Source organism: Dasypus novemcinctus, chromosome 19 (assembly GCF_030445035.2).
Source record: "Dasypus novemcinctus isolate mDasNov1 chromosome 19, mDasNov1.1.hap2, whole genome shotgun sequence".
Classification (NCBI taxonomy): domain Eukaryota; kingdom Metazoa; phylum Chordata; class Mammalia; order Cingulata; family Dasypodidae; genus Dasypus; species Dasypus novemcinctus.
This window is the reverse complement of record NC_080691.1, coordinates 59,095,079-59,167,167: the sequence shown is the minus strand read 5'-3', so window position 1 is coordinate 59,167,167 and position 72,089 is coordinate 59,095,079. Positions and strand designations below refer to the sequence as shown.

At 38.8% G+C, this 72,089-nt stretch overlaps 2 pseudogenes; one reads left to right on the top strand and one right to left on the bottom strand.

Moving 5' to 3' along the window:
• Nucleotides 1-39,820: 39,820 nt before the first annotated feature.
• On the bottom strand, nt 39,821-41,818 carry LOC101443954 (F-box only protein 33 pseudogene; annotated as a pseudogene).
• On the top strand, nt 41,817-43,075 carry LOC101444409 (alpha-N-acetylgalactosaminide alpha-2,6-sialyltransferase 3-like; annotated as a pseudogene).
• Nucleotides 43,076-72,089: the final 29,014 nt, after the last annotated feature.

Below are 72,089 nucleotides of genomic sequence, written 5' to 3'. Positions count from 1 at the left end.
TGTATAAGTTATTTGTTTTCAGAAGGAAATTGTAATAGATAACAGTATTAGGTATTTAGTTTTGTTTTGAAGACACATTCCAGGCTGTTTAATGATTGGCACTCCTGTGCTTTGTTAGGTGCTTCTTGTGAATTGGTAACTTTTGGGCATTTGGTTTCATTCAGGATTAGTGCCTAAGTTGGAAATTTTCTTAGGTTTTAGCTGTGGGAGTAATTAGAACTACAGAATAAAGTCTTTTTACATTTTGGTTTTAATTGTACAATTCATGGTAATTTTGACTGTTCAATAGGTGACCCATTACTAGTAAGCAAGCCTCCTTTTGCTACACAGTAGAGTACAGTAGTATAGTAGGGTGGCTAAGCCTGGTACCAATTAACAGGCTACCTGCAAACCACTGGTAATTATGGCTCCCCTTGGTATGTTTTTCAAGCAGTAAGCAAGCTGCAGCATCACTGATTCTAGAGAGAGGTAGTTTCCAGTATTTTACTGGCCTGGTGCACAGTGCCCCCTGCACTATGGAACAGTGTTAGTTTGGAGGTGATATTCACTATACATTTGACTGTACTGAGCCACCATTGGCTGCTGCAGGAGTTTGAAACTGCAACGTAGTTTTCATTGACTTCGGGAGCACAACCAGAGGCCTGAGGTAGTAAAAACTTTCATTGTTTGGTGGGTCAGTGAGTAGCCTAGGAAATAACTCCTATGAACAGGCAACTTGTTATATATTCAAGGCCTGGTTTGAATGCACAAGAGAGTTTGACAATGTTGAAGTTTATCTCTTGATTTTTTATACTTTTTAAACATTTTCAAAGCAATGTGTTACATATCAAATGATTTTGTTTACTTTTACAATTTTGCCATGAAGATATTGGTAGGTGTTTCGCTTTAGTAATAGAGGGAAAAAACTATTTTTCATTGTAAAATGAAAACAGAAGATTTCTAATGGAATTAAAGTAACTTTCCATTACCATTTACTTAAACATGCACTTTGTGGTGACTTTCAGACAGGTTTTATTACCACAAAGTTACTTTTTGCCATCAATAATAATCCAGGTTTTAGTTAACAATGACTTTTAGAACTAGAACCATTTAAATGTTTCAGTTTGGAAGATGTTTTTACAAACATTTTATAATTGACTTCAATTACAGACTGGCGAATTTACTCCAGATTATAATTAGCAACCAATGGAATTCATCTCATGTATTTAAGAGAGAGCAGTTTTACACTTAATTTAATTTTATTAAACATGAGCTTACAGTTACTATTTTTTAAAGATTTAACACATATAATGTTAATTTATTAACCTGGTATTTTATAAACTTAAGAGATAATACTTAAGCTTAAACAAGTTGAAATTGTTATTGATTAAATAAAGAATGTTGTTTTCCTTTTTACAGGGGTGTAAAGCCTTTTATTTTATTTTCTGATACTTTTAAAACTAAATAATTTTAGGAGCATACTAACTTTTAGGCTCTGGAATATAAAGCAATTATTTAGCCTGTTTTAATTATAATTTAATAAGGATTTTATACTTTTAACAGTTTTGCATATTTAGACTTTTTATACTGTTTAGTTTAATTTGAGTTTTTGAAATATAAATATATTACTCACATAACTGCGCATTTACCATTAATAAATTGAGCAAATAGGCATATATGAATTGTTTGCTGCAGAAACAGCATTTAATTATTTAAAACCCCTTTTTCTTTGCTGGTTAATTCAAAATATAGTTTCCTTACTGGTTATAATGTTGTTGGAAGGAATCTGGCAAGCATTTGGGCTTTTGTTTTGACTGGAAAGAAACCAGGTAACTTTTACTCATTTTTTTCTTTGAGACAGCCTGAACAATGGGGGGGGGGGGGGGGAGGGTTGCTTAGTACACTAGGAAGAGTATTGTTTATTCCTGGCCAATCAGAATTGATTTATATTATTTAAAAGGTTAAAGAAAAAGACAGTTTTTCCTTTAAAAGGGTAAAGAGGAAATGAGAAGACTAAACATATTTAGAATGGCACAAAGGTGATATGCATAACCCCCTCTTTTTAAAATGTAACTATATATTTTTTAAGTTTAGTTATTAAGTTAAATTGTTAAGGGGTGAGCCAGATTCCCAGGAATCATAAACAAAGTCAAAATGTAAATGCAGTTATAATTATCATCACAATAGTTGAAGATCAGGGGTGACATTAGTCATAAAATGACTATAGGATAACTTTGAGTAATAACCACCACTACTACAGTAAGCATTAGATAAAACTGAAGTAGCCATAAATAGAGTCAAGTTAATTCAATATCACTATTACAATAGCCAAAATCCAGGCCATAGTTACTCTGTTGTAATAGTTTAAGTTATATATATATATATATATATATATATATATAAAGGTATTCTATACAATGATTTTAATTTTTAGGTACAGTTTTTAGTATGATTTATTTTAAGATGAATTGGATGTCTTAATTAATTAAGTTACAAGAACCTTATTAATAACCCTGTGATGCTTTTCTGTTTGTTTGTTTTTCTTCTAGTAACTGAACAAATTTCATCTGTGGGTTATACATTTAATTTACCAGCAAGACAATATTGCCATTTAAAGATTTATTTAAAGTTACCTTTTACTGTGATTTTTAGGTGCAAGCACACTGACAAAATCCAAATACAGATTTTAAAGTTGAACAAAAAGTGAAGCACAGATTAAAACAGAATTCCATATTTTAGCATTTTAAGGAACTTCCTGACCTTAATTGATGGCACATGAAGATTTTATTTTGATTAGTGTTTATACCTTCTATAGGCAAAATTGAGTTCAAACTGAGAAGTTTGAGGTTTATTTTTTTCCTGCAATTTTTACAACCTTTACTGCTGACTGTTGCCAGCCAGATTATTAAAAGGGTGAACAAGTGATTAGAGGTCTATTGTTTTCAAGCAATAGCCTCCTTCCTTTAGAGAAGTTTACAGCTTTAAAACATTTTAAAGCATTTCTACATAGACTTACAAAGAGGCATTTATAAAAGCAGATCCTGGGCAGAAGTGAATTTATGCAAATATGTTTTTGGCCTTTGTGTCTTAAGGAGGGAATTTTATTACATTTATCCTGATTCTGATCCTGCATCTTCTTTACCTCCCTCTTTCCAGGTAGATCAGTGATTTGATAGGCATGTGGCTTATGAATAGAAGATTTGGACTTACTGGAAGGGGGAAAGCCACTCCCCTTTCCCAGGCTTTCTGTTTTTGTTTTTGTTTTTAATGCATCCTCCTGAAAGGGTGGGGGGGTGAAGGTAATGGTGGCGAGTTTCAGGTTGCTAAAATGGCTTGGAAGAACTTTTTAAATTTGGCACCTTTCTGGGGGACCTCAGCCCTGGCAGGGCTATGATTTAATTTACTGATTTTACTAGCTACCTTGACTGGGGTTTTAATAAATTTGGGTGCATGGTGTGGACACAGACACAGACAATTCCTGAGATCTGGCAAATGGGGCAGACCCAGAGAGGCAAGACAACAGTGCATGTGGACACATGTTCAAATGCTTCAGTTTTGCTTTATAAACTACAATCAATTTACTCCTTTGCCAATAGTAAGGGAAGGTTTCAGCTTAACCAAAATTTACTACTTTATATAATTACACAGTCTTAACACCAGCATTTTGCAGACAGACAGAAGCACTAAACTTATCAATCTGACTCACAATTTTTATATATTTTCTTTGGCACAGCTGCCCCTGCAGGCATTACAAATTTCAGAAAGAGAGAGTGCTTAACATTAACATTTGAACAGGATATCCTCCTTATGCTTGCTGTCTATAAAGTGAATTTATTTGCAAATCAGCACCATATCAAATGATTCTGGTTAGACCCTTTAACTGTTTAACTTTATACCCAGACCAAGCATCGCTAGAAAGCTAATTTATTTCCTGTAACCAAGTTTCTCAAAATTCAGACCAATTTCAAGGATGTTAGGACTCGAACCTATAAACATTCTTTTTTATTATAATCAAGCCTTCACTATCTCAATGGAGACAAGACCAGAACCAGATACTAACATGCAATTAGACAAACCCAAACACCAGGCTTTTTTCCCCTCTTTTTCTCTGACCTGGAGGAGATGGTTTCCATCTGAATTTTTGGAGGTAATGGGGCCTCCTGGGAGGTGGTTGGGCTCCCTTCCTAGCATTTAAAGCTAGGATTTTCCTGATAATTTGCTCCCCAGGGGAGTCTCACCATTTTCCATGTTTGGAGTATTTTTCGTTCCTAGAATTTTTTTTTTCAGACCTTCCATTGTCCTCGATTTTTGTTGGGAAGATTCCAGTGGAGCCCACATCTTTTCTGGATTAAATGTAATCTTCAGATGCCCAGAGTCAGGGTTCACTTGAATCCTCCTGGCTTCCTCAGGGATCTGGAAGGGTTAGCAAAATGCTACTTTTTCTGGCCTTCATTTGCAAATCTCGGGAAAGCCCTCAGATGTTGTAGACATTGAGAGAGGTTTAAATATTTGTGTATGAAAAGGCCAGGACTCATAATAATTTGGGGAAGCAAAAGGAATTTATTTATGGCCGGCTGGACTCAGGAGCTTTCTGTTCAAAACCTGAGCCCTGAACAAGATTTTTGAGTTCATTTTATACAGAGAAGGGGCCAAATAGTTCTTTGTTTCAGTACTTAATGAGTTTGAATTAACATATATTTTTTTTTCCTTTTTGGGTAAGCTTTTAGCATGGACTTTATACATTACATGTTAGCTTTTAGCACATTTGGTTTTCATTTTCCCTGAATATTTAAAGTTTATAGGGTTTGCATTGCTAAATTGTTTTTCTGGGACTTGAGTTGTTGCCATAGTTACCAAGGGCAGGATTGCAGGTCTTACTATTCCACATGTATAGCTCAGGATACATACAACTCAGGTTATTTTTCATCCATAGCCTACAATATATGTATGCCAAATTGAGCTCCCTTCCATGTATCCCCAATCTTTGGCATCCTGTACCACTGATCCTTCCCTGCCACTCTTGTAACCCATCTGTGATCCAAAACTTCTTAAAAAATAAAGCCAATAAAAGAACCAAATACAACTAAGAAGAAAATGAATAAAAATGATAGTTTGAAAAATAAGAAAGTATAAAATTTTAAAAATTAAAAATTAAAATTGGGAATAATATAAATAATGAAAAAATATTTAATTTTTGACATTTTCCCTTTCATCACTATAAGATCTGTTCTTCTTTATGTACAATGACATTGTCTTCTATTTATGCCCCCATTGTGTGTGTGTTTTTTTTTTTATGTTGTCCTCAAAGAAGTTTTAGGTTACAGAAAAGTCATGTACAGAGCACAGGGGACTCTCATACACCCCAAATCCTCCACCTTTTCCCCTTTCCACTTATTAATAACATTTTATATGTAGATGATACATTTGTTACAACTGATGTACAAATATTGAATCATAGCTACCAACCATGGTCAGTGGATTGCATTATGATTTACATTTTGGACCATACACTTTAAAAATTTTGATGGTGCTTAACCTGGTCTACATCAATCATTGCAAGATCATGTAGAACACTTCCATTGCCCACAAAATGCTGCCTCTTCCATCTATTCTGTTCCTCTCTTCCCCTACTCTCGGGAACCCCAACCATCACCAAGCTTCAGTCCTTGCAGACCAGATTCATATAGTTACATGTGACGATACTGAGGGTTCAAAACACTGCTCTGTCCTCCCCTACAGGATACTACTCACTCTTTTGATAGACTCCTACCCCTCTATGTAAGAACATAATGGGCCTCACCAGGATGGGAGTCCAGTACCTTCCTGCTCACTATGTGGTTCTCCACCCCCTCATTTAAACACTGTGTCAAAATAAACACTCTCACATTCCTTAGAAGCTTGCCCAGGTGTGCCCTGTCCTGAATGCCCCCCATCCTATGCCATTAATCAGTAATCTTCACTTGCCCTATTGTCCAAAGAGCATTCCCAATATTGCAGTTTCAACCATGTACCCACCAATCCCCTTTATCTCACTTCTCCCTCCCTCTAGTTCCATGGACAGTTTAAACTACTCTTCCCACCCTACTCCCTGACATAACTGCCCCACCTAACCCAATAGTATCCCTGCAACAATGTCGTGTCTCTCTACTGCACAACTGCACACTTCCACCTTATCATACCTTTTTCCCATATAAGTGTTTGATCATAACCTTTTCCCCCTATTTCCTGTAAATCTATCTTCCAGACTCTAGCTCTTTAAGCTTGCTCAATTTGCTTAATTCATATCAGTGAGGTCATGTAATATTTATCCTTCAGGGCCTGGCTGCTTTCACTGAACATAAGTCCTCAATGTTCATCCATGTCACCCTGTATGTTGATACAGTAATCCTTCTTACAGCTGTGTAATATTCCATTATATTTATATACTACAGTTTGTTTATCCATACATCTGTTGAAGGGCATTTGAGTTGATTCCAACTTTTGGCAATAGTGAATAATGCAACTATGAATATTGTTGTGGATATATCTGTTCGAGTCCTTTCTTTCAGTTCTTCTTGGTATATACCCAGCAATGGAATTGCTGGATCATATAGCAGGTCTATAGTTAGTTTTCTGAGGAACTGCCATACTGTCTACCACAATACCTGCACAATTTTACATTCCCACCAGTAGAGGATGAGGGTTCCTATTCCTCCACCTCTCCAACACTTACAGTCCCAGTCACAAGAGAAAGAGAGGAACTAGATTACAGGGGCCAGGGACAGTCAGCTAATCAATAGGAATCTAGCAAGCAGTAGAAATCTAAAATGCCTGAGGGAAAGGGGCCAGATAGCTTTCTTTTATTTTTTCATTACCCCCTTCCCCACCCTCCTATTTTTGCTATTTTTTCCCATTTGCTGTGTGATCTTTTGAATCTATTACTCTTTTTGTCTTCTCATGTATTTCCTTTAGGATTTCCTGGGATTTGATCATGGTGACCTCTTATGTGGAGAGAGGTTCTCTGTCAATTGTGCCACCTCAGTTTCTGATTTCTTCTGTGCTTCACCTTGACTCTGCCATTCATATCTCTCTTGTTTGATCATCATCTTGCTTTGTGACTCACTTGCACAGGCACTTGCACACCACATGGGTACTCAGCTTCCTGCATGGCCACTCAGTTTGCCATGTGGGCACTGGATTACCATGTGGACACTCAGCAATTAGCTCACCACACAGGCACTCATGTGGGCACTCAGCTCACCATGCAGGTACTCGTGTGTACTTGGCTCGCCATATGGGCACTTAACTCTCTATGTGGGCACCCACATGGGCACTTGGTTCACCATGCAGGCCCTTGGCTTGCCACATGGGCACTGTCTTACTATACAGGCATGCTTTCTCTTCTTTTTCACCAGGAGACCCCAGGGATAGAACCTGCTTCCTCCCATAAGGAAGGCAGTGGCCTTCTCACTTGAGCCACATCCGCTTCCCCCAGATAGCTTTCTGAAGGCTATTTAACCTAAGGAGACAATTTAGCTCAGTGGAGAAATTCCTGTTTTGCGTATACATGGTCCCTGGTTCAGTTCCTGAGTCTCCTTAGAGAAGTGATTCAAAGAGCGATTCACTGAGTTATCAGGCATTCAGCTGATACTTTATGACAGGGAACATATAAATATTCTTTTTGTTTTGACCTGTGTATATATAAATAAACCTGTGTATATATAAATAAACAGGTCAAAACAAAAAGAATATTTATATGTTCTGCAGAATATGGAAAAAGTAATCAGAGATCTCCAAACTAGTATCATGAATCAACTTAATGAAGTGAAAGAAGAGATTAAGAATACTAAGACACTGGGAGGACATACTGAAGAAAGTATAAACATACATAAAAGCTTAGATGTTTTGAAAATGAATGGCAAAGTACATGAAATCAAAAATACAATGGAAGAATATAACAGCAGATTTGAACAGAGTAGTCATTGATGTTGGAGATGTTATAGGTGAAATCAGGCAGCTAGTAGAACAGATAGATAAAGAGAAAAAGTCCAGCAGGGATTTGAATGAAAACAAAAATGTACACATTTTGAGGAATATGAAATGCACGAACACATGCATTATAGGCATCCCAGAATGAGAAGGGGAGGGAAAGGGTGCAGAAGGAGTGTTGGAGGAAATAATGGCTGAAAATGTCCATCTCTATTGAGGATCAAGGACATACATGCTCAGGAAGGGCAGCAGATCTCAAGGAATATAAATCCTATCATGCTTACCCCAAGGTATGTTCTTATACAATTGTCCAATGTTAAAGACAAAAAAAGTATACTGAAAGCATCAATAAAAGAGATCCATCACAAACAAGGGAAGCTTGAAAAGATTTACTGCTAATATTTCATATGAAATCATGGCGGCAATAGGGCACTGGTTTTGACATAGTTAAGGTGCTAAAAGAAAACCTTTCAGGCAATAATTCTCTGGCCAGGAAACCTGGCATTCAAAAATGAGGGAGAATTCAAAATATTCACAGATAAATAGAAATTAAGAGAGCTTTACAATGAGAAGCCTGTCTTCAAGAAATACTAAAGGGAATTCTGCAGGTTGAAAGGGGAAAAAAAAAAAACAGGAGAGAGTTGGAGGAGAGTGTAAGAACAACTAAAAAGATAAAAAGAAATAAAAATAACATAAGCCATACATAAAACTAAAGAAAATTTGTCTAATTTAAGTAATTCCTTGACAGTAAGAGCACTGAATGTTAATGGAGTAAACTCTCCAATCAAGAGACACAGATTGGCAGAATGGATAAAGAAATATGACTCATCTCTTTGCTGTCTACAAGAAACCCACCTTAGACCCAGGGATGCAAGGAGGTAGAAGGGAATGTTTGAATAACAATTTTACTTGCAAACAATAACCAAAAAAGGGTGAGAATAGCTATACTAATATCAGACAAAATAGACTTTAAATCTAAAATTATTGTAAAAGACAAAGGATGTTATATATTGATGAATATGTTAATGTATCAAAAAGAAACAAAAATCATAAACATTTATGCACCTAAGCAGCACACCTCAAAATACATGAGGCAAGCATTGAAAACTCTAAGTGGAGAAATAGTTACCTCTACAGTTATGGTGGAGGACTTTAATACATCATTATCACCATTTGACAGAATATCTTTATAAAGAAACAAATAAAGACATTGAATAACGCATTAGGAAATCTGGACCTAATATATACACAAAGAACTCTATCCCAATTACAGTAGGATATACATTCTTCTTGAGTTCACCTGTATCATTTTTCAGGATCGACCACAAGCTAGGCCACAGAACAATTTTCAATGAATTTAGAAATATTGAAATCAGGCAAAGTAATTTCTCTGACCACCACAGAATGAAGCTGGAAATCACTAAGGGCCAGAGAAACAGAGTAGGCATAAAGATATGGAAATTAAACAGCACACTCTTAGACAGTCAGTGGTTCAAGGAAGAAATTTTAAAAGGAATTTGTAGCTTCCTTGAAATGAATGAAAATGACAGCACAACAGATGAATACCTATGGGATGCTGCAAAAGCTGTACTGAGATGGAAATTCATAGCAATAAACGCCTATATTTATAAAGAAGAATAAGCTAAAACAACGACATAACTGCATACCTAGAGGAATAAGGAAAAGTACAATTGACCCCAAACATAGCACAAAGAAGAAAATAACAAAGATTAGAGCAGAGCTAAATGAAATTAAAAATATTAAACCACTAGAGAGAAAGAAAAAAAAAACAAAAACAAAAGTTTGTTCTTTGTGAAAATTGACAAACCCTTAGAGTGGCAAAAAGGGGAGAAGATTCAAATACATAAAACAAGAAAGGACAAAGGGGATATCACCACTGACCCCACAAAAACGAAGAGTATCATAAGAAGGTACTTTGAAACTTGCATGCCAACAACATGGATAATTTAAAGGAAATGGACAAATTCCTAGAATAACACAAGCAATGTTCATTGACAAAAGAAGACACTGATGAAGTCAACAGACCAATAAAAAGAAATGAGATTGAGTTAGCCATTACACAAATCCCCCAACTAGGAAGAGCACAGGCTCAAATGGCTTTCCATGTGAATTCTATCCAACATTCTGGAAAGAACTTGCACCAATACTGCTTAAAATCCTCCAAATAAATAGAAATGGAGGGAACATTAGTCCAATTTACTGTATAATGACAACATTGCCTTAATACAAAGAAAAATATGCCACAAGAAAGGTAGATTGTTAGAACAATCTCTCTAATTAAACTAGATGCTAAAATCCTCAACAAAAATATTTGCTGATTTTATTCAATAGTGCATCAAATGAATTGTATACCCTGAGCATGTGGTTTTCATGCCTTGTATGCAAGGATGATTCAATATAAGTAAATTAATCAATGTAATATTGCTAAAATCCTCAACAAAAATATTTGCTGATTTTATTCAATAGTGCATCAAATGAATTGTATACCCTGAGCATGTGGTTTTCATGCCTTGTATGCAAGGATGATTCAATATAAGTAAATTAATCAATGTAATATACCACATAAACAGATCAGAAAGAAATAATACTTGATCATCTCTATAGATGCAATAAAAGCATTTGACAAAGTACAGCACCATTTTCTAGTAAAAACACTTCAAAAGATAGAAATAGAAAGAACATTCCTTCCTCAATTTTATAAAGGATATATGTGAAAAACAGATACCTAACATCATATTCAATAGTGACATCCTAAAAGCTTTCCCTTCAATATCTGGAACAAGACAAGAATGCCTCCTGTCACTGCTTTTATTTTCCATTGTGTTAGAAGCACTTGCTTGAGCACTTAGGCAAGAAAAAGATATAAACATCAACCAAAGTGGAAAGGAAGAATTAAAAATTTCACTATTTTCAGAAGGCATGATCCTATACCTGGAAAGCCCTGAGAAATCTGTAACAAATTACCTAGAGCTCATATATGAATTCAGTAAAGTGGCCGATTATGGGATCAGTGTGCAATAATCAGTAACATTTCTGTAAATCAATAATGAGCTGCCTGAGGAGAATATTATTAAAATCCCAGTTACAATAGTTACTAAAATAATGAAATACCAAGGAATAAATTTAACTAAAGAAGGAAATGACTTGTATGCAGAAATTTACATAACATTTTAAAAGGAAATCAAAGAAGACCTAAATAAATGGAAGAATATTTTAATCTCAATAAAAATTACCACAGCAGTTTTTACTGAATTGGAAAAGATAACTATGAAATTTATTTGGACCAGAAAGGGTCCATGAATAGACAAAGACATATTGAAAAAGAAAAATGAACTGGAGGAATCACACTACCTGAATGTAAATAACATTATACAAAACTACAGTTGTGAAAACTGCATGGTATTGGCAGAACGATCAACATACTGAACAATGAAACCAAATTGAGTTCTGATATGCATCCTTGCATATAGAATCAAAGATATTCAACAAGGACACCAAGCCCATTCAACTGGAAGAGAATGGCCTCTTCAGCAAATGGTGTTTGGAGAACTAGATATCCATAACCAAAAGAATGAGAGAGGAACACCATCTCATACCTTATACAAAAAATTAACTCAAGATGGATCAAAGATCTAAATATAAAAGCCAAGGACATAAAGATCTGGGAAGATAATATAGGGAAACATCCACAGTAAACTTGTATTAGAAAATGATTTCATGAACTTTACATCCAAAGCATGAGCAACAAAAGAAAAAATAGATAAATGTAACCTCCTCAAAATTAAAAAAAACTTTTGCACCTCAAGGGAATTTGTCAAACAAGTCTAAAGGCAGTCTACTTAATGGTAGAATATATTTGTTAACCAAATATATGATTGGGGCCTAATATCCAGCATATATAAAGAAATCATATACCTCAAATAAATAAAGAAAGAAAGAACACTTTTAAAAATGGGCAAGTGATTTGAACAGACATTTCTCTAAAGGAGAAATACAAATAACTAAAAAACACATGAAAAGTTGCTCAGCATCACCAGCTATTAGGGAACTGCAAATCAAAACTACAATGAGATATCATCTTACACCCAGTAGACCACTGGCTATTAAAAATAACAGAGGGCAACAAATGTTGGAGAGGATGTGGAGGAATGGGAACATTGTAGAATGGTGAAGGACAGTTTAGTGATTCCTCAGGATGTTAACTAGCGAACTGCCATATGGCTGAGAAGTCCCACTCCTGTGCATATATCCAGAAGAATTGAAAGCAGGGATACAAACAGATATAAAGGTTACGTTTATGCATGTCTCAGCAGAATCTCTTTGACTGCCAAAGTAAATAAAATAGTAGAGACATCCAGACATAGGATAGAGAGCTTTGGAGTCTGGTGTCCTTTCAGTGTGCCCTATTTGGGAATTTATGCTCCCCTGTATAACAGAGTTGGACTTAGATTTGGTTTCCCTAACATTGTTCTTCTCCCCCTTTTATTTGAACCTATAGTTAGCACTAGAATTGAGAGGTGTGTGTCCAAGATACTTAAATCTTTGGGCTGTCTATGTGCCATCTGAGCCCTGAACTTCAACAGAGTTGCAACTCCTTCACTCCAGTTAATTGGACTCACCCAGGACAACTAACAAGGAGATGATGATGGACAACAGACATCCCAAGGAACAGAGAAGAGACTGCAACGGCAGTCAAGATTGCCCATCCATCTGCCCCATGGGATCTAAGTCCCTCTCAATTTGAATCAAAGTGGGCATCACCTTCCGAGAATCCTCAGGTTTGGGGATTGAATGGACTGAAGTAGACTTATTAGTATTCTAGTGCACACTTATTTTGATTTTAGCAATGGAAGTTTTATCACTGATGTGGAAGTAGTGACCACTAGAGGTTCTGAGGGGAGGGAAAGGGAAAAACAAGTGTAATGTGAGAACATTTTCAGGCCTTGGGAATTGTCCTGAATGACATTGAAATGGCAGATACAAGCCATTATGTATCTTGTCATAACTTAAGAAATATGCATGGGAGAGAGTGTTAAACTACATTGTAAAGTATAATCCACATTTTGTGGCAATGCTCCAAAATGTGCTCTACTGTAACAAATGTGCCACACTAATGAAGGATGGTATTAATGTGGGAAAATATGGGAGAGGCTGGAACATTACATTTATGTAATCTCATTATCATTTTTAAAAAAGTATATTACAAAAGAATAAATCCTAACGAAAAATTATTGCTATTAGCATAAATGGGAAAGTAATATGCAAACTACAAAAAAAAATTGTTTCACAGTCATATTGTATATGGGAATTTTGGCATTGAAATTCATTTGAAACAAAATATATTTTTAAATATATGAGTTAGTCAAGGAGGGAATAGCTAGGTATACAAATAAATTGAAATGCAAAAGTTTGGAGCACTAGCTCACACTCTAAATGAAAGGGATTTCTAATAGATCCAAAAAATAGAAACATATTTGAATGTGTGTGTGAAATGTGTAGTTATGCATGTTATTAAGATTTAAAGTACAAAGCTATCTTACTTCACAGAATCTTATTTTTTGACATGCAAAAAGATCACATAATGCAAAGTTAACGAAAAATCATGGAAGCATATGGTAATATTGGAATTCATAAGCAAGTTAGAGATATTAATAGGCATAATAGCTAAATTTCCTAGGAGAAACTCATACAGTAGGAAATGTAACTATGCAGTTTACAGAATACAGTTTAAAATTACTAAATTCATAATGCACAAATGCTCACAATTGGTCAAGGAAATGCTAGAAATAGTAATACTTTTAACCCATTGTATGATAGTAAATTTAATAAATGAATATCATTTCCATCTGCGAAGGTCAAAAGTATGTGCTTTGCATATATTACTGATGAAAACTATATTTTCTCCTTTGTGATAATAATTTGACTATATAAAACTAAAATTCCTAATTTTGTTTGTAATAATTCAAGGAAATCTATTCCCTAGGTTAATGTCATTTTATTTTTCATGGTATTGTTTCTTTCTTATACAAACTTTCCTTTTTATTTCACCTAATGCTAGATTTATATGAATAGTTAAAAGAAAATATTTACCCCATCATAGTATTCCCTAATGTTGACATATTACATAAACATGATACGTTTTCCCTAATTAAGAAATGAACATTGATACATTTATCTACAAAAGTGCAGGTAATGCCAATGCATCATTTTCCATTAATAGCTTATTCAAAATTACTTTTTTATTTTTTCAGTTGAAGGTTTACAGAAAAAATATCATGTAAATAATATGTAGTTCCCATATATTCCCACACAGATGCCTTTTCCACAATTATTAACATTTTGCATTTGAATGGTGACTTTCTTACAATTGTTGAAACAATATTATTATACATAAAGTATTAACTATAGTCCATAGTTTACATATATATGTTCATTTCTATTATGACATTTTCAATTCAATGATGTTAATTACATTATCAATATATTACTATCAACATCCATTACCAAAATTTTCCGTTTCCCTAACAGAAATTCCATTACAATTGAGCATTATCTTCCTATTTTCCATCCCACCCAGCCCCTGGTAATTGTATTCTAGTTTCTGACTTGGAGAATCATTTCATATAAAAGACCATAGAGTATTTGTTATTATTTGTTTGGTCTATTTTACACGATATGATTTTTTTCTCTCCCCTCCCCCCCCCAACCCCAGTTGTCTGCTCTCTGTGTCCATTCGCTGTGTGTTCTTCTGGGACTGCTTCTATCCTTGTCAGCGGCACTGGGATTCTCTGTTTCTTTTTGTTGTGTCATCTTGTTGCGTCAGCTCTCCATGTGTGCAGCACCATTCTTGGGCAGGCTGCACTTTTTTTGCACTGGACAGCTCTCCTTCCAGGGCACAGTACTTGCACATGGGGCTCCCCTACATGGGGGACATCTCTGTGTGGCACGGCACTCCTTGTATGCATCAGCACTGCGTGTGGGCCTTCATTCCTTTTTATAGCTTTATAATATTTGACTATGTGAATATCATATTGTTCTTATTTGTTGAATGGCATGTAGCTTGATTCAGACTTTGGCAATTATGAATAATGTCATATGTACATAAGTGTGCAAATGTTTGAATCCCTGTTTTCAATTCTGTTATGTAATTACCTAAAAGGGGCTCCAAGTCATATCAGCAAGATTCTTTTTAGTTGTACAAAGATCCAAAGTAAGATATCACAACAAATTTACCTATCATATTTCCTAATTGCTTTTGACCTATGAAAGTTTGTATTTATATGCTCTTTTCCAGTGGACTGTTCTATAAATGACAATTGGGTCAAGGAGGTTGAAAATTCCTGTTGATATTATCCATATCTATGTTTATTAGCTTCCTATTTATTGAGCAATTGCAGAGAGTAGAATGTTGATGTTTCCAAATATAAGGTGCTTTTGTCTATTTCAATTATCAGTTCCATTTGTTGGGATTTGGAAAAGTGAACCCTCATGGCTATACAATATCAATCTTTATTAATAATAATCTTCATTTGTTGACTCTTCTTCATTCTAAAATATTGACTCAAACTTCCTTTTGGCTTATGTTTTCATGGAATATGTTTACTAAAATCTAACTTTTTATCCTTTGATGCTGTTAAATTTACAGTGACTTTCTTGAAAACAGCATATAGTTAGCATAATTACCTGATTCATCAAATAATTTTTTTAAATTCTCAGTTTATCTAGCTGTCTTGTAATTGTTATAAGAATAAGGAAATCTCAGATTTCTATGTAATCAAGATGAGCAGTATTTTTTCTGTACAAACTGGTAACTCCAAATTTCTATAGGTGAATATATAAAAACATTATGCTATAATTAAACATTGGAAAATCAATAAGCATCAAAATCAATGAATGCCTGACACCCATTAAGAAGAGTTGTGATCTCAAATAATTATTCTCAGAGACAGAAACTAAACAAAGGTATATCATATCAGATGTTTTTAAACAGTAGGAGGAATGAATGGTTTGAAGAAGGAATTAAAGATTTTAAGAGGAAACTGGAAGCTGATGGATTTGTTCACTATCTTGATTGTGGCTATGATAAAAAGGGTACACACATAAATCATTATCAAACTGGAAAGAATGTATGCAGTTTATTGCATGTAAATTATACCTCCATATGGTGTTGCAAATAAACACAAGAATGTATTTTTTGTCTTTGTATCATTTATATATGAACATACGTAAACAATTAAGTGTATAGTAGAAGCTGTGAACTTACAAAGCAAACATGCATAACATCATACAGGGGTCCCATACATCAACCCTCCATCAACACCTTGCATTGTCGTGAGATGTTTGTTACAAATTAGAAAGAATATTGTCAAAATCTGACTACTAATCATAGACCTTATCTTACATTTGATGTTTTTCCCCCAAACCACCCTATTATTTTTTTAAATATATTTTATGACAGAAGATGTAAACTTATAAAACAATCATGCACATGTGCAAAATTCCCAAACAACACCCCTCCATCAACACAGGTGGAACATTTGCTACAGGTAAGGTAATATCATCTGATTGTTACCATGTCTATAGTGTGCATTTGGCTCACATTTTCCATACTACCTCATTATCAACACAGTACATCTTTCACATAGAAGCAAGAATATTATATAATAACTGCTATCTATAGTCCATAGGCCACTTGAGCTGTATTTTTCCCATGCTTCTCCACAATCCCAACACCCTGCAGTAGTGGTATACATTTGCTTTAGCTCACAAAGGACACTTTTGCATCTCTACCATCAACCATATTTCTCACCCACCTCTTGGTTTACTGTGCTGTTCAGTTCCCAGATTATTCTCTAGCCTTCTGTCAATTGGAATTACATATCTAGACTACCATTTTCAGTCACATCCCCATTTATAAACTAGCTGTTACTGCGTGTTACCATGCACTCTATACATTTCCACACTTTTATGGTAAAACCAATTAAAACGTCTACATAAATATCAGTAGTCCACTCAGTCCTCCTCTTATGTCCTTTAATAATCCACCACCGATGGCGGATTTGGCCCACTGGTGAGGGCATCTGTCTACCACATGGGAGGTTCGTGGTTCAAACTCTGGGGTTCCTTGACCTGTGCATTGCCACGCAGGGGTGTCCCCTGTGTAGGGGAGCCCCACACGCAAGGAGTGTGTCCCATAAGGAGAGCCTCCGAGCATGAAAAAAATGGCAGCCTGCCCAAGAATGGTGCCGCACACATGGAGAGCTGACACAAGATGACACAACAAAAAGAAACACAGATTCCCATGCTGTTGACAACAACAGAAGTTGACAAAGAAGAAGACGCAGCAAATAGACACAGAGAACAGACAACCGGGGGGGGGGGGGGGAAGGGGAGAGAAATAAATTAATAAATAAATCTTAAAAAAAAATCCACCACCTACCACCAGGTCTTGAAGATATTTTCCTACAATTTCTAGAAGTTTTATATTTCTTGCTTTTATTTTTAGCTTTTTGATCCATTTTGAGTTAATTTTTGGACAAGGTGTGAAATAGGGTTCCTCTTTCCTTATTTCGGGTATGGATATCCAATTCTTTCATCACCATTTGTTGAATGGATTTTTCTGCCCGACCTGTTTGAGTTTTGACAGGCTAGTCAAAAATCACTTGACCCTACATTTGAGGGTCTGTTTCTGAACCATAAATTTGGTTCCGTTGGTCTATTGTGTCTGTCTTTAGGACAGTTCCATGCTGTTTTTACCACTTTAACTAGGAAATAGGATTTAAAGTCTGGAGATGAGGATTTGCTTTTCCTTTCTATGATGTTTCTGGCTATTCAGTACCCTTACCCTTCCAAATAAATTTGGTGATCATGTTTTCAATTTTTTCTTTAATTTTGGTGGAATTTTTATTGCAATCGCATTGAATCTGTATATCAATTTGAGTAGAATTGACTTAATGATATTTAATCTTCCAATCAATGGACATGGACTATTCTTCCAGTTATTTAGGCCTTTTAAAATTTCTTTTGACATTGAGTTGCAGTTTTCTGAATACAAATGCTTTACATCATTGGTTAAGTTTATTCCTGACTATTTGAGTTTTATCTGTCGTTAAATTTTCATTGCTCTTTTTACACTTTAAGTTACTTTTCTTGATATAATCTTCATTTCTAGACTCTCTTCCAGGCCTCTCTCTATCCTATCTTTTCTTTTCAGGTTCTAGCACACCTTTTAGTACTTCCTGAAAATCTGATCTCTTGTTTAGAAATTCTCTCAGTTTGTCTGTGAATATTCTAATCTCCCCTTCATTTTTGAAAGACAGCCTTGCTGGATATAAGATTCTTGGCTGAAAGTTTTCCTCTTGTATGGTCTTAAATATATCAGACCACTGTATTCTCGCATCCATGGTTTCTGGTGAGAAATCAGCACTTAATTTTATTGGCTATCCCTTACATGTTATGCATTGCTTTTCTCTTGCTATTCTCAGCATTCTCTCTTTGTCTTCGGCATTTGACATTCTGATTATTATGCATCTTGGAGTTGGTCTATTAAGTTTTTTTTCATATAGGATTATGTTGTGCTTCTTAGACATGGGTATCTATGTCCATCAATAGGGCTGGGAAATTTTCTACCATTATTTCTTCAGATATTCCTTCTGCCCCTTTTCCCTTCTCTTCTTCTGGGACAACCACAACTAATATATTTGCATGCCTTTTGCAGTCATTTAGTTCCCTGAGACTTGTTCAATTATTTCCATTCTTTTCTTCATCTGTTCTTTTGTATGTTCACTTTCAGAGGACATTTCTTCAAGCTCACCAATCCTTTCTTCTGCCTCCTCAAATCTGCTATTATGTGATTCCAATGGTTTTTAATTTTCATTTATTGCACCTTTCCTTCCTATAAGATCTGCTCATTTTCTTTGTATGCTTTCAAATTCTTTGTGCTCTTCCAGTTTCTTCTTAATATCCTTAATCTCTTTAGCCATCTCATTGAATTTATTAAGGAGATTTGTTTGAACATCTATGATTAATTTTCATGACTCATTTAGGTCATCTGGAGGCTTATTTTGTTCCTTTAACTGAGTCATAGCTTCCTGTTTCTTGGGTGGATGTAATTTTTTTTGTTGGTGTTTTTGCATCTGGCTTACTAGATTATTTATTTTGGGTGCAGTTTTTCTCTTTGTTTAGGGCTTCCTGCCTTTTATCCCTTGCTGGTTATGCAGGAAGAGTCAAGCATGCAGTTGGTGCTGTAAGCTGTGGAGCCTCAAGCTGACCTCTTTCCACCAGGGACCAATGAAGCTTCTTCCAATTTTCTCCTTTGCCAGGGATAAGGACAGAGTCACAGCTCTGTGGAATAACCAGATCTTGCAGGCCTAGACTGTAGTTACCAAAGAGACTAATGATGTTTCACACCCCTTTGTACCCTGCCTGGAGCAGGGATGGAACTGCAGGTATGAGCAGTGATCTATGCAGTGTGGGTCCAAGATGACAGCGATTGCCCTAGTCAACTTCTGACTTTCAATCTGTGCCACCCAGATTTAACTGCAGTTACATGGATAGGCTAGTGCAAGGCCCACCAACTTCCTCCCTGCAAGAGGTGAGGCTGATGCCTAGGCTAGGACTGCAGGCTGATCTGTGTGAAAGAAACTGGTTCCTACCATCACCATGATTTTCAGTCAGCCAGGCTACCCCTCAGGCTGGGGATAGAGTCAAAATGACAGCCACCAGTCTCTTTCCTACTTGGGTTGATTCATACCCCAAACTCTTCCCAGGGTTGTGTCTTAGTCAGCAGAGTCTACCAATCAGTAGTCAAAATTGGCAGCCAACCTTCTCCTCTACCCCTGTATTTGGGAAATGGAGTTTTCTATTCCAGTGACAAAATATCTCCTGGGGTGGCTCATGCTGCCAAAGTAGAGTAATCACCAGACTCCATGGCTTAACTGGTAATTCCTGGAAAGGCTGGTACACATCTCCACAGCTTCCTCCCTGCGGAGGTGGTGCTCAGGCCTATGCTACATCTGGGATCTGATCTGGATGGAAAGAAGCCAGTCTGTCCCCACCAGTACTGATTTTCAGTCCACCCTGCCACCCCACATACCAGGTGTGGAATTAAGATGATGATTCCCAGCCTCTTTCTGCCTCAGATTGGCTCAAACTTTAGCTGTCCTCAGAATTATACTTTAGCCCACTGACTTTATTTAGCAGTAGCTTAAAATGTTGCCCAGCCATCTCTTCTTCCCACGTTTTTGGAAGTGGAGTGTTCAGTGCCAGCCACGGCAGCTCTCAAGGCAGCTTGTGCCTCCAGTGGAGGATGGGCACTGGCCTCCATAGTGTGGAGCACTCTACTTATGAGTCTTCTCTGCAGGAGGGTTGTCTCCTTCTTTCATTTCTTCAAGGATGTTGCAGGATGCTCTTCTCACCTCCCAGAGCCCCCAAACATTGCTTCAGCTAGCCCCAGATAGCTCTGGGTGTTTACTAACTGCTGTGTAGCAGGAGCCAACTCTAGGAGCAATTATTCTGCTGCCATCTTGCTGGTTCTCCACACGAGTGTGCTTTTTTAGAAGAAGCAATAGAAAAATAGACAATGAGGTGTTAAGTATCAGGAACTCCTACCAATTCATCTGCATGAACCCTCGTAATCTATTTGTACTTTGAATACTAGAATATAGCAAAATTATGTAATTTTGAGATAAACTTTCTTGAAAACTAACTTGGAATGTCACAATCTGTCCTATTGCTTGTTAAAGGGAGCAGTTGTTTCCAGGGGTGAAGAGCACAAGCCCAGCCACTGGGGCTCATGGGCACATCCCACAAAACTACTATCCTTCATTTTGGCATTTAACATATATACAGTGGAGGTAACATTGCCACAACTTCACATGACTTCTGGGCTTTTGTGAGAAAAAAAAAAGAATTTTGGAGGAGGGGCAAGATGGTGTCAAAGTAAGTGCACCCACATCATCTCTCCTACAAAAAAATCACTGAGTGAGGGCTCCTGCCTGAGTGAGCTGTTTTTGGAACCCACAAAGCAGAAGGCTTCAGGACATCTATCTGGAGAGAGAGCATGAAAACAAGAGTGATTCCTCATGATGCTGCCAGCTTGTTTCTTGTTTCCTGTGCTTCCTCTTCCTTGATTTCCTCTTTTCTGTATGTACTGATTTTGGCTACCAATACTATCTCTTTTCCCTCCTCCATCTTTCTATCTTCCAACTTCTCTTGTTGCTCTTACATTCCACCTCTCTATTTAGCCCCCAATATTTCTAGCTTTTTATTTCTCTTTTTATTATCTGTTTTTAAAGTTAATAGATAACACAAAAAGTTACAGTAAAAAACATAGGAGGTTCCCATATAACCCACTCACCACCCCTCACCCCTCATTTTTAATTGCATTTTTGATGATACATAGATTTTAAAAAGTTACATTAAAAATATAAGAGGTTCCCATATACTCCCCATAGCACTCTCCCAACTCCTCCCACATCAACTACCTCCTTCATCATTATGGCACATTCACTGGACTCAGTGAACACATTTTTGAGCACTGTTGCATCACATGGATAATAGTTTACACTGTAGTTAAAAATTAGAGGGCTACAAGTATTGGAGAGGATGTGGAGGAATGGAAACTCTCATCCAATGCTGGTAGGAATGTAAAATGACCAAGCATTGTGGAGGAGAATTTGGCAGTTCCTCAAAAAAACTATCTATAGGTTTGCCATATAACCCAGAAATTCCACTCTTGGGTATTTGCCCAGAAGAACTGAAATCATGTACATGAACTGATGTATACACATCAGTGTTCATAGCAGCATTATTCCCTATTGGAAAAGTTGGAATAAACCCAAATGCCCATCAACAGATGAATGGATAAGCAAAATGTGTTATATTCATACAGTGGGATACTAGTCAGCTTTAAGAAGAAATACAGTACTAACACGTGAGATAATATGAATGAATCTTGAGGACCTTAAATTGAGTGAAGCAAACCAACATTGAAGGCCAAATACTACATGATGTCTTGGATATGAATTAAGCAATTCAAGATGTCTCATAGAGACAGAGACTGGAAGATAGGCTGACAGGAAATAGGCAGGAAGAGGAAAGTTGTGAGCCAACACCCACATGGGCAAAATCTATGATAAAGAGGAAGTAAGTAGTTGTGCAGTGGGGGGAAAAGACAGCTATATTGGAATAGTACTGGGTTGGTGTTTGCAGGCTTGATGGGGGCTGGGGCTGGGTGGATGGATCATATGGTCCAAGGAATTGGGTGGAGGTTTGGGGGGAACAGGTGAACATAGGAGATTGTCAGGTACATGGTTGAAACTATAATGTTAAGAAAACTCTTTAGAAAATAAAATAAGGAAGGATCCTGGGTTTTAGGTGTTTGATGAGGGGCATTTGACACATTGTGCACCTGGGTCAGGCTTCTAGGGAATGTGTGGGTACTCTTCTTGTCATAGTGTGTTATATCAGTGGATGAAGACCCACACAATAAGTGGGAAGATATTGTACCCCCATGCTGGAGAGGTCTGATATTCTCAAACAGAGGGAAGTGTTTCTTGTGAGGATGAATGACTCCCTATATGGAAGGACAGACTAGTGTGTCAAGCCCCCATCATTGCTGCAGGTATCTATGGATCTTGTGCTTCAAGCAGTGAAGCTTAGTTATCACTGTGGGCTGAAGGGGGAAAGAGGAAAAAAGAAGATGGAAGAGGGGGTAACTAACTGGTGGGCAATGGAGGTGCTTTGCATGTTTGTGCTGTGCTGGATGCAGGCAATGTTAAATTTTACCAAAAATTTGTAGGGGTGTGTGATGTAAAATGTAAACCATAATGTATCCAAAAATTTATAAATGTGTACAGTCTAAAATATAAATCATATTGTAAACCATAATGTAAACATGGTTGGTAGCTCTGTTTCAATATTTGTACATCAGTTACAGCCAATGTAACATTCACTTGTAAAATGATTATTCCTGGGGTAGGGGAGGTGGGGGAGGATAATGAGGATGTGGGAACCCCTGTATTCTATATGTCCCTCTAGTGTGAACAAAAACTTTTTTAAGACCTGATAGAAAAACAGATGTAAGACGCTGAGGAACAAATGGAAGAGATTGCATTGCTACTGTACATACAGGGCGACACCTTTTACAGTGATGAAAGGCAAAACACCAAAAAATTATATTTTTAATTTTTTAATAATCCAATTTATTTTTTACTTAATTTTAGTTTTTCTGATTAACTATGTATTTTATTTCTAATTTTTAAACCTGTCATTACTATTTCATTTTCCTATTAATTGAATTTGGCAATTTATTATACTTCATTTCTTAAGAACTTTTGTCACAGAGGGATTCAACTATGGCAGAGGAGGAGCACTGGTGTGGGGTGTCATTGATGAGGGATGCGTGGGTCGGAGGGATTTCTCCAGGGCATGCATATAGGGTATATATGTGTTCAGAATTTTGTTGGGTGTTGATATAGTGGGTAGAATTTTACATGACAACTGAGGGAGTGTTGAGTTAACATCTTGGGGAGCTCTGTGTCATTTCCCAATGACAGCAACAATCCCCCAAGTGCAAGGGCAAAGACCAGTGAAGGATGGCGCAATGATGGGCCCTTGATACTGATGCTATTATTATGAGCCTGTGTGTTTAAAATTTCAACTTGGCCTAGAGCTGCAGATGCCTAAGAGTTACCTCCTGAGAGCCTCTGTTTTGCACAAATATGGCTATTCTCTAAGCCAAACTCAGCATGTAAATGCATTACCTTCCCCCTGTGTGGGACACAATTCTGAGGGTTGAGTCTCCCTGGCACTGAGGGATTACTACTAAGCCCTGGCTGGTGATGCTGCTAGAAAAAGACCTTAATAAAAGGGGTAAATGGTAAAGAAAGAGTTTATATGGCTATGAGACATATGTAATATTACATCATAAACATATAGGGGACGACAGAATGACAATGTAAACCATAATGTAAAACATAGGATAACTAAAAATGTTAGAAAACTGCGTGTCCTAAAGTATGCACCACAATGTAAACACAGATGTCACCTGGTTTGAAAACTATTGCCTCAGACTATGTACATCACTTTAGGTAAATATGTTGTGAATAGGTTGTAAGAGTATTGCTGTGGAAGGGAAAAGGTTTTGTAATGGATGTGTGGGAGTGCTGTATATTGCATACATGAATTGCTGTGGTCTAGGGCTCTTGTGAAGAGAAAGTCAATAATTAGGGGGAAAAAAAAGGAAAAGAAAAAGATAGGATGTAGAATTTTTCCAAGTCAACACGTATTCTATATCTAACCTTTAAACCCATTGCTATATTCCATTTTGCTAGTAAGAGACCCTGACATGATATTGGGGCTTCAATATTCAGGAAGTTCTGGATCCCGGAGTGGTCCAACAATGGCAGCGGAGAAATACTGGTATGGGATACTATTGACAGGGGATATATGGCTGACAGGGAGCTTATACAGGGCATATGTCCAGGGTGCATGGTAATGTTTGGATATACTCATAGTGGCAACAATTAAAAACTAAAGCTGGGGGGGTACTGGGTCCCTGGCCGGGGGTGCTGTGCCGTGGTCCCTAGGGGAGCAGCGGCAGTTCCCCAAGTGCAGCAGCAAGGACCGAGAAGGAATGAAGGTCCAACAGTAAGCCCCTGATACTAATGACTATGCTTGTGAGCCTATAGGCCTGAAATAAGAACAAGGCCTAGAGCAGCACTGTGCCTGGGAATTTCCTCCTGACAGCCTTCATGTTACTCAAATGTGGCCAGTCTCGAAGCCTAACTCAGCATCTAAATGCAATGCCTTCCCCCCAGTGTGGGACATGACACCCGTGGATGAGCCTCCCTGGCACCGAGGGATCACTATCAACTAACAACTGAGAATGCAACTGGAAAATGACCTTGAATTGAAGGTTCGATGCGGATCAGCAGAATATCCCTGTCTACATAGAATAATATGACTTTAAAATGCTGTTTGATCTAATGTAAGGGGGAAATAGAAAGGAGAAATGAGTTTATATGGCTATGAGTCTCTAAAAAAAAAAAGAGTCTGGAGGCTGTTAGAAGGATTTCCCTTATGCACAACTGAGCAGAGTCTAAGAGACAGATAAAGTAGATACAATCCCCAGGTATTGGTTCCTTTGAAGGCTAAAGGGACCCACGGGTTCTACGGTCATGGCAGATAGGGTTCACTGCCATGTCAGATGGCCCTTCTATGGAGCTGGTGTTTCTGCGTGATGAAAGTGGACCCAGAGGGGACCTCTTTTCATAAGACTATCATGCTACTTTACTGGAATTGTAGTTGGTATTGCGGTTTAAGATATATTTAGGGGATTGAATCTTTTTACTGACAATATGATAGCCAGGTCCTGAGCCTAAACAGACTCCAGCTCCTACAATCTGAATTATTGGACTCACCTCACTCAGCTAAGATAGAGTTGAAGAAGGGCAACCACCACACCATGGAGCCTAGAGTGCCTACAACTGAAAGCAGGAGGATTACATCCAGTAACCATGTGGAATCTGAGCCTCCTCTTGACATAGAGGTGCAACGGACACAACCAATCCAAGGACCTCAGAGAAAAGGTGGCAATGGAGTGGGAAAAGTGGACATGGTGGCTGATGGGTATGGGGAATGGCAGGAAGAGATGAGATGTGGAGGCACCTTTGGGACATTGTAAATCCTCCCAGGGCTCACTGGATGGAATGGGGGAGAGTGTGGGCCATGATGTGGACCAATGACCATGAGGTGCAGAGATACACAGAGATGTACTTACCAAATGCAATGGATGTGTCATGATGATGGGAGTGAGTGTTGCTGGGGGGGGGGGGGAGTGGTGCGGTGGGGGTGGTGGGGTCGAATGGGGCCTCATGTTTTTTTAATGTAATATTTTTACAAAATCAATAAAAAAAATGAGTGAGGAGGTCATCAGAGGGTTCATGTTACACTCCTGTTAGCAGGAACTCAGAGACAGCCAAAGTAGATAACAACCCTGGGTAGCAGAGCTCCTGGGGACCATGAAGACACCCAGGTCCTACAGTCATGGCAGAGAGCCTTGCATGTGGGCCCTACTTAGGAATTTGCACAACTCTCTGTGATGGAATTGGACTCAGATGTGATTTCTCTGCACCTGCCTTTTCTGTCACTTTTACTTAACCTATGGTTGTTGATGGGGTTAGTGTATGCCCAAGAGACTTGGATCTCTGGACTGTCTGTGTGCCAGCTGGGCTTTATGCTGTCCTGAACAATATTGCAGGGACAGATGCAGGACATTATACATCATGCCAGAACCTACATAATGGACCGTGAGAGACTGTAAACTACCACATAAACTATATTCCATGTTGTGTAGCAGTGCTCAAAATGAATTCTTCAAATCAATGAATGTATCACACTAATGAAAGAAGTTGTTGATGTGGAATAAGTGGGGGATGTGGGGAGTGGGGCATATAGGAACTTCCTATATTTTTTAATGTAACCTTTTGTGATGGAAGAAGAGATATGGTGTGGGAGCATTTCCAGGATTTGGAGTTATCCTGGGTGGTGCTGCAGGGATAGAAGCTGGATGTTGTTTGTCCTGCCATGGCCCACTGGGTGGACTGGGGGAGAGTGTGGACTACAATGTGGACCCCTGTGCGTTGGAGCAGCAGTGCTCCAGAATGTATTCGCCAGGTGCAGTGGATGTGCCACAATGATGGAAGAGGTGGTTGATGTGAGAGGAGTGGGGTGGGTGGAGTGGGGGTATATGGGGACCTCTTATTTTTTTAATGTAACATTTAAAAGAAAATAAAGAAGAAAAAAAGGTAAATGAAGTCTAGTTCATCTAAAAAAAGGAATATCATCATATTAATCATCATCATATCAGAGTCCTTGTTTATGTATTTTACTTCCAGGATCTGGACCACAAACTAAGCTCATTCTAATAGTTTGTCCTTTAAGACTGCTCTCTTGCTCTTTGAATTACCCTTAGATTTTTGTTGAAAACTGGACACGTTGCATAAGATTGTAGATATTGTTGTATTATTTTATATCCTTTGTTTTTTAATTTTTATCTTATTTCATTTTCTTCCTGCTTTGATATGATCACACCCTACTTTCTGCTAGGCCATTATTGTGAGGAACTGTGAGTATACTTAAAGATGACTTGGAGTTTATTGTTGTCTTGTAATCCTGAGTTGATTTATTTTTTTGCTCTGGTCACCAAAATAGTAGTTTCCTCTTTGGTAACTTACTTTTACTGCCTGTTTGGATTGAAAACTTTTATGTGTCCTCTCCAGGGAGGGAATTCCCCCTTTCATCTCTTCCATTTGAAATCCACCCTCTTGGTTACTTGCAGGCTGTCATGTGGTGGAGGTTGTGCCTAGGAGTACATTCTCTGACCTTCTTGACAAAGGCTTATTCTTAGGCAGGCCTTGTGAAACTAGGTCTAGGGTGTAGTTGTCCCTGTGTTCCTGTCCCTCCTAGTCAGAGGCAGTTTTGGTATTACCATGGATTCCTGCTCCTAAGAGTAGAGTCTTGTATTTCCCATATTTTCCCTTCAGCATTTGGAATGGTTTTCCCTCCATCAGTGTCTTCTGTGACTCATTTTGGCCCCTTCCCTGGAGATATATTTTACCCCTGAGGGAAGACAGAGGTGGTGCTTAGAGCATTTTGGTGGTAGACTCTATTCCCTTCCTCATTGCCATAGGATTTTGCCTGCAGGATACAGGTTTTGAGGGTAATCCCTTTTCTGATTATTTCATCTGTAGGGAGGTGGATTCCAATTCATTTTAACAGCAGCTGCTGTTCTTTCCCTCAGGCAGCACCACCACCAGAAGGTGGGAGCCCTTTTGTTGATTCTACCTTATCCTGGAGGAAAACTCTGCAAATCTGTAGGAATTCATCTGCACATGTGGCCATTGGAAGTCCCACACTCTTCTGCCTTGACCACACGCAGTCTTTACAAATTGATTGCACAGTTTAGTTTGGCCTTTTAGTATGGTAAATCCCCATCTGTGGGCAACACTCCCAGGTAAGATAATGCTTGTGTTCTGTTTCTCCCTGCAGGCATCTGCCTCGCTAGAGTTTACAAGTCTGTTTTTTGTCCAGTGACTTCAATTTCCTGATGTGTGGAGGCCAATTAGTTAATTTATAGTTTTTACAGTTTTTCTTTTTGTCATTGTAATAATAATAGAGGTCATTTTTTCTGAGTTTCAGATTTCTTAATAATAGTTAGGAACTATTAACAGCCCTAACATACATCAGCAGGTGAGTTGATAAATACATTGAGTATATGCTTATATTGAAATACTAGGCATACTAATATGCATTAGAATAATGAATGCTTGGGACTCACAAGAATATGGATGGATTACACTAAGTGAAATAAGGTAAAGAAATAAAAGCACCAGCGGCAGACTTGGCCCAGTGGTTAGGGCGTCCGTCTACCACATGGGAGTTCCGCAGTTCAAACCCCAGGCCTCCTTGACCCACGTGGAGCTGACACATGCGCAGTGCTGATGTGCAGTAAGGAGTACCCGGCCACGCAGGGGTGTCCCTCGCATAGGGGAGCCCCAAGCACAAGGAGTGCACCCCATAAGGAGAGTTGCCCAGCATGAAAGAAATTGCAGCCTGCCCAGGAATGGTGCTGCAAACACGGAGAGCTGACACAACAAGATGATGTAACAAAAAGAAACACAGATTTCCGTGCCACTGACAAGAACAGAAGCAGACAAAGAAGACGCAGCAAAATAGACACAGAGAACAGACAACCTGGGTGTGGGGGCGGGGTGGGGAAGGGGAGAGAAATAAATAAATAAATATTTAAAAAAAAAGAAAAGCACATATTTTTAAATTCAATTTATATAAATTCTGGAAGATGAAAATTAACCCAATGAAACATAAAGAAGATCAGTAGTTACCTGTGGACACTGTGTGTGGTTGGAAAAAGTGAAAGGGCAGAATTACAAAAGAACAAGAGAAAATATTAGAGGTGTTGGATTTGCACATTATCTTTTTTGTCATTTTTTAAAATTATTATATCTTTTATAAGGATACATAAATCACACAAAATATTACAAAAAATTTATATAAGTGGTTCCCATATAACCCACTCCACTGCTTCCACATCAACAACTTCTTTCATTAGTGTGGTACATTCATTGCATTTAATGAATACATTTTGGAGCTCTGCTACACAGCATGGGTTATAGTTTAAATTGCAGTTTACACTCTCTCCCAGTCCATTCAGTGGGTTATGGCAGGGTATATAATGTCCTGCATTTGTCCCTGCAATACCATTCAGGATAATTCCAAGTCCCCAAAATGCCCCTATATCACAACTCTTTTACCCTCTCCCTGCCTTCATCAACCCCCATGGCCACTGTCTCCACATCAAAGATATACTTTCTTCCATTCCTAGAGTCACAATATTTCTATAGTAGAATACCAGTAAGTCCACTCTAATTTTTAATTGATTTTGTAAAAATATTACATTAAAAAAAATATGAGGTCCCATTCAACCCTGCCACCCCCACCCCATCACTTCCCGCCCCAGCAACCCTCACTCCCATCATCATGACACATCCATTGCACCTGGTAAGTACATCTCTGGGCATCTCTGCACCCCATGGTTAATGGTCCACATCATGGCCCATACTCTCCCACATTCCATCCAGTGGGCCCTGGGAGGATTTACAATGTCCGGTGATTGTCCCTGAAGCACGATCCAGGGCAACTCTAAGTCCCAAAGGCGCCTCCACCTCTCATCTCTTCCTGCCATTCCCCATACCCATCAGCCACCATCTCCACTTTTCCCACTCCAATGCCACCTTTTCTCTGTGAACCTTGGACTCTAAACCATATTTTATTCCTCCATCCTGTGGACCCTGGGATGGCAATATCCACTGCACCTCTAAATTGAGGGGGGCTTACATCCCACATGGCTGGTGGATAGGGTTCTCCTGCTTGCAGTTGTAGACCATCTTGGTTCCTTGGTGTGGTGGTTGACCATCCTCACCTCCTTGTTGGCTAACCTGGATAAGTCCAATGAACCAGAGAATAGGAGTTGCAACTCTGCTGAGGCTCAGGGCTCAGCTGGCACATGGACAATCCAGAGATTCAAGTCCCTGGGCATACATTACCTACAGTGACAATGACAGGCTCAGTAAAAGTGACAGAAGAGATGTGTAGAGAAGTCACATCTGAGTCCAGCTCCTTCACACTCAGGAGCAGAAATTCCAATGTAGGGCCCTCTGGCAAGCCACTGAACTCCAGAGCCTTCTGACAGGACCATAGAATCAGGGAGTCTCCGTAGCCCTCAGGAGCAGAACTAACTGGAGTTGTATCTATTTTGGCTGACTCTGAAATCCTGCTGACGTGTGCCTAAGAACGACCCCTCTTATGATCTCCTGACACATTTTGAAGTATCTTAGCCATATAAACTCATTTGTCGTTACATTTCCCCCTTTTATTAAGGATCTTTTCCTAGTGGCATCACCAGCTGATGCTTGGGTGTTATCTCTCCTCGGGAGTCAAATTGCACACTGGGGAAAGGTAATACATTTATATGCTGAGTTTGGCTTAGAGAGTGGCCACATTTGAGCATCATGGAGGCTCTCAGGAGATAACTCTTAGGCACCCTGCAGCTCTAGGCCAAGTCGAAATTTTAAGCACATAAGCTCATAATAATAAAAGCTTCAGTATCAAAGGCCTATCAATGGACCATCTTTCTTCACTGGTATTTTCCCTTGCACTTGGGGGATTGTTGGTGTTCCATTTGGGAATGAGATTGAGCTCCCCAGGGTATGAACTCAGCACTCCTTCAGTAGTTGTGTGAAACTCTACCCCCTAAGTCAAAACCCAATGAATATCTGAACATATTTATATACCCTATATGCATGTCCTGGAAAACTCCCTCCAACCCATACATCCCCTATCAATGACACCCCACATCAGTGCTCCTCCCCTGCCATAGGTGAAGCCTTCTGTGATCTAAAACATCTTAAAAAATGAGTCTAATATAGTGCCAAATTCAATTAATAGGAAAATGAAAAAATAATGACAGACTTAAAGATTAGAAATAAAATACATAATAATTTAGAAAAACAAAAATAAAGTAAAAAATTAATTGGGGTATTAAAAAATGAAAAATGTCATAAAATTTTTTTGATGTTTTGCTTTTCATCACTGTATTAAGTGTTGCCCTGTATGTACAGTGGCAAGGCATTATCTTCCATTTCTTCCTCAATGCCTTATATCTTTTTATTCATTATGTTTTCAAAAAAGATTTCAGTCACAATAAACTAAATGTAGAATACAGGGACCTACCATATACCCGACATGCTCCCCCACCTCCCCCATCACTAGCACTTGTCTTTTTACATGTGGATGTTATATTTGCCATAACTGATGCACAAATATTGAAATATAGCTACTAACCATGGTTGCATTATTGTTTACAATATAGTTTACTTTTTAGATTGTACACTTTTACAAATTTTTGGTGGAATTTATCATGGCCTGTACCCATCCTTGCATAATCATGCAGAATACTTCCATTGCTCCCCATTTACTCCCTCTTCCATCTGTTCTATTCCTTTCTCCCCCTCCCCTCAGTGCCCACAGTGACAACCAAGCTCACTGCTTGAAGGACAAGATTCATAGAATCTTGCAACAATGCTAGGGTCTTGACAGAGTAGTCTGTTCTCAACCATTGGGAGCCACCCATGCTGTTGAGCAACACCCTCCCCTCTGAGAATATCAGACCTCCCCAGGGAAGGAGCATAACACTTTCCCACTATTGTATGGGTCTCTACCCACTGATACAACACATTATAACAAGATGATCACTCACACACTCCCTAGAAGCTTGTCCCAGGTACACCCGGTGCCAGATGCTGCCATCAAACACCTTAAACCAATACCCTTCCTTATATTTCCAGAGAGTTTTCTCAACATTATAGTTTCAACCACATACCTGATGATCTCCCATGTTCACCTGCTCCCCAACCCTTACCCTGTTCCCTAGACCATCTGACTCATCCTCCCAAGCCTAGCTCCCTCAAGTCTGCAAAAACCAATCCAATAGTATCCCTATGTCCCCATCTTATCCCTTCACTGCACAACTACTTACCTCCACTTTTTCATAGATTTTGCCCATGTGGGCATTAGCTCATAATCTTCCTCTCCCCACTCTATTTCCTGTAAGCCTATCTTCCAGCCTCTAGCTCTCTGAGAGCTTGATTTGCCTAATTCATATCAGAGAGGTCATTCAGTATTTGTCTGTCAATGACTGGCTTGCTTCAGTCAACCTAAGGTCCTCAAGATTCATGTATGTTTTCCCATGTGCACGCTATCTTGATTAGGGTACTGGTTGCTTACAGATGTGAGTGTCTCAGGATTCTGACAGGGTAAAGTTGATGATGCATCTGAGCACATGAATAACCATGGTCCTCCTTGTCATCAGGTGTCCTGTCCCAGGTGCAACAGGAGTCAGGAACTGTCTTGGTGAAGCCCTCATAGATGCTGTCACTCACCTGCAAAGTCTCTGGTTTCTCTCTTTTTTTTTTTTTTTCATAAAGACTATTTCATTTATTTAAAAAACTGAAAAGGAAGGAAATATAGTTTCTGAACTGATAAGGCCATAATTATTCAATTAATTATCAATGATTAGTAGTAACTCATAAAGTTTAGTTTCAACAAATAAATAGGTTACTCATTAAAACTTCTTTACTTTCTGACTTGGGGTATTTGTGGGAAGGGCCAATTACCTATCTTCTTCATGCTTTTTTTTTAATTGATTTTGTAAAAATATTACATTAAAAAAATATGAGGTCCCATTCGACCCCACCACCCCCACCGCACCCCTCCCCCCTCCCCAGCAACACTCACTCCCATCATCATGACACATCCATTGCATTTGGTAAGTACATCTCTGGGTATCTCTGCACCTCATGGTCATTGGTCCACATCATGGCCCACACTCTCCCCCATTCCATCCAGTGAGCCCTGGGAGGATTTACAATGTCCGGTGATTGCCCCTGAAGCACCATCCAGGGCAACTCCAAGTCCCAAAGGCGCCTCCACATCTCATCTCTTCCTGCCATTCCCCATACCCATCAGCCACCATGTCCACTTTTCCCACTCCATTGCCACCTTTTCTCTGAGGTCCTTGGATTGGTTGTGTCCGTTGCACCTCTATGTCAAGAGGAGGCTCAGATTCCACATGGTTACTGGATGCAATCCTCCTGCTTTTGGATCCATCAGGCTCCAGGAAAGAGGCTGGAGTGAGTGGGCACGTTAAATCCTGATAGAAACACAAACTGTAATTCAACTTTTCAGTCTTTACTCAGCATCACCAGGGACACTTCTAAGAATGAAGCTTATGTAAAATGAGCAGCCTGAGAACTGAAGACTCTGTCAGGTATGATTGTGCTAGAGATACAGTGAGGGAAAATCATTGGGAGCCCAGGCAAAAACCTCCCCTGCAGGGCAGTGGAGGTGCCTAGACCACAGGGGAAACTCTTGACACCAGAGGGTGATCAGCTCCCATCCCCAGGCTACCAGGGTCGAGTTTCCTATCCATGCCTTAGATTCCCTCTTCTTGCTTCTCAATGTGTAACCACCAGAAAACAGCCATTGCATCATTTCTTTTTTTTTTCTTTTTTCTTTTTGCATTTTTTAACACAGATCAATTTTATTGATACATATTTATAAAGAGTACAATCCACCCCAAGTGTACAGTGAGTGGTATTTGTTAGTCATGTAGTTGTGCATTCATCATTTTAATCCTTCAATCATTATTAGAGAACTTCCATTATTCCACAGTAATAAAAAGAAAAAAAAAACAGACCAAAAATCTTACCTTTCAATCTTTCTGTGCTTCCCCTGCTGTACACAGCTGTCATTGTTTCTGTCTCTCTAGTTTATTTCTATGTGTATTTTGTAAAAAGTCTTATATATGCAATATTACCCATGTTCATATTTCACATGAGGTTTCACTGTTATGTAGTCCCATGTTACATTTTTAAGTTTTCCCTCTAGTAATATACATGTTCTTAAACTTTCCCCTTTAACCACTCTTATACCATCTATTAGCACTGCTAGTTACAAACACTATGATGTGCTTTCACAGTTTCTATTCATTTTCAGCAGGTTTTTTTTTTTTTGGTTATGTACCCAAGATTCAAACTCAGAACAGTTTCTTAGAAAGTTACTAAATGTATGTTTAAATACATTCATACATATGTATCATATAAACTGTTATGACAATTGTGGGAATTGATTCTGTCTTGTGAATATACTTGAAAATGTGAACAAAACTTATATTTACCATCACTGTGAAGTTATTTCCCTTGGCTTAAATTTAATTTTGTAGAATTCACAGGCAAATTACCCCCACCCTCCAACATGAAGAATACCATGTCCTCAGATGGAAGAAGAAAGAACTGGAAAGCCTTACCCTCTCTAGGAGAAGCATTCAAGTGACTTATTTTGTCCTTTCCTTCCCAGGGGGCATCAAAGATCAGTTCCCTCCTATCATATTAAGTCCCTTATAAATTATGACTTTATTGCATAAAATGCCATCATTGTATCATTCACACAGCTTTCCAATATATAATAGATATATAAGATAAAAAGAACAGGTTCACAATACATCATTTTTTAATCCAAATAACATTACTGACACATTTATATTAAATTAAAGCCTTTATTTTATTTTTTTTCATACCTGTACAAATTGCTCATTTGTCACCTATTCTTTTTCCCTAACATCATCAAAAGTTTTCTGTAAATATAATATTAAGCTCCCTCTAATAGTTGTCTGTGAAGCATGTCAGGTCATCAAAAAGAACTTGTGACACTCTAATCCTCCCTGCACACCCACAGGCTTCCAAAGGCAGAGCTTACCTGAGGATCTTGACAGGGAGGCGAGACCTACTTAAATTTATGCTTGACTTCAAGTTCTAGTGCATTCTGGGAAGCAGAGCATGTCTCCAAGTGCCTGTTTCCTGCTCTGCATCTCCCTGTGTGAAATAAGTTTCTCACCACCATGACTTGTATAAAAGGGCATTCCTGTTTCCAGTTGTGCAAGCCCCAGTACATCTGTAGGACCCAGTACAGTTGTAGGGAACAATTTCAGAACATAACTATCTCTTGAAGCTTACCTGACTTCTTGTCTATCATACTCTCTGAATCCAAGATTTCAGGGCCTAGGCTGGGAAATGAGCAAGATGAACAGTGATGGGAATATTGTCCAAGTATCCCTGTCCCTCCTTATGAGGCAATGCTTGACCTTTCATGTATTCTGACTCTCCTTGAGGTAGAGTGTACATTTTCCCAGATATTACTGACTAAAGTGCATTTTCTTTAATGGCCTATTTCAGATAACTTCATCTGTGGGTTAAAGGTTTTATTCCTTAGTGAAGTGGATGTGGGGGAGGCTACTGGACATTCATTCCATGATGAAATCCATCTCTTTCCACCTTCTAATGTATACCACCAGTGCCCATAAGATATTGGCTTCATTTGCTTTTCCTGTGCAGAATAATTGTTTTGTTTTATAGTGGAACTAAGGAAGTTGTTGTGGGTGCATTTCTACAATAGTTGCTGTTTCTCTCCTTAAACACCACTGGAAAATAATCTATTATTTGTTTTGTTTTGTGTAGGTTTTTGGTATATTCCCCTATTTTTAGAGAAAAAGCCTGCAAGACTGTATGGATATGGCCCCTTTGAGATCCACTTTAGCAATTTTATCACACTCAGAGTTTAGAAATTTATTAATAATACTAGTTTAAATCTTCTTACTAACTTTTTTGTGATCTGACAATACTGGCCATCACTAGGTTTTAGTGTGGGTGCTATTTCTTTCCTCTTTTTTTCTCAGCACTTCATTCTCTTGAAATATTATGATTTTTCTTAATTCTGTGATATCAATTTTTTCTATGTTGAGTATGTTTTGAAAATTTATCGTTTTTGAGATCTCTTATTTTTTTGTTCCTGTAAGAATAATAGAAAAATTGCTCTTAGCTATCTACATGGTCACAATGAGTATTAGGTTATACGTAATTTGGAAACAACAAAAAACACCAAACAACAGGTTAAAGATAAACAAATGTAGACATATGGATATATATACTGCTCTACTATTTACTGTTCAAATTAGTGGACACAATACACAATAACATAAGAATGAGTTATTCGATCTATGCTGAGTGAAAGAATCTAAACAAGTAAAAGTCCATAACAGGTATTTCTTCCCAGGAAGAGCAGGGCATCAGTAGGTCTCACCCTGAACCAGACAGTGTTTCTGAAGTTAAGTCCCAAATGAGTGTGATAAGTGCTAGCGATTCCTTCTTTTGCTCATGCCCCATTCATGGGATTCAGTCACATTCTTGGGTGTGGCCTGCTGAGGATATCCCTTTTTGATTCATGAGGTTGATTCCAAGCAAGGAGTGGCAAACCTAGAGGACCTCAAACTCTTCCCACTTAGTCACCAAATACTCACTTCCAAGAATGGAGGTTTCTTACAGAGTGAGGTTTTCATTTTCCCATCCTTAGTTTTAGAGTTCTGATAAATGATCTTGGATGAATTCTTTTGAACAGAGTTGGGAACAGTTGAAACCTCAAAATTTCCTCACAGACTGTGTCACTGTGGTGAAGAGAATTGGAAGAGGAATAGTGGACTAGTGGAGACACAGTCTAGACTGAAGACCATATAGTTGACAAGTGAGAAGTGGGGAATAAGACAGCTGAGAGGAGACCTCCTGAGTTAGGAAAAACCCCAAGCACTGACCTCATAACTTACTCTCAGAAATGTCCAAAATTTTATTAGATTTTATTGTAGAAATATTTAGACCTAATGATGTAGTTGTAACAAATAGAGTAATTCGACAATAATCATTTATGTATACCAGTGAGGTATGACCATTTGAAGAGGGGACTGCCAGTAAAGCTCTCAGGCCAGGATGACTGTGGAAATAACCAAATCTGCACCTACCTGAGGATACTATCAGAGACTTAGCACAACGGTGCAGGAATACTTTGCTGAATTATTCCAGCCAGTCATTAAACAAATACAGAGGCACAAAAAACATACTTGCAGTATCTGAACTTTCTACAATATATTACCCAGACTGTCCAGATTCCCATGAGAAATTATAAGATATACAAAGTTGCACAAATACATAACCCATACACTGGAAAAATACATGGAACAGAAGCTACTTGCAGGAAAGTTCATACAGCATATTTAACAGGTTATTTCAAGTAGTCATTGTAAAAGTTTTCACAAGTGGAAAACTAAAAAAAAAGCAAAGAAAGATATATTAGTAATATTGTACCGATAGGCATTACAAAATAATCAAATAGAAATTCTGGAGATGAAGAGTAAAATAAATATTAAGAAATATATCTAGATATATTCAACTACATATTTGAAATAGAATTACCAGGATTATTAGAATTACTATTTAGAGTGTGATATAATAGTAATAATGATTGAAAGGAGCACTTTGAATGATATGCCAAAATAAATGAGAAAATTTAGATGAAATAGAAAAAAATCCCATAAATATGTAATATGATGAAAATTTTTCCAAAATTAATAAGTGATTTTAATAAACATATAACAAATGAAGAGATTTTTATCAGTAATCATAACTGCCCAAATAGAAAATTCAAGATAAGTATACTTTCACAGATGTATTCTACGTATCATTCAGAGAGAAATTAATCACAATTCTTCCCAAATTGTAATATTAATTTCTCTTCTGAATATAGGGAAAATATTCTCAAATGCTAAATAGAAATATTCAGCACTGTATAAAAATAATGGTGTTATAAAAGTGGCATTTTCCCCAAGGGATTCAAGATTTAACTTATCTTGCATCAACCTATTAATAGAACATATTAAATCAATAGAATAAAAAGAAAAACTGAATGATTATCTCAATATACAAGGAAAATTCTCCTTAAAATCCAATATCCTTTTAGTTAAGCACTATCAATGAACATGGTACAGAACCTTTCTCAAATCATTAAAGGACATTTACAAATAATGGACCATTAATATCATTCTTTTTTTTTAAGGATTGTTTCAGTTTAACACTAAAAGTTTCATGCTTCATATACAGTAAAATATATTACAATGTTCACTTTTTAATTCTTAATTCATTGACTTAAAGAGTATATATTTAACATAAACCATATAACATCAGGCATCAGGTCAAACATTCACCTGGTTTCCTTACAGTTTCTGTCAGGACTTATTTTATCAGATCAAACTTATAAGATAAAATCTCACCACAGTTGGCATTTACATACTGTGTCGGTGGATTCACACTACTAATGTACATATAAAATCTGCATGGTATATGCTCACTGGAGGCAAAAGTGTGCACCCCTGTCAAAAAGTCATTTTAATATTATATGAAACCACTTGTGAATCACATATACATTTAACCACAAAAAGAATCCTATCTGTTCATCTCTTGCATAAATTGTGTTTCCAAAACATACAATAGAGCAGCCGGGTCTCAGCACTGCTGGGCACCCATGTTGGCTATTAGCCTTATTATTGCAGACTGTCCTTTAAAACTAAACACACATTTCGGCCACTTAAAACTGGGGTCAGGTGGATGTCTCACAGGGACCACGTCTGTACCACAGTTGCCCTGAAACAGTTAAATCAGCTTTTAAAGCCACTCAGATATTAAATATACCTCATGGCATGTTCTTCATGTATCATAACAGCTCATACCTGTAATAGAACGAGCTTTTAGTTTTCCTTTCCTTTAACATTTACTATTCAGTGAAACATGTGCATGTTGTTGTTTTTTTCAGAGTTCTGAAGTTGCTGTCTGAGCTACAACACAGCTGTGTACCACAGGAACAAATTCAACCTTACATATTATAATCCAGCAGTATCAGGCTGGCCAGAATGGGCCAGCCCCTGCCGGCATAGGGACACATCTTCTGTTATGTCTATTCTTTGGCAACTGACATGTGTGCTTACTGAAAAATACCCAGTGACTTTTTGCTAGTGTTTTCATGACTAATGTTTGCTTCAAAGCATGTGTGTTTACAACTTTGTGGTTGGAATATAGTCTCTTTCTTTCTCCACTATTTGAAATCTGGGCTAAAAAACTAAACTGAATGTATACGATAATTGGTGAATAAAATTAAGTCAGAAACGGGTTTTAAAAATAAACAATCTGAGTTTCCATGTTTATGTAAATGCATATTTTATAAAGGATTAAGGAATGTTCTCTAACCTTGTACTATATAATATTTGGAATGGTAACTGTTGATATCAACTATTGCATGTGGAATGAAAGTTAAAGTCTTGGTTTTTCTGATAAAGAGAACACATTTGGGATCAAATTATCCCCCCTTCTTCCATTTGATATCAAAATTAATGAAATGCTGCTAGAATGCATGAATTCTAGCATGAATGCAATGCACTGCATGCAAATCCACCAGGCTATGGATATATATTTATAAATGTATAAAAATAATTTGGCTCATGGGCTCTGAACTCTGATATACAAATATTGAAAACATCAAAAAGGCAGAGTAACTCAGTGGAAAACAAAGTTAGCCTGCAACCCCAGATAACTTTCTGTTTATTTCCCTAAGATTTGTTAACAAGTCCATTAATCATGGAAACCCTATACTTTGTCATTTTAAACTTCTAAAGAAATACCCAACTATGTTCTTTGATCAACAAGTAGAATATACATATATAATTCTATAAAATTAATATTGATTAAAAACAGCACAAAAGGATTAATGCACACTGCTGGGAAAAAAAATATTAGGACCCTACTTGCATATGTAACTACAAGAATTGTATATTTTTAAAAAGCTAAATACTTTTGCTGAAGCTTTGCATCTCTTTGTAATACTGATGATTTGGTTCAGTGAAAGCACTGAGGAATCCCATGCCCAGGAGAGCATGCCAAGATTGACACAGGCCCAGGGATACCTGCTCAATAAGTGTATGCTCTGTAGCCACATACCGGTCAGCCAGTTCAGCTTGGTCAGATTCAATGCTTTCTTTTTTTTTTTTTTTATTGACTTTGTAATAATATTACATTAAAAAATATATATATATATGAGGTCCCATTCAACCCCACCACCCCCACCCCACCACTCCCCCCCCAGCAACACTCATTCCCATTATCAGGACACATCCATTGCACTTGGTAAGCACATCCCTGGGCACCTCTGCACCTCATGGTCAATGCTTTCTTTAGTGACTTCATGCACTTTTCAGTCAGAGCCAGGAAGACAACAGTGGTAATGAGGTTGTGTGCCCACACTCTGTAACTAGGAATTGCAAGAAGAGAGAGCTTTGTGTACTTCCATGCTGAGAAAACCAATGGATCTTCATTTCGATTGTCACTAAGATCTGGAAAACAGATCTATCAATCACATAATTCATTATTATAAAATGATTTAGGAACTTGGCATATTGCCTGGATGTGAGAAACACAAGTGATGTAGCTGTCAAAATGAATTCTCTCTAGTGGTATACTGGGTTTCAGAATCTTTAACATATCTTCACTCTTGCTATTAAAAGTCATTATATAGACCCGAAGGTTGTTGCTCTTTTGTGACAGAGCTTTCTAATGCTCACAAGTCCAGAGACTTGTGCATCATGGAAACGTTAAGGACCAGGAAAGAAAGTCACTGCAAAGGAACATGGTTGCTCTCACTTAAGACTCTTGTCATTTTAGCTGTAAAGTCACAGAAATCCAGGGCAAGTGAGTGTAGATTCACAAATGTTCCAGTTTGATTGCGGTGATAAGAGTGCTATTGCCAGGAATAATGTTGTCCAGTAAACTCAGGCACTCCATGGTGTTGGCAATAGAATTTGAGAGATGACAGTGATGTTGGGGCTACTATTTCCAGCATAAACACACAGGACAGTCATTTTAGTTGCCTGCTATTATTCAGTATTTCTTTAAGCAGCTGCTGAATTTGTTTGATTTTTGGTGCCATCAAGGTCCACCTTGCTGAGGTATGTATGTGACAAACTTCCTTGCTGTTGAAGAATGATTGTGTCTCCACAAACACTAAACATCTGCAGGTTCCAGTTGTCCCGAATGGTGACCTACACGCACAGCATCAGGTTCAATTAGAGGCGTAGCACTTCCAGCCACCCAGTTGAGAGCCGCAGGAGCTCCACTTCTTCTCCCACGGCCCCGGTGCCCGCGTTTCCACCGCTGAGGCAATTCTCCACAGCAAACTCCACGTGCAGTTCTTGCACAAACCAGCTTGGCTTGCGCATGAGGAATTCCAGCCGGACTGTTCTGCACAAGAAACACAGAGACTTATGCGGGATTGCGGCCAGAGCTCGGGATAGAAAAGGCGCTGGAGCCAAGGTGACCAGGGAACCCGTCCTGCAGCCAGTGGGGTGAGGGCAGAAAGATGTGCACGACCAGCTCGCTGGGCAACGAGGCGGTGCCCGCCGCCTGCCTGCAGAGCCATCCGGCTCCATCGCGCAATAGCCGGCCCCCAGTCGTGCCACCTCCGGTCCCTGGAGCAGTCCTAGCAGCCACTGCCGCGCTCCTCGGGCGGCTGTGGCTCGGGTCCAGCTCCCAGCAGTTAGGATTGCGGCACTGACCACCAGCTTTCTTAATGCTAAAAGATGGGATAGTGTTTCCCTTAGATTAGTAACAAGTAAAGAATGTTGATCATGACCTGACCCCTTCTATTAAAAATGTTACTAGGGTGGATCTGCGGGAATCTGTGGTCTAGAGCGGTCCTGCATTAATACCATCCTCCAGGCTACTGCCGGGACTGCCTCTGAGTCAGGCGCACCCACTACTCGGTGGCAAGAGGGCCGGCAGAGAGCCATGGCCTGCATTCTGAAGTCTGGGTTGGAGAAGAAAATAGAGGAGCAGAGACAAAACGAGAGAGTATCTGGAAAAATGGAAGAAGACTAGATGCTGTGTGTTCTTATGAACCAATGAGAAAAACCTAGAGATGCCTAATGGAAAATCAGTGATTGCTGAGCTTCATAGCAGCGTTCCTCTTCCTGCTGGTTATGTGCCTTACAAATGAAGTAAATTTCCCATTGCTACTAAACTGCTTTGGACAACCTGGTGAAAATGCATAGTATTCTCCTACACACATGACAGCCCCTTCGAACTCACTATGGGTACACAAATGTGAGGACACAAGAAAATAATATTGTGAAAGTCAGCACAAAGGATATTTAAAGCTCTAGAAACAGACATTGACTGCTTGGCAGATAGTCCTCAGAAAAGCATAATACTTAAAACCATGATGCAGAATCAGACTAACCCTCCTATAAAGAAATGGGATAAATTACTATTTGAATGCATCAGAATACACCTAAGGGGCCTAGAATTTGAGAGTCCAAAACAACTGAAGAAGGAAATGCATTGAACCTTTGCAACTGGACTGTGACCTTTGTGCCACAGTCTCAAACTCCAGTCAACTGGTTGGCCTGAAGGTGGGCAAGGAGAGAGATCACTCCTCCTGGATTTGGAAAATGAACAATGCCCCCACCAAGAGCTATGAAGATGTTGGCCGAATGATGATGATTTGCATTGTGTCCCATACCAGTGTTCCCCTTTTATTAAAAGACCATGATTATTTTTTCAAGGAAGCAAACACCACTATTTGTGTTATATGGGGCCCTTTCCACAATATGAGGAAAGAAGGCAATGACATCATTTATAACATGTTGAAAAATACGGTTGACATCTATCCAAATGCCCAGATTTACGTGACTACAGAGAAGTGCATGAGCTACTGTGATGGAACTTTGAAGTAGGAGACAGGGAAAGACAGAGTCAAGTCCAGCTTTTATCTCAGCACAGGGTGGTTTACCTTCATTCTAGCCATGGATGCCTATTACAGCATTCATGTCTAAGGGATGATAAATGACACCTACTCCAAGACAGAAGGGTATAGAAAACACCCATACTATTACTATGAACAAGGCAGAAATGAGTGTGATGATTATTTTCTTGATGAACATGCCCCATATGGGGGGCATAGGTTTATCACTGAAAAGAAAGTGTTTACTAAGTGGGCCAAGAAAGACAGGATAATATTTATACACCTAAACTGGATGGTGTATTGATGTTGAGTTTTCTGATCTTGCCATAACACTTGAAACGATGATACTACAATTGTGATGCTGTTGATACTAAAGCTGATGAGGATGATAAAGACAACAATAACGACAAATGAATTCCTGTATATCTACAGACATGGATGGTGACTCAACCAGTAGATTGATCCTGGAATTCTGTGGAGGGTGATTGTGCTCATTATGTTCTCTCTGAAGGTTCCACACTACATACTGCACTTTATAGTTTAACTGGAATTGAAATGAAGGCCAGTGACATGACAGCTGTGACCTAAGAAATGGGAAGAATACCCTTCAAGATGGCTTCCCAGAATCATGAAAAAATGTGTAACTTGTAACTTCCAAAGTCCATGGGCAATGGTCCCAGAAGGATTATTGACTTGTGGCCTCTTGAAACTGAGTAGCTGCACCATCTGAAGCATGGTTGATTGTTATATGCAGACCCAAGAAGTGGTATCTGGGTAGAGTATCTTACCATAGTTACAGTTAGAGGCAGGAAAGATATTTCTTCCTAACATACCATCTTCCTACACTCCTTCCTACTGCTAAAGCCTCAGGCCAATTACCTAATTAGCAATGTAGGTATCTTGGACTTCCTGCCCACCTGGATTAGTTTGACTATCTCAAACACTCGATTCAAAATGGGCCAAATAGCAAATCTTGAGACTATCCACTGTAGCCAGTCCATTATTACTATCTAAAATAATATAACTACACACATAATTAGATTGCTATATTAATGGTTAGGTTTTGTATGCTTTTTTTCCATCCTAAGTATTTCAAAAGCTATTTAACATTGAAGATATAAGTTTTGACATTGTAATAACATATACTGTGAAAACATCCTAAAACATAGCAAAAGGGTTTGATAACTCTGCCTCAACATCCAAAAAATCTAAATTATATGCTTTTTAAAATCATGTAACAAAGAAAGCAAATCATATTTTTACATTAATTTGTATACTCTCATACTTCATTATGTATATTTGTATATTCAAATTTCTATTTTATAGGCCCAAGTTGTGTCTCTCCATACATTAAATTATCATAGTCAAGTGCAAACTGCTAAGCATAGAGAAGCAAGGATTCCTTGAAAAATCTGACCAGAGCATTTGCCTTCTTGGGATTTATTTTCCCCACAGTGTATTAGTTGTTATACCATAATAACAACAATAATAATGACCTTAATGTGTAAAAGTGTTTTGTCATTTAAAGTCTTTTTACATATATATTCCGTGTGAAACTCCTACCCACCCTCTTGGGCTATTGCCCCAGCACATTGCCATCCCTTTAGCAGATGATCTGAAAATTGTATTCCAGATTGTTCCGTCTTGCTAATATTTGTATAGAATGGCATTTAGGTAGATTATTACCCAGTTGATTTCAATGCCAAATACAATATATTAGGATTATACAAAAAGTATAACAAGGATGGTCTTGGCCAAAACCAGGACTCCTGTTCACATAGATAACTTTGATTTTCTTTTTTCAAATGGCTCTCTTTAGGTGGGGAAAGCATGAGGAAACAGCGACAATAGGAGGAAGTGAGAGCAGAGAAATAGAGTTTCCTATCTCAGCCTTGGGATAACTCTCTTCTCCACATACTCATTGCTCACCAAAAATCAGAGGATGGATTTGCTGAAAGTACAGAATCATTCTGCAGAATTATTTGCAAGGCCAAAGCCAGGTGTAATTAGTTTATATTTCCAGAATATTTTGAAGTCTGGAAGTGTTGATTTGTTTCACCTCAGCAGCACTTTGCAGGTCTTTAAAAAGTGCTAAATAACATGTTCTGTTAACTTTAAAATGTGCCATCTTGGTAAAAGCCTCTTTCCTTCTCTCTTCTGCCAATTTTGATATGCCAGTACACACTTCATAAATATTACCAGGCATCAATCCTATCCTTGAAAAGAGTTGTTATTCTTTTGTTGTTTCAAGTATTTTTTGTTCTATCAATGTTAGTTTTTCTAGAGCTAATGAACAATAGAAATGTCCACTCAAAAAAAAAAAAAAACAGAAACAAGTTTTTAAATAAATGTTGCTAGAGATTATAGCCAGTGCAATTAGTTAATAAGAATAGTACAGATTGTAAAAGAATAAAGGTTCTTATTTTAAAATGTATGCAATCTCATTTAGAAAATTCTCAGAAATTCATAACAATCTAATAGAATAAGATAGTACAGCAAGTTTGCAGGAAATAAGATCAACATACAAAAACCAATTGTATTTCTATACACTGGCAATTATCATTTCCAAAATGAATTTAAAATAATTCCATTCACAATAACATTAAAAAATAAAATAATAAGTGCTTAGGAATAAATTTAATAAAAGTGCTAAACATATTTGAAAGATACAGCATATTTTTTAACAAACACATGGCATAAATAAATTATACATGATTCAATGTTTGCATTTTTCAGAATACTAAACATTGCTACAAGAGGGAAGCAGACTTGGCCCAGTGGTTAGGGAGGCCGTCTACTACATGGGAGGTCCTCGGTTCAAACCCCAGGCCTCCTTGACCCGTGTGGAGCTGGCCCATGCGCAGTGCTGATGCACACAAGGAGTGCCATGCCACGCACGGGTGTCACCGTGCAGGGGAGCCCCATGCACAAGGAGTGTGCCCCGTAAGGAGAGCTGTCCAGCGTGGAAGAAAGTTCGGGCTGCACAGGAAAGGTGCCGCACACATGGAGAGCTCACACAACAAGATGACACAACAAAAAGAAACACAGATTCCTGTGCCGCTGACAACAACAGAAGTGGACAAAGAAGACACAGCAAATAGACACAGAGAATAGACAACTGGGGTGAGGGGGAGAAGGGGAGAGAAATAAATAAATAAATAAATCTTTTAAAAAAATACATCTCAAGTGACCTACAATTTCAACAATAACTCATATGAAATTTCCAGCTGATTTATTTATATTAAATGAAAAGAACTGACACTAAAAATCATGATATTGTGAGGGAGCAAGAATACAGTAGGTAGTGTCATACATCTCAATTTCAAAGTTTACTATATTTCAATGGTATTTAAGAAAATGTGGTGCAGAAAAGAGAAGATAGACACACAGATTAGTTAAATAGAGTGGAGAGTCCAGAAATAAATCTACACATATGTGATTAACTAATTTTGATAAGTGTGTCAAAACCATTTGAAGAATAAAAATAGGGTTTTGAACAAATGATGTTGTAAAAATGGGAAAGATATGTAAAAAAGAATAAATTTGGAAATTTACCTCAAACTAGTCACAAAAATAAACGCAAAAAGATTCACAGCTTTAATTGTATGAGCAAAAACACTACTTATCTAAGAAGAAAGCATAGGGGCAAATTTTTATGACTTTGTATTTATCAAAGAATTCTTTGACATTAAGTCAAAATTATGAGGAAAAAAAACAAAAATAGATAAATTTGACCTCTTCAACTTTAATAACTTGTGCTTAAGGGACTCACCATTAAGGTTGGGAGGCAAAAACCCAAAAAATGGGCATCTTCCACCTCCACAAAAATAAAAGGATATAAAGAATGTGTATGTGGTTAATAAGTACATGAAAAATAGTGTGGCATGATTTGTCTTTAAAGAAAGCTAAATAAAAATTACATTGTGATACCACTTCACACCCACTAAAATGGTTAGCATAAAAACTAGGGTAGAAACAAATTGAGATAATGTGGAGAAGTAGGAAAATTGTTACACTGCTTCTCTTAGGAAAACAGACTTGCAGGTCCACAAATGAGTAAATATAAAATTACATATGACCCTACAATTCCACTTTTAGGAATATCATTGAAAAGATTGAAAGCCAGGATTCAAACATATCTGTACACAGCATTTTTTACAATAGCCAAGGTGTGGAAGCAATCCTGATGTTCATCGATAGATGATTGGATAAACAATTGTATATACACTCAATGGAATTTTATTAAGCTCTGAAAGGTATGAAGTTCTGATGCATGCTACAACACAGACAAATCATGAAATGTGTTGTTGAGTTAACCAGGTCAATAAAACCAGTAAAATTTGGTATGATTTCACACAGGAGAAATATTAGGAAGAGCAAACTCATAGATTTAAGAAGGAGATTAGAGTTTATCAGATTCAGGAACTAATTGGGAGTTAATTCTTAATGGGTAAAGGATTCCATTTGAGGTGATAAAAATCTTGTTATAATGTTTGATAGTGCTGATAGCACAAAACTGGAAATTTAATTAATATCACTGACTGTGCACATGAAAGATTAAAGTGGGGAATTTGGGGTTGTAGTTATAATACAAGATCAATGATTTTTTTAAAATGAATTTTTTTTTCCTAAATTTATTTTTTTATTATTGATTCTGTAAAAATATTACCTTAAAAAAATATATGAGGACCCATTCAACCCCACCACCCCCACCCCACCACTCCCCCCCTCCAGCAACACTCATTCCCATCATCATGACACATCCATTGCATTTGGTAAGTACATCTCTGGGCACCTCTGCACCTCATGGTCAATGGTCCACATCATGGCCCATACTCTTCCCCACTCCATCCAGTGGGCCCTGTGAGGATTTACAATGTCCGGTGATTGCCCCTGAAGCACCATCCAGGGCAGTCCCAAAGACGCCTCCACCTCTCATCTCTTCCTGCCATTCCCCATACCCATTAGCCACCATGTCCACTTTTCCCACTCCAATGCCACCTTTTCTCTGTGGACATTGGATTGGTTGTGTCCATTGCACCTCTATGTCAAGGGGAGGCTCAGATTCCACATGGATACTGGATGCAATCCTCCCGCTTTCAGTTGTAAGCACTCGAGGCTCCATGGTGTGGTGTTTGTCCTTCTTCAACTCCATCTTAGCTGAGTGAGATGAGTCCAATAAATCAGATTGTAGGTGCTGGAGTCTGTTGAGGCTCAGGGCCTGGCTATCACATTGTCAGTCCAGAGATTCAGATCCCCTAAATATATCTTAAACCCCAACACCAACTACAACTCCAGCACAGTAGCATGAAAGTCTTATAAAGAGAGATCCCATCTGAGTCCAGATTCATCACGCATAAACACCAGCTCCAAAGAAGGGCCATCTGACATGGCAGTTAACCCCGTCTGCCATGACCATAACAGCCATGGATCTCTTTAGCCCTCAAAGGAACCAATACCTGGGGGTTGTATCTACTTTATCTGTCTCTTAGACTCTGCTCAGTTGTGCATAAGGGCAATCCTTCTGACAGCCTCCAGACTCTTTTTTTTTAGAGACTCGTAGCCATATAAACTTATTTCTCCTTTCCATTTCCCCCTTACATTAGGTCAAACAGCATTTTAAAGTCATGTTATTTTATGTAGACAGGGATATTCTGCTGATCCACATTGAACCTTCCTTTCCAGGTCATTTTCCAGTTGCATCATCAGTTGGTAGTTGATAGTGATCCCTTGGTGCCAGGGAGGCTCATCCCCGGGTGTCATGTCCCATGCTGGGGGGAAGGCATTGCATTTACATGCTGAGTTTGGCTTCGAGACTGGCCACATTTGAGTAACATGAAGGCTGTCAGGAGGAAACTCCCAGGCATAATGCCACTCCAGGCCTCGCTCCCACCCCAGGCATATCAGCTCACAAGCATAGTGATCAGCGCCAGGGGCCCACCACTGGACCCTCATTCCCTCCCAGTCCTTGCTGCTGCATCTGGGAGACTGTCGCTGCTCCCCTAGGGACCACGACAGAGCACCACCGGCCAGGATCCCAGTACCCCCCCAGCTGCAGTTTTCAATTGTTGCCACTATGAGTATATCCAAACATTACCATGCACCCTGGACATATGTCCTGTATAGCTCCCTGTCAGCCATATATCACCTGTTAATAGTATCCTATACCAGTATTCCTCCATTGCCATTGTTGAACCACTCTGTGATCCAGAACTTCCTGAAAATTGAAGCCCAATATAATGTCAGGATCCCTTACTGGCTAAATGGCATATAGCGATGGGTTTAAAGGTTAGATATAGAATACGTGTTGACTTGGAAAAAATTCTACATCCTATCTTTTTCTATTTAAAAAAAAAATGAATTATTATTTGTTACCACCAGATGTACCTTGGAAAAATTATAGTAAGTGAAAGAAACCAGTCATGAATGACCACATAATTTGTGACTCATTTCATAATAAAGCCAAGTATAGGGAAACCTAGAAAGTTAAAGTTAATTATTGGTTGATTAGGGCTAGATGGGAGGGTGGAAGGATGAAAAGGTGATACTAGAGTGTCTACAGTTACTTTGTGAAGTTATGTAAATCTACTAATATTGACTCTGATGATAGCAGCATGTAAAATGTGGAATATAATAAAGGTATTTAATTATATTATTTTGAATGTGTGAACTTTATGGTACATAATTTATATATCAATTCACTATTAATAAAAGGAAATTAATGGTTGCTTGGAAAGAAAGGAAGAAACAACAAGTAAGACTTGTGAGTACCAGTGAAAATTTTTAGGAGTACATTATCTGGTTTGAGTGATGTTTCAGGGGTATTCAAATAAACACACTTATCAAATTGTACATTTTAAAATGTGAAGTTTAACATATATCAACACTACTTTAAAAATCCTGCTAAAACTAAAAAATGGATAGATCATTAGGTTAGAGAGAAAGATAATCACCTTTTAAAATCCAGGAACTTATTTAAATATATATGCAAAATCTGGTTCTCTCTATATTCATTAACTATTAAGAAGCAATATCATTACACAAAGTGGGGTGCTGCAAATCCCATGAGGCCTTTCCCTCTCTGTCTTGGAGCTGATTTAGGGGACACCAACCTGGAGAATTTCTCCTACATTAGCAATGCTGCTTCTACTGCACACAAGGTAGTCCTTGGAAGGGCTAATTCACCATCTCAGGGACCTTGACAGAAGCATGCTATTTCTGCAGAAGGTCATACTGAGAACTGAGCATAGAGCAGTGAGTTGCTGAGTGAGACAGAGTGAGGGGAGACAGTGTGAGTCTAGACTCAACCCCACCTTGCAGGGCAGCTGGAGGGTACTGGCATGTAGGGGTTGTCCAGGAACCATAGTAAATGGGTCTCAGCCACTGTACTGGGGCAGAAGGAGTGTAAGGGCTAGTTTACTGTTAGGTCTGGGACTTCCTCTATATGTTTGTTTTCCCCTTAGGAAGTTCTCTTTATTTAGGATTGCGTCCCTTCCACTAAACATCTCAATGAGGAAGATTGCACTGTAGTAGAAGAAAAATTCTCACAAGCAGACTGTCCCTTGTGGAGGCACAAAAGTCTCTGCCAGGGTCACCAGGATCAGAACTGAGTTATCTCTGGGCAATCTGGTGAATCTTTTCCAGTAAAACTAAGGAAAAGACTCAGTGGGATTCCCTGATTAGGACAGTCTTTGTGATTCAGTTTACAACAATACCTAAGCCTATGCCAGGGTATCTTATAACACATAGTGGATTTCACACATGGTTCTCCTCCTCACTCAAAGGTGCACATGTCAGACTCACCAGTGATAGGCTGTCTCCTTATTTCCTAATCCATTTATTTTCTCCAAGGTTTAACACTGTCTTCAGCATGTCCTTGAGCCAAAATTGCCATCAAATGAGTTCTGTATCTCCCATGACCTGGTGGGCATTTGTGTTGCTACTAAGCTTGGGCCTTGGCTCAGAGCAGCCCTGAGTTCTCTTGCCTTTTTCACAACATAGGGATGAGCTCAGAACAGCAGCTGGGCCCTTGTTGCCTTATGTCCCTGCATGTGGAGGAATGAGGGGTGCATTCAGAGCCAGCATATTGTGTACCGCTTTTATTTTATTTTATTTTATTTTTGCTGGGAGTAAAGCACATAGATTTATTTTTTTTAATTATTTATTTATTTTTAAAAATTACATTAAAAAAATATGATGTTCCATTCAACCCCACTGCCCCCACCCCCCACTCCCCCCACAGCAACACTTGCTCCCATCATCGTGACACATCCATTGCACCTGGTAAGAACATCTCTGAGCATCACTGCACCCCATAGTCAATGATCCACATCATAGCCCACACTCTCCCACGTTCCATTCAGTGGGTCCTGGGGGGATCTACAATGTCCCGTAATTGTCCGTGAAACACCACCCGGGACAACTCGACGTTCTGAAACCGGCTCCACATCTCATCTCTTCCTCCCATTCCCCAAACCCAGCAGCCACCATGACTACCCTTCCCACACCCATTCCACATTTTCTCTGTGGACATTGGATTGGTTGTGTCCATTGCACATCTATGTCAAGTGGGGGCTTAGATTCCACATGGATACTGGATGCACTCCTCCTGCTTTCAGCTGTAGACACTCTAGGCTCCATGGTGTGGTGGTTGACCTTCTTCAACTGGATGTTAGCTGAGTGGGGTAAGTCCAATAAATCAAAGTGTAGGAGCTGAAGTCTGTTGAGGCTTTGGGCCTGGGTGTCATAATTATCAGTCCAGAGATTCAAATCCCCTAAATATATCTTAAACCCCAGCACCTATTACAATTCCAATAAAGTAGCATGGAAGTCTTGTGAAAAGAGATCCCCTCTGAGTCCAATTCCATCACGCAGAAACACAGGCTCCAAAGAAGGGCCATCTGCCATGGCAGTGAACCCCATCTGCCATGACCATAGAATGTCCTGCTTTTAATGCAAGAAAACTTAGTTTTATTTCATTCTTTTTCATGAGAAGTAAATAGATAACCTGTTTGGAAATGTTGGACTCATGCTTATTTTAATTAAATGCTCCAGAGAGACTCATGACTGTTCTGTGCACTGGGTCAATCACTCACTAAAGGATGAAGACAGGAATCTCCAAGCTACAGGGGAGGAAGGAGAGGGGCATGAAGAGGGGAGGAGAGGTTACTGCCAGGATTCAGGTCTTCCTCTCCTCGGGGCAGCACTCATCCATTTTCTCATTCTGTGATCTTGTCAGTATGGGAAGAAACTCTTAATGTATCTGTGACATATTGGTGGACAAATAAGCACAAAGTTGTGAGACCTCACTTCTGAGCCTGCTCCTTTGGAAAGATGTCTGGAGAGTCCAAGCCTGTGTCCTTTTGCTAAGGAGCAGTCATCCCAGTGCTCCCCTCCCCTCCATGTCCCACTCCTGTGGCCACACAAGGATACTGTTCCACCCTCTCTGTCATGGCACCTTCTACTTTGGCTACTGGAAGCACAACCGTCTTGAGGACTGCCTGCATCTGGTTGCCTGCTGCTCTCTCCACAGATCGTTAATGCCCTGGACTGCTTCTGAGAGTACCCTGTTGGTTTCCCCTTGGCCATCTTTCCCTTTCCCCAGAACCAGGCAGGCTAATCTGACAGTTCTGTTATCATCACATAGGAATCTGCCTTATAAAAGGGCTCTGTGTCTCTAGCTGCTCTCCTGACTCCATCTTCCCCTGCTTGCTGCACACCTGCACCTGATGCCTCATAGTAACTCTGATCTGTTCTAACCTCCAGTTTCCCTCATTGTCATCAGGTTTTGAATGGTTCCCTGACATTTTCACACAAACCTTTATCTATATTAACCACAATCAGTGCGTTTTAATTTCTCAGTGTCATAGGAAACCTTCCCTCATGTTCATCTCCATTCAATATGCAGTTGAAAATGAATCAGAAAATGGGAAGACAACCCCTCACTGATGCCTGGCACATCATTGCCCAAACCCTTTGCTCATATTCACAATATCAAATGTATTATATATATTCTCAAACTTTTCGATAGTTTTTCTCAAAAGAAAATAGTTCATGTGTGTGTGAGAGAGAGAGGGAGAGGTGATACTGCCTTACTCTCTAAAGACATCCTGCCCACACATGCCTATTGTTCCCCTTCTTCCTTGGATCACAGTGAACACACATTTCCAGCTCCTTGATATCAGGGAAGGCCATATGATCAATAACAAAAAAAATGGAACATGCACAGGTATAATCTATGCTGCTTGCAGGCCTAGACAATTAGAATATACCCCACCTGGAATTCCAAATTCTCCTTCATCCTGCATTTAACTTTCTGTCTACCAGTTGAAGAGGCCATGTTACAAATTGGTGTGTGTCTGTGTTCCGGAGTGATTTCTTGAAACAGATTCTACTCTTTATCAAGACTTCCAAACTGTACACCTTATAAACAAATGAGAGCAAACCATTTATCTTTCTTATTATATTTTTATTACACTGAGATTTGTGATTATTTGTTATATTTAGAGCACATTGATAGGTAGAGCTGGGCAAATACATGTGACAATTAGAACTCTGTAGAGTCAGGCTGAAGTTTTAGTAAACAAGTTGAAAACCAATCAGGATGATTTGTTTTGACCAAAAACCTTGATGTCAACTCCTGTTCTTTGTCAGAGCTGACAAATGTAGAGACAAAATAATTAGTAATTGTAAATTTGACCTCTCTTGTGGGTGAGTTTGAAATTGTTAATTAATTAGTATTTCCTGTTTACCAGGCATAGAGGATATTTTATATAAGATCCATTGTTATTTATATCTCTGGATAAGACATGCATTTGTGAAAATTGCCAGGGTGCAATGAAAAGTTAGGTCGGTCATGTAGCAATTTAATATTCATGAAAGAGAGAGAAAATAAAAATAGAGAAATTTGGTATCTACCAAATAGTGGGAGATGAATCAAGAATGAATGTGTGGAGACTTGTCTCTCTGAGAGAGAAGTGGCTGCTGCTCCAGGGGTGAGGGAGGGGTTGTAACTGTACAAGGCACATTGGGGGCTCCTTGGGGAGATGGCCAAGTTCTACTTCCTGACCTTGTGGGAGACACAACTCTGAACAGGAAGCTGTAAACTATTAGTACATTTGTGGTCATTCACAGTAAAATGGGTACAACAAAAAACAAAAGCCCAAGAGACTTCATTGCAGCACTTGCCAAAGACATATCCACTGACTCTCCCTCCTGTCTGTGCTCCAGCCTGTCCATGGTCCTGCCCAGACACTTCATAAAACTTCTAAGCAATGTGTGGAATAATTCAGCTTTTTAAATTATGCCATACCATTAAGTATTAATTTTTCTAATTACTCCAGAAATATCAATGTTATAAATCAAAATAAAATATGAAGTAATAACTTGAGACCAGTTTGTAAGTTCCTGAAAGTTCTATCATTCAACTCAGAATTCATTCCAGAGACCACAGCATCCACCATATGTACTCTGCATGGAGAAAATGGATGACATGCCAGCCCTGGATGGAGGGTAGAAGGGGCCTCTGATCACTGGGGGCTTCTCCTGGCCTAGGGAATCACTCCCCAGGGAAGTCAGCTCTTTTCCAAAAGCCCTCACTTATTTGAGTTTATTAGACTAGTGATACCTTTAATTTTCAATTTAAAGGGCAGAATTAAAAGCCTGCCTACTATATGGGCTGGGGCATAATATTCCTAAACCATTTATTTCTTTTTCTCCTCTCTGAACATTTGTGTGCAACTTCTTCTGGCCAATATAGGATATCAATTCTTTTGTGTAGATGAAAAGCAGCAGAAGTGCTGGGTCATAGGCAATATTATACATAACATCTACCTGAAGAATTGGAAATATCAATTTCCAAGAAGGACAGTGCACCCCAAGAAAATAAATCTGAATAGATCTGCAAGACACCTATTATTCAGAATGACAAAAATCTGAGATGAAGAGAGGATTTTTGAAAATAGCAAGAGAAAAGCAAACCAAGCTCACTGTTCTGCACCCCCTCCCCTACCCATTCCTTGTCCAGCATTTGTTTCTCATCCTGGGAAGCATGCTCTGCCCCAAGGATTCTATGTCTTCTGAGAACCTCTGAAGACATCAATTTGCTGGGCTGTGGGTTCAGGGGGTCCTACTATGCATGTGAGGCATGTGGGGCCTGGCTGTACTGACTGCATGGACAGCCATGTGCTCCTGACCTCTGGCAGGCAGGCCTGACTCATCTCATGGGGCATCTGCAGGGCTCCCAGGCAAAGCAGAGAAAGGCAAACTCAAAATGCAGGCACTCACCAAGTGTCAGATTATTCCTTTTCAATTTTGGCCTATTTGCCAAAGAAAGTCACCTAAGCAAGCCTAGGGTCAGCATGGGGGCTCTATCCTTGTGCTGGACACAAGGATGAAAGACAAATTTGCAGTCCAGTGTGTCAAGAATCAGAGAGAGCATGTGTATGTGTGCTCATTTGTATACAGGTGAAGGTATGTGTATAAGTGTGTATCTGTGAATGTAAACATGTATGTGTGCACACACCTGTCTCTGAATATACTTGTGAGTGGATGTATAATTGGAATAGTAAATATGTGTGCATAGGAATATGCATTTATATGAGTGGCAGCATGTGAGTGCATGATGTATGTATAGCAGATATCTGAGAGTACACATGTAATGTGTGTCTGTGTACATGTATGTGTGTATTTTGTGTGTGCATGTGTTATGGGTATAGTACATGTGTGTGGGCCTTGAGTCTCATGGTCCTGTGGGTACACATATCTCTGTTAGTAACCTTCAAAACCAAGGAGGACAAGGGACATGAGAGACACCGTGAAAGACTCTGGATTCACCATGTCTGTGACTGTATCAAAGCATCTGTCTAGATCTGAGGAATGGCTCTCTTGTGGTTGCACAGATTCCCATGTTTTGTCTACCTGAAGAGTATGCTGGGTTGCTAAGGAAAATTCACTATGTCAAGAAAGGAGTCTCTAAATATCAATCTGAAGTGATGGGCACAGACAGGTAACACTGGGCTGAGAAACTGAAAGGAAAATGCCCTGTGAGCCCAACAGGAACCTTCTTGCAAAGCAATGGCTGGGCTGCAGGGGGCACTCAGGACCCACTAAACAAGGTCCCAGCCCCAGGGAAGGTTCAGGGAGTGCCTGGGAAGCCTTGCTCTAAGGGACAGAGTTCTCCTTTTTCAAAACACAGTCTATAATAAGAATTTAACCATGACTGTTGATGGGTCTAATAATATTCTACTCCTTTGGGAGCTTTTGCCTAACTGAAGAAGGCAATGAGAGGCATACTTAAAGGGCTCTTTTGCAGGCTTCCTGTTGCCTTGGCAGTGAGGAGTCAGAGGACAGGGCTGGCTTATTAATTCAGTGGACCCAGGATTTTGGCGGACACACTCATCACTGGAGAGTTGCTGCATTTCTCTTGACAGGTCATGCTTCATTTTTCATGATTTTAATGACACTCCACTATCCTCTAACATATGACATCAACTTTCTGTAAGTTCACATTTCATTCTTAGTTCATATTCTTTATATTTTACAGTGAAAATAAAAGCCATCAGATGGTACTTTCCCATCTTCTCAGCATGAATTCCACCCATATCTTGTCCTTCTCTCTCTGATCATGGTGCTTACTTCATCCAGCATCTTCATCATGGGTAACCTCTGTAAGAATCTCACTGAAATATTTACTTCTTTAACTTTTCTATTACAAACTAGTTATTTTTACTGGTTCCTCTTACTATCACTGACAAAGTCAATTGTTAGTGTCCAATCATAGCAGTGCTTAATAATATCCGTGAGTTCCAAAAGCCAATTCCTACATGGTGGACTAATATATATTTCCTAAGTGTTAGCAGTATCTAGCAACAAATGCTCACCTACAGAAACATATGCATATCTCTGGGACTTTTTTTTTTGCTGTTAGCAACAATTTATACCAGTCTCCCCTCCAGGCCATCAGTCCACAAAGACCAGGACACAAAATTCTGCATCTGTAATTCTCTATGTGACCACCTGGTGAGAAAAGGGCACCCCTGGTTCTGAATGTGCTCTTTCACTCACCAAGTCACCCCACATTTCCAGTTCTTAATGAGCAGATCCTGATTTGTCCTGTTAACCTTTCTCATGCTACTTCTAGTGACTTCCCTATGGCCTACATTCAGGCATGGAGGTTATTCTTTATGTAATTCACTTGACAATATTGAATAGACACTCTGCAATATGCTGCATTCAAGGCTGTGTTCCTGAAACATTTTCATAAGGTAAAAGAGATCCTTAGAAACAACAGGATTAATTTGGAAAATATACAGGTTGGGTTCGTGAGGCAGTGTGTTGATCTATCTCAGTCACGTAAGTGTGACACAACAAGGACAGGACCAGAGCAGATGTCCCTTGTGTATTGTGATCAGAGGTGAGGACACACATAGGATACTCCCTTCTTATCCCCAGGGTGGTGATAACACTAATAACAGTGATGATTACAGGAAACATCTCTGAGTCCCTATTATAAAATTCACAATTAAAGTTTCTGCTGTGATCCCCAATTTGTGCCTTATCAGACTGAATTCCATAGGGGTGAGGTCACATCCTGAGGGTCACAGGGCAGAAGGGGAGGAAGCTCTCTGCTGGGCTGTCTGCACTGCTGACTTCTAGGAGCTCAGTCAAGAACCCAGGTTCAGTGACACAAGCCTCAGGAGGGCAGGTCTCAGGTGATTTTTGAATGGACCTGATAATTGTGCAGGGAGCTAACCTTTTGCCATTGTGAGCTCATCCTTTCTGTAAACCATTCCCTGTGCTGCTATACTGATAAAGATCTTCAAGTTATATCCCCATATAGAGCAACCATTGTCATTGAATTCAAACTTCACTGGCACTGTCAAAGAAAGCAGGAATTGGGCTTTCCTGAGATTCATGAATGGATTCCTGAATGGATTTCTAGGGCTCCTTTAAAAAATAATTCCAAATTGGATGACTTAATTCAACATAAATATATTATATTGCAATTATGTGAGTTAAAAATCTGATACTTACAGGGTAGAATGCTTCCATTCCTCCTCCTAGTCTTTTTGCCCCAAATCCTGGGCCTTCATGTCCTAACTCAGTCATCACATGATGTCCTCTGTCTTGTGGAGAGAGAAGTTGGGTGTATGTGGTATTGAAGGTCAAGACATGAGAAGCTGAGAAGGAAGATTTATTATGACCAGCTGGGCTCAGCAGACTCCTGTCGTAATAAAAAACTGAGCCAAGTGCCTGTCTTGTAAGTTGCTTTTATACAGAGAGCCTGGCGGGTGGAGTTAGGAAGTATTTGGCATGAAATGTTAGGTTTCAGTTTATCAGGAACTAGGCAGACTGGAGTGGTTGGCATGGTTACAAGAGGAGGGCTGCAGTTCTTATTGTTTGCATGTATACATGGCTTATGCTGGAATCTCAAGTTTAGCAAGCTTACACATATAGCCCGAGTTATTCATAAAGAAACACACAGTCCACTCACATAGCCCATATCCTTCCCTTCTTTGATGGCAGCTTAACTTGATAAGCTTTGGCATCACTATTGTTGGAGTTATGAGGTGGTTGGCTGCTTGTGTTCTTACATTATCATTTATTAATAAAAACATACTCTAGTTATTATAAAGGGGAGGAAACAGGAGAATGATGAGTGCATGGTTTTGGTTGTTTATTGTTTTGATGGATTACCCCACCTATTGGTCTCCCAGTAAGGGCCCAAAGATAAAGTAATTGGGTAATATCCAGGGCTTATCCTTGTTCCCAGAAGAAGTTTTTGTTCTGGATAGCAGAATATTGTGGGTGGGGGTATCCAGCAGCCATCTTTGGCGTTACTGATATCCATGTGGACTTTTTGCCAAGTTCTAGATCTGTCTATTATTATTTTTTTTATGCGCTTGCTTTATTTTCCCTTCAGAGAGTTTGCATCTTTTATCTTAAAGGGGTACTGAAGGGAGATGATCTTTTCTCTGTAGCTACTTCCTGCTGGCCATGGGAGTCTCTGCCTGACAAAGTATAAAAATTTTGTTATTTTATTTTGACTGGAGGAAGATGGATCTGGCATCCTGTATGAAGCTGGGTGAAGTTTTCATATGGCCAACAAGATGCCCATTCTGGAAGAAATAAACTTAATTAGAATTTTGAGAATACATGATTCCTCTAAGAGGACACTGGACTACAGAAGTAGAAAAGGTTAGGTGCCTGCAAAGGTGTGTGTGTGTATATGTATATATACTGCTATTTTATGCTGTTGGTTAACCCCAGAGAGAAACTGCAATAGACAATGGGATTAGGCATAAATCATCAATATCAGTTTTTATGGCAGAGGGGATAAATGAGAAGAGTTATTTTTCTTTTCAGTTAAGCCAAAGGAGATGAAAAGAGGGAAGATTTTTACAGGGAAGTCTGGTTTGTTTTTTTCCTAGCAATAGGCATCTGGACTAGACTTAAAGGAAACAGTTGATTTTAACATAGACATTACTTAGCTTTGGTCTTTAAAGATGCATCCCAGGCTGTCCAATGACTGGCACTCGTGTGCTTCATCAGGTGCTTCTGGTGAACTCGCACTCTTGGGTAGCTGTCTATATTCAGGATTAGTAAACCAAGCTGGAAATTCCTTTAGCTTCAATAGCTATGGGAATGATCAGAACTGCAGAGCAAACGTTTGATATTTTGGCTTTAATTGAGCAACTTTTGATAATTTTTTGACTGTTTTTACCAGGCTTTGTTTTTTGAAAACCCATTTGGCTAAACTGGTTAGGGTATTTTTCCCCAGATGAGTGCCTTGGTGAAATTCAGGAAGGACATTTTACTGCACTGCTCCTGGCAGGTAGATCTGAGAATTTTTAATAAGCCACCCATCAGTTTCCAGGGTGAACCCCAAGCTAACTGCCCTGGTTTGTTTACCCTGGGTACTCTGTGGAACTTAGGTATTAGTACAGGTGCTGGAATAAGGAGGGAAACCTGGGTTGAGAATTTGATACACCCTTATTTGCACCTCAGGGTTTCTAGTAGTTGAGCTTGATATTAGTTAACTGTAAGCCACTGGTGGCCATGTGCTTAAGCATATTTTTTAGATGGTATGGGGTGAAGACTGTAAGAGATTGCCCCTTAGTTAATTTGGTGGCTTTTTTAGTTAAAAAACTGTTGGCTTTACTGCTTTTAGGTAAGGTGGACATTTTTATCTTATAGACATGTTCATTAACTATTCAGAAAATGAAATTGATCAGGACTCTTAATACATGTTTAATGTTTTTGCTTTTGTTTGGCATATGATTTATTAGAATTATTACCATAGTTACCAGACATGTATTTAGAATAGCATATAGGTACAATACTTAATGCAAACTAATGTATTACTTAAGGCATAGATTTTTTTTTTGAGCTGCAATTAATAGCTTTAAGTTTCAGGTTTGCAATACCATACAGGTTATTTTTCCATGGGAGCAAAACTATAGTGCCAATTTTGTTTAAGTTCCACTTATAATATTCTGGTATTCAGTGCTCCAGTTTGTATGTTCTTTGCAAAAGTTGCAGAACCATTGATTCCAGAGAGAAACTAGGGAGTAGATTTTACTGACTTAGTGCATAGCACTCTCTGGCACTATGAAACAGTGCCAGTTTGAGGATGATATCCATTGTACATTTGACTGTACTCAGCCACTGTTGGTTGCTGCAGGAGTTTGAAACTGCATAGTAGTTTCCACCCATTTCAGGAGCATCACCAGAGATGTAGTAGACACTTTTATTGTTTTAAGGGTCAGTGACCAAACTAGCCAATAACTCACATGAAGAAGTACCCTGTATGTATTGGACACCTGGTATGAGTACACAAGAGACTTTGACAATGTTGAAGTTTATCTCTTGAGGTTTTAAATATATTTTTAAAACACTTTTGATGCAATGTGCTACATAGTAAATGAACTTTTAGGACTTTGCTTTTTACTTTTACACTTTTACCATGAAAATGTTAATTACACAGGTAATTTATCTTAGCAGTAGACAGAAAAATCTTTTTTTTTCTTCTATTTTTAAAACGAAAACTGAAGACTTTCAATGGAATCAAGGTAACTTTTCACTACCACCACTTGAATATGCTCATTGAGGTGACTTTCAGATAGATTTTAAGGAGTTATGGAGTTATTTTTTCCATTAATATTAATTTAATTATTAATTAATAATAGCTTTTTAGAACTAGCCATTTAAATGTTTTAATTTGGAAGCTGTTCTCGTAAACTTTTATACTTAAACACAATTGCATAGACTGGTTAATTTACCTTAGATTATAATTGGCAACCGATGGTTTTACTCTGTGCATCTAGGAGAGGGCAGATTTACATTTTTTTAAAAACTCAAGTGTTGTAGAATTTGAGAGAGTTTTAATTATGTGCGTATAGAAATGCCAGGACTCAGGAATGATTTTGAGAAGGAAAAATGGTTTATTGATGGCCGGCTGGACTCCTGAGCTTTTTGTTTGAATTCCAAGACCGGAACAAGATTTTTGAGTCCTTTTTATACAAAGAGGAAAGGCCAAATGGTTCCTTTGTTTCAGTTCTCAATAGGCTTGAATTAGCATATCTATCTTCCACATTTTAGGTAAGCTTTTAGCATGGACCACAGGCATTCTAGATAAGCTTTTAGCATATTTGGTTTGCATTTCCCCTGAATACTTAAAAGTCTATAGACCTTGCATTGTTAAACTGTTTCCTGGGACTGGAGTCCTTGCCATGGTTACCAAGGGCAGAACTGCAGCCTTATCACTCCACACCCACAAGTCACAGATAGTTTAGGTTATCTCTGAAGAGACAAAGAGCCTCCCACCCATAGCCGGCATCCCAAGTTTATGAAACACTAACAGCCTTTATCATTTTAAATATTCAATACATACAATGCTAACCTGTTAACCTGGTATCCTACAAACCAAAAAGACTCAAGACAAACAAGTTGAATTGTTATTGTTTAAATAAAGAATATATATATATATATATATATATATATATATATATATATATATATATATATATAACAAGACTTACTGTAAAATAACGCTTGAAAGATTTCCCTGAAGGCTTTTGTTGTTGCTGTTGTTGTTGTTGTTAGACTAGGGTTTCCTGGTTTCTCACCTTTGTGGCTTTCTTAATTAATGGTTTATAACTAAAATGTTTCCAATGCTATTTTTTTTTTTTAGAACCATAAGCAGAGGCAAGGAGTGAGCTCAGACTGACAGTAATCATAAGCAAAAGGAAACACAGTTGATGATTACTATCATAATAATTGGAGTCTAGGGGTAGGTGAAGTTAGATATAAAATAATTATAATTGAAGATAAATTTAAGTTATAATTACTATTTTAAGCATTAAATAAACTCGAGGTTGTCATAAGCAAAAGTAAATTAGTTTAAGATTACTATTACAATAGCTGAAATCTAAGCTACATCTGGTCAGCGATATTGACCAGACTCAGACTTTTAATATAGTTCCAGTTGAGAGCTTTATTAGCCACACAGCGACTGTCTCATTCCTCTGCAGAGGAGAGAGCAGCCCTGAGTCTCAGGGAAGGGGTGGTTTTATAGCTTTTTAGGAAGGGGGGCATCTACTAATAAGCGAACAAGCAAGCAGGCACAGAAGCGGAACACTGTGGTTAGCTGAAGATAGCATATCAATTTTTTTAAAAGCCCCTGTTATTTATTGGCACTTTTGTGGGCAGTTCTGATTTATTGGCACTCTCCTTGGAGGCTGTTTTAAGTAATTTACTGGCACTCTCACTGGAGGCTGTTTTAAGTCATTTATCTATCTGAAGGCATTTGCAATTCCCACCTCCCAGTGTAGTACTATTCTTATTTTCCCAATGTGGCCTTACCCTTACAACATCTACTCCACTGTAATAATTTCAGTTATTATATTTTAAATATATATATAAAGGTACTTATATATCTGATTCTGAATATCAGAATTTAGGGGAGGCTTGAGCAGTGGTCCCAAATTAAAGCACCTGAGATGTTTGTTCCAGGAGATATTTGGTTGTTAGCTGAGTGGAAGGGCATAAGGAATGGGCCATGTAGTTTCCTGCTCTGGTTCTTGGCACCCCTGATTATTACAGGGTTTGAGACTGACTGACACAAACTGAGTTAAATCTCCGGAAATGTCTGGCTGTGGCTTTATTGTCCAATAGTTTCCCAGTTAAAACAGTCATCAAGAGGCCATTAAGTGATTAGAGATTAATTGTTCTAGCTAACAGGCTTTGGGGTTTGAGGCAATAGCTTCCTTGCTAGACAAAGGCATTTTTATTTTCACAATTTTAAAAACATTCTAAAGCAATTTGACACAAACCTGCAAAGAGAAATTCAGTAGTAAAAAGTAGAAAAGTAAAACATGGGTAAAGGTAAATTATGCAAGGATACCCTGGCCTGTGACTGCTGTGGGAAAGGAATTTCCACAGCATTTATTTTGACTTTGCCTGCAGCCTTTCTACTGCATTCTTCCAGGTAGCTGGGTAGGGTTAAATAGGAATGAAGCCCTAGGCTCTCTGTCATTGTCAAGCAACTCCCCTAGGGGAGAGGGTGGGAGAAGGGAATGGCAGGCAAGCCTGACAACAAAGATTGACTGCTAAAATGGTTTGAAGAAGCTCTGCAGGACCCAGCACTCTCCCAGGGGACCTCTGTCTTGGCAGGCCATGATCCAAGTCACTGCCCTATGACCCAGCCATCCTGACTGGAGCCAGACCTTAAAAGCCTTGGTCTGCAGTACAGATAAGGATACAGAGAAACTCCAAGTCTGGCCCCTTTCCTCCCAGGACCATGATCTTTGGGGCTCATAGGCAAACCCATTCAAAAAAGAGAACCAAAGGAAGGTGTTAAACAAGCTGTAGGCTATACTTTCATTCACCACTGAACATACATGCTCAGGCTTCATAAACTATTATTATTCTGCTTTATAAACTATTAATTATTCTACTCCCTTGTTAATGGCTGCTAAACCAAAGTTCACTATTTCACACAATTTAATAATACCATCCAGAGGCATGAAAACATACACGGGCATTGAATAAACTGACAAATATTAAAGAGCAATGTCACACAGACAGAAACACAAAGCCCATTAATTTGACTTATAATTTTCAGTTTTTTTGGTATGGCTGTTTTTGAGCTACAGCTTGTTAATTATTGTGACTGTAGTGAGGAAGAACTTCCAACAGGATTCTTTGCCTATCCTTGCTATTTACAAAACAATCTTATTTGCAATCCAGCATCAAAACAAAGACCTATTTCTGGCTAAAACTTTTTTATTGCTTACCTCATATTCAGACCAAGCTTTATTACAGGAATGGATCCACTTTTCTATAACCAAGATTTTCCAAATCCAGACCACATTTTCAGGATGCATTCCATTGGAAAACACTAGGATACTGATGCCTTATTTTCTATGGCAGCAGAAAGAGAGAAAGGGATAGAGAGCAGCCAAAATAAGGCACAAGCAGCAGAAAGCTGTTTCTTTCCATTTTTTTTAAAGTGATGTAGTGAGCAGGACTTAAACTCATTAATGCCTCTTCTACTGTAACCAAACCTCTACTATCTTAGTGAAGTCAAAACCAGATGCCAACCTGCAGTTAGTTAAACCCAAACATCAGGGTTTTTCCCTTTTCTTTTCAGAACTGGAGAAGACCGCTTTCCCTGAAATTTTGGAGGTACTGGGGTCTTCTATGGGAGTTAATCAGGCTCCCCTCCTTGTTTTTCAGAATTAGGCTTTACTTGCAGTATGCCCCCAGGGGTCTTACCCATCTGGTGTGTGGAGCTCCTTGCTTCATTCTCAGGGTCTCTTTTGAACACTCCATGCTTCTGGTTTCTCCAGGAAGGCTCTGACAGAGTCCACAACCTCTTTCTGGACTAAAAAAATCCAGGGATGTCCTTGGCTCAGGTTCACCTGGGCCCTCCCCGCCTTCTCAGAGATGTCCAGGAGGGGCAATCAACTATTGCCATCTCTGGTCTTCTTAGTGTATCCTGGATGAGCCCCCAGAGATGTTGTAGAGAGAGAAGTCATGTGTACATGGTATTGAAGGCCAAGACTTGAGAAACTGAGAAGGAAGATTCATTATGATTGGCTGGACTAGGTGGACTCCCATCCTAATAAAAAACCCAGCCCCGTACCTGTCTTGTAGGTTGCTTTTATACAGAGAGCCTGGGGAGGTGGATTTAGGAAGTGTTTGGCATGAAAATTTAGGTTTCAGTTTGCCCAGAACTAGGCAGACTGGAGTGGTTGGCATGGTTATGAGAGGTAGGGCTGCAGTTCTTATTGTTTGCATGCACACATGGCTTATGCTGGAATCTCAAGTTTAGCAAGGTTACACACACAGCCCAGGTTATGCATGAAGAAACACACAGCCCACGCACACAGCCCACGCACACAGCCCATATCCGTGTCTGTCTCCAAATCTTTCCTTCTTATAAAGACACCAATTATGTTGGATTAGAGCCCAATATAGTCTAGTTTGGCCTCATCTTAATTAATAACATCTTCACAGAACATTTTTCCAAATAAGATTACATTCACAACACTAGCATTAGGATTTGACCATGTGTTTTGGAAGACAAAATTCAACCAATAACACTGATCCAACATATTGGTGTGTTGCTTTCCTTCCTCTGACTGTCTCTATATGGAAATCAGAGGAAGGTTTATGTTCCTTAAAGTTTTACCTAAGGAGAGAGTCCTGAGGTGCAGGATATCCCTGCATACTCAGCTAAGTACAGGGAATAAGCAAGTTTAGAAACCTGCTAGGAATGATAAAAATAAACTGCATGAGGAATTGTCTTGAGCAAATTCAATTCTACAAAAATTTTTATGTATATATTTTATAAAAGTCCTGTCTTAATAAGAAATGTTCACACATATTGAGTCAAACAAAGTCATTCAGAATTTTGGCATATTGGATTGGACATAGTTTGCCTGAATTCAGTGTGTTAGACACATTTAGCTGCTATTCAAACTTTAGAATGTGCAATAAAATCAGCTAACAGGAGATAAACAGATCAGAACATTTATTGAGCAGATTACAGGCCATATATTTGTATTGAATATTTGATAATTATATATATCCATTAGAAGCAAACTGACAATATTTCCAAAGACATCTGTGTCCCTGGGCTGCACCCACCTGCCTTATCATCTCCTTCAGGACATTTCCATGACCTGCATAAAGAAACCCCTGAGCTTAGTAAAGTGAGCCTCAGAAAGTGGACTGTGTTCTCCTAGGGATCAACCAGCATGCTCCTTCCACAGGAGCCCCAGATAAAAGGAACTCTCCGGGCTCCTTTCACCTTTACATGCAAAAGTGCCTCCCACATGCAAATTACCCCTTTGGTCAATTTACAGAGGCACAGCACACATGGACATAAATTCAGGATCCTGTGAAATAGGAAAATATTATCTGCAAGTCATGGGCTTTATACAAAGAAACATGAAACCGTTGTGGATCTTCCTCTTTCTAGTAGCATCTCCCAGATGTGTCTCAAAGATTCAAACATAAAGGTAATATGGATGCACATGACTCAATATTCTTCTACTTGTCCTCAGGTGTCTTGTCCCATGTGCAACTGAAGAAGTCAGGACCTGAGTTGGCGAAGCCTTTGCAGACTCTCTCACTCTCCTTCAAATCCTTGGGATTCTCTTCAATAGGCTACTGTACATATTGGAATCACCAAGCTCCAGAAAAGGGGCTGGAGTGGATTGGTAGGATAATTAGTAGTAGAAGCATGTACTGTAACCCAATTTTTCAGTCTAAATTTAGAATCACCATGGACACCTCCAAGAATGAAGTTTATTTAAAACTGAGCAGTCTGAGAACTGAGGATATCCCCAGTATTATTGTGCAGAGACACAGTAAGGGGAATTCACAGTGAGCTGAGACAAAACACCTGGCAGTGCCCAGAAGTGTCTGGGCTGCAGAGGAAGCTCATAACCACCAGGGGCTATCAGTGTCCAGCTACAGGGACTGGTTCAGATTTGGTGGGGAAGAGTTGTTTTTATTATTGCCTTGGGTTCCCTCTTTTTGCTTCTCAACATATAATCCCCTAAGAAGAGCCATTGCATCTTTTCTAAGCTGTGCTATGATGTATCCAAGAATCAAAGTCATAACAGATTTTTTATGTTACTAAATGCACATATATACACCTATATATATATATATCACATAAAATTTTATATATATAAAATTACATAAATATATATGTATTACATATATATTACATAATATATGTGTATATATTACATGAATATATTACATAAAAATATATTACATAAAATTTTACCTCAAGTGTGGGAATTCGTCTCATCTTGCAAATATACTTGAAAATGAACAAAACTTGCATTTAACATTTCTTTGTGGTTATTTCCCTCAACTTACTTCAAATTCCTGAGAATTCCCAGGCAGAAGAATCCCACCATCTATCATTCTCATCCAGGAGGAAAAGGAATTGGAAACATTTCAAACCATAAGCTAATAAATTGCTATTGTTTAAGCTGAAATATTTCACTGTTATCTGTTTTGGGCAGCCTAGGAATCGAAAACAATGCTCAATTTAATTACATGTTTCAGCGAGACTCCTGAGCATTCTTTGCACTGGGTTCAGCCCCCACTGCAGGATGAGAACAAGAATCTCCATGCTACAGAGGAGGGAGGACAGGTAGGGGCAGGGTGAGGTGAGAAGGGGTTACTGTCAAGATATAGGCATTCTTTGCCATGGAGCACCTGTCTCATAACTTATTCCTGATCCTGTCATTTTTAAAAATTAATTTATTGAAATATATCACTCCCACAAAAACAGATATAAACAATGTGATAGTAATAGTTGTGAACTTTCAAAACAAATATATATAATATCATACAGGACTCTCATAACTCACCCTACAACCAACACCTTACATTGTTGTTAAACCTTTTTAACTAGTGATTAAAGAGCATTGTCAAAATATTACTACTAACCAAAGTATTTTCCCCCAACCCTCCCTATTATTATTATCTTTATGTCATTTATATATGAACATACATAAACAATTAAGTTTATAGTAAAATTGTGAACTTACAAAGCAAACAGGCATAACATCATACAGGGGTCCCATTCATTATCCCTCCACCAACACCTTGCACTGTCATGAGAGATTTGTTACAATTTGTGAAAGAATATTTTCAAAATCTTACTATTAATTATAGTCCTTATCTTACATTTGGTGTGTTTTCCCCCAACACATCTTATTTTTATTTAAATATATTTTTTATGACAGAAGTTGTAAACTTATAAAACAATCATGCACATATGCAGATTTCCCAAGCAGCACCCCTCTATCAACACACCACACTGTGGTGGAACATTTGTTACAGATAAAATAATGTCATATGATTGTTACCATGTCCATAGCATATATTTGGCTCACATTTTCCATACTGCCCATGATCAAAACAGTACATCTTGAGCATAGATGTAAGAATATTTTATTATTACTGCTAATCACAGTACATAGGTCAATCCAGTTGTATTTGTCCCATGCATTCCCAACACCCTGCAGCAGTGATATACATTTGCTCTACCTCACAAAAGACACTCTTGCATCTGTACCATCAAACACCATTCTCATTCACGTCTTGGTTTACTGTGCTATTCAGTTCCTAGATTATTCTCTAGCGTTCTGTCAATTTGGCATTTACATCCGTAGACTACCATTTTCAGCCACATCCTTATTGATAATCTAGCTATTATTATTTTTACCAACCATTCTAAACATTTCCACACTTTTATAGTAAAGCTAGTTAAAACTTTTGTATACATTAAAATCAGTAGTCCATCTCTGTCCTCTTATCTCCATTAAGAATTCACCACCTACCACCAGGTCTTGAAGATATTTTCTAACAATTTCTTCTAGAAGGTTTATGGTTCTTTCTTTTATTTTTAGGGTTTTTTTTTTTAATCCATTTTGAGTTAATTTTTGGATAAGGTGTGAGATAGTTGTCCTCTTTCCTTCTTTTTTGGCTATCGATATCCAGTTCTTTCAGTACCATTTTGCTGAATGGACAGTTCTACTCAGCTGTGTGAGTTTGACAGGCTAGTCAAAAATCATTTGACCATACATGTGAGGGTCTGTTTCTGAGTCATCAATTTGGTTCCATTGGTCTATGTATGTGTCTTTATGTCAGTACCATGCTGTTTTTACCACTATAGCTTGGTAATATGATTTAAAGTCCAGAGATGAGGGTTTGCTTTTCCTTTAATGATGTTTCTGGCTATTCAGTACCCCTTACCCTTCCAATAAATTTGCTAATTGTGTCTTCAATTTTTTTTAATGCTAGTGGAATTTTTATCAGGGGTGCATTGAATCTGTATATCAATTTGAGTAGAATTGACTTCTTAATGATATCCACTCTTCCAATCCATGAGCATGGAATGGTCTTCCAGTTATTTAGGACTTTTTTATTCTTTTAACATTGGGTTGTAGTTTTCTAAATACAAGTGCTTTACATCATTGGTTAAGTTTATTCCTGACTACTTGAGTTTTATCTGTCATATTTTATTTTCATCACTCTTTTGACACTTTTAGTTACTTTTATTGATATAATCTTCTTTTCTAGACCCTCTTCCAGGCCCCTCTCTCCTGTCTTTTCTTTTCAGGTTCTAGCACACCCTTTAGTATTTCCTGAAATGCTGGTCTCTTGCTTAGAAATTCTCTGTTTCTGTTTAGCTGGGAATATTCTAATCTTGCCCTCATTTCTGAAAGACAGTTTTGCTGGATATACAATTCCTCTTTGGGCATTTTTCTCTCATAGTATCTTAAATATTACAGACGACTGTCTTCTTTCTTCCATGGTTTCTGGTGAGAAATCAGCACTTAATATTATTGGATATATGTTATGCATAGTTTTTCTCTTGCTGCTCTCAGCATTCTCTCTTTGACTTGGGCATTTGACATTCTGATTAGTATGCATCTTGGAGTTGGTCTATTCAGATTTTTTCAGATGGGAGTACATTGTGCTTCTTGGACATAGATATCTATGTCCTTCAATAGGGTTGGGAAATTTTCTACCATTATTTCTTTTAATATTCCTTCTGCCCCTTTGCCCTTCTCTTCTCCTTCTGGGATACCCATGACATGTATGTTTGCACATCTCTGGCTGTTGTTTAGTTCCCTGAGACGTTGTTCAATTTTTTCCATTCTTTTCTTCCTCTGTTCTTTTGTATGTTCACTTTCAGAGGCCATTTTTTTCAAGCTCACCCATCCTTTCTTCTGCCTCCTCAAATCTGCTATTATATGATTCTAATGTTTTTTTAAATTTCATTTATTGCACCTTTCATTCACATAAGATCTGCTATTTTTCTATGCATGCTTTCAAATTCTTTTTTGTGCTCATCCAGTGTCTTCTTAATATCCTTAATCTCTTTAGCCATTTCATTGAATTGATTAAGGAGATTTGTTTGAACATCTATGATTAGATGTTGTCTCAACTCTTTTATGCCCTCTGGAGGCTTATCTTGTTCCTTTAACTGGGCAATAGTTTCCTGTTTCTTGGTGTGGATTGTAATTTTTGGTTGGTGTCTTGGCATCTGGATTACTAGAGTATTTATTCTGGGTGCAGGTTTTCTCTTTGTTTAGAGCTTCCTGCCTTTTCTACCCTGGTGGTTGTGCAGTAGGAGCCAAGTATTTAATTGGTGTTATAAACTGTGGAGGCTCAAGGGCCCTCATTGCCCCAGGGATAGATGAAGTTTCTCCCAACTTTCTCCTTTCCCTGATGTAGGGACAGGATCACAGTTGTGTGGAATAATGCAAGTTGTGCAGGACTAGACTGTAGCTGCCCTAGAGACTGATGAAGCTTCATAAAACTTTCTCCCCTGCCTGGGGCATGGATGAGCTGCAAGTGTGGGCAGCAATCTAAGCAGTGCTGGCCCAAGGTGACCACAATTGCCCCCATGGAATTTTAATTATTCAGTTTGTTCCAGCCAAAAGTATCCTCAGTTACCTGAATAGATTGATGCTGAGCTAGGCAGCCTCCTCCCTGCCAGAGTTGGGACTGAAGCCTAGGATAGGATTGCAGGCTGATCTGGGTGAAAGAAACTGGTTCCTACCATCACAGTGATATTTGGTCAGGCCTGCTTCCCCTCAGGCCAGGGGTGGAATCAAAATGACATCCCTTGGTGTTTTTCCACTTTGGATGTATTCACACCCCAGCTGTTCCTAAAGTTATTCCTTAGCCATCCAAGTCTTCCAATCAGTAGCTGAAATTGGTAGCCAACCTTCTTCTAATTCCAGTGACAGAACAACCCCTGGGGCAGCTTGCACCACCAGAGTAGGACAATCATGGGCATCTCTGCGGCTTGGCTGGCAATTTCCTGGAGAGGCTGGTGCAGGCCCCTGCAGCTTCCTCCCTGTCAGAGGTGGCACTGGGTCTTAGGCTAGATCTGCAATCTGACCTGGATGGAAATAAGCCAGTCCTCCCAGCACTGAGATTTTCAATCTGCTCTGCTTCCCCTTGTGCCAGGTGTGAAGTTAAGATTGTGGCTCCTGGCCTCTTTCTGACTTGGACAGGCTCAAACTTTAACTGTTCTCAGGATTATACTTTAGCCCATTGGATTTTACTCATCAGTAGCTGAAGTTGGTGCCCAACTATCTCTTCCTCACCCATTTTTGGAAAGTGGAGCTTTCAATGCCAGCCAGAAAACAGCTTCTGAGGCATCTTTTGCCTCCAATGGAGGATGGGTACTGGCCTCCAGGGTGTGGGGTGCTCTACTTATGAGTCTTTTCTGCAGATGGTCAGTCTCCTCCTCCCTGATCCTGTCACTTTTGTTCAGCTTGGGAACTTCTTAATTGTTCTTTGATATATTCATGGACCCCTAGACTCAGGGCTTGAAACCATGTTCCTGAGGCTGTCCCTTCAGAATGACATCTGAAGAGTCCAAGCCCTTGTCCCTTTCTCTCTGTTCTGAGTCTGCACCCCTCTATTCCCCTCACCACTATGCCTTATTCCAGAGTCTGGGCATGACCACTGCTCTGTCCTCCCAATCACAGCACCGTCTGTGTTGGCTCCTGGAAGCATGATGGTCTTGTGGAGCCCCTTCCTCTAACCACCTGCTGTTCCACCCTCAGTCCATTTAATCCCCTCCACTGTCCCCATTTGTCCCTACCCTTGGTCATCTCTCCTTTTGCCTAGATCCAGGTGGGCTTTTCTGGCAGTCTCACTTCCTTCTATTGGGAACTGCATTTAAATGAGTTCCATGTCTCTAGCTGCTGTCTAACTACATGTCTAACTGCTTGCTGGACACTGCCCCTGATGCCTCA